Source organism: Danio rerio, chromosome 12 (assembly GCF_052040795.2).
Source record: "Danio rerio strain M-AB ecotype USA chromosome 12, GRCz13ab, whole genome shotgun sequence".
Lineage (NCBI taxonomy): Eukaryota > Metazoa > Chordata > Actinopteri > Cypriniformes > Danionidae > Danio > Danio rerio.
In genome coordinates, this window is record NC_141032.1 from 10,957,726 (window position 1) to 11,029,814 (window position 72,089).

Sequence of the window (72,089 nt, forward strand, 5' to 3'; positions counted from 1 at the left end):
TGCTTTAGGGGAAACTTTCTTAAAGACAATATTTTTCCTGCTTCTTGATTTAAAAAATCTTTAGATATTTGGAGTAAAAACAAGACAAAAACTCTAAGAAAATCTTTTTTTTTTCTCTGTGTATTAATCTGCTTAATTTATATGGCTTAGTTTTGGGCTTATTATTGAATGTTTTGACGATTTAAAGCAGGGGTGTCCAAATTCAGTCCTGGAGGGCCAGTGTCCTACAGATTTTAGCTCCAACTTGCCTCAACACACCTGCAAGGATGTTTCTAGAAAGCCTAGTAAAAGCTTGATTAGCTAGCCCAGGTGTGTCTGATTGGGGTTGGAACTAAACTTTGCAGGACACTGGCCCTCCAGGACCAAGTTTGGACATGCCTGATATAAAGTAAACTGACTTTCAATCGAGAAATAGAAATCTGTATTTCTACATATCTGTATTTTCATTATTGCTCACGAAGAGGAACGAATACTGTATTAAATGCATTGTTCATCGCTTGTTTGTGTAAAACACATTAACATTATCTAAAGGTGCTGTATTGTCAAGTGTTACAGATTAACTCACAAACTAACCTCTGAACTACAATTTTTTTTTTTGATATTTTATGTATATACATTTTCAGAAGAAAATGTGACCAATTTTATAAAGAAAGCCAAAGCCCAGGTCTCAATCATTCAAACCGTCAGTTTTAATGTGAGTGTTCACATTAATTATATACACATTATAGAGGCAATCATGCCAAAATCATCAGGAATAAAACAAAAGTCAACTAATTCAAACAGGAAACAAATCTGAAGTCAAAACATGCAAAAACAAAAGCATGTATGTTCTCATATTCTCAGAACAGAAATCTTTTTTAGAAGGTTTACAAAGTCAACCTTTAAGCTTTACATAAAAATCACAAGTTTATAAAGATTTTAATCAAATTAAGTTTTGAACAAACAAAAAACTAAATTACGACATATCTGTAATGTCCTCTGCCCTGCCCATGATCGTTTCTGCCATCTTAGGCAGGAAGGACTCCAGAAAATGGAAGAAATCTTGAAAGACGCCTGCAGTATCATTGCTCGGGTGGAAACGGAGGACAACCTTAGTGCTTTCATTCCCTCCAACAACCTCAGCGTCCACTTTGAACTCCAACGCATCGTGAAGTTTCTCCTCTTTCTCCACAATGCTCTGCGTCACCCTGCTCTCCATATCCACACAGCCTCCTTCAGGTTTGGATGCCTCATCGCTGGTCTTCAAGAGATCTCTCCGCACTTTCCGCCGGCCTGCCCAAACACGGCTCCTCTGAGTCCAAGTCCAGTGGAGTGGCTCTGGGTGCTCCAGGTCAACATCTAGCCTTTGTCTTTTCGCTTGTGTAATGGTGGAGGTTGATGGACCCTCCTCTACTGAAAGAGGCCTCTTTTTACCAGCCTCACCTTTCACTTGAATGCTAGCATCTTCTAGACTCCGGTTATTATTTACCTCTGTTTCACTTCCACTTTTGTCGGTTTTGTCCAAACTTTGAGTCTCCTCTGTGGGTGAACACTGTAAGATTTCATTAAACACCTTCTGCACAGCAGAGCAGACCTCGGCAAACCAGAGCCCCCGAAAATCCTTCCCAGCCGAAGCCAGCTGGGCACGCAAGGATTCTGGGAGACTGGCTGGCTTGAAAGGGACGCTGACCTCCAAAACCTTCTCAGCTCTGGGCTGTGAAGAGGCTGCAGCTTCACTCTGCGGTGCAAAGAGTCGCACGAGGCCCCAGGATTTGCCCTTGGCCGATTTGCGCTGGTACTGCAGACTGCGACAGTACTTCTCAGCCTCGCAGCACTCCCTCTTGAAGTTCTTCTGCGTTCGCTCATTAAGGTTTCCTGCCACATTGTGGTTCAGCTCAAACGGATCAAGGACATTCATAGGGCCCAGTCTTGGAGCTGAAGAACGCTTTGGTTTGGGACTAGAGGCATCTGCAGTTTTTAACGCTTCCATGTCACTTTTGAGGAAGTCTGTGATAGGCAGCACATGGCCATCTCTCAGAGACACCACTGACGCAGGGAAATCAAACTTGGAGTAAAAGGTGAAGAATCCAAAAAGCAAAGTGCCTGAGGGAGAGGAGATGGGGAGAGTTATAAAAGAGAGAAGCACATCATTTGCTTGTCCCTGTTCCACTTTGCCTCACCAATGGATGGTGTATTAAACATCATAAGGCCAGCGTAATGACGTCTGTGCAAGTAAAACTTCTGGGGCCTCATGTATCAACGCTGCTTACGCACAAAAACGTTGCGTACGCCAGGTTTCACGCTCAGAATCGCTCACGTTTGGATGTACTAACGATGAACTGAACGTGGGAATGTGCGCAGGTTCACGGCAGCTTTATGGCTGGCGTACGCACATTTTTTGTGCGTGTCTGTTTTATTTCCATTGGCGACTCCTAGAGGCAGTTGTGTTAAATTCCTCTCTACAAAGTGTCTGAGCCTTGTAATGGCAGTTGTATGAGACAGGTTCATCTAGCAGGTTTATAAGGTTTCCATACCATACAGTTGACCAGCTAAACTTTAAAGCACAATTTGCAGCGGTCGCCTGTTTTCCCAATGTAATCTGAGCTATCTACTGCACGCACATTGCTATAAAGACACTATCTGAAGATGAATTTGCATGCGTGAATCAAAAACATTTCCATTCAATAAATGCGCAAATAAATTATGATGCACAAACTTATTAATGATTCCTACTTGTCTTTCTCGTGATAAATAGTTGGCAAAATCTGATATGTAGCGGGGAAAAAAAGAAGAAAGAGTTCATCAGACGCTGGATTAAAACCGAGTTCATGCTCGAAAGTGTCAAAACATGTTGATATGCGTCTTACGAGCTGCGTCACTGAGACTGTTAAGGGTAATACAACATTTTACACCTATAAATCACACTATTTCTTTTTTAATTCACTCAGTGCGATGTTCAGACCCAACTGTGTTAACCGCATCAGCTAAACTTTCCCCACTCTATTTTTTTCTTTTGTTGTTAATTCCGGAGAACAAACTTGCAAATAACACCGCTTTTCTCCGGTCTACCTCTGAAAGCAGCACCTTTAATTCACATTCGGTTCAAAGTTTCTCTTTTGGCTTGCTTTTGTCATTGCTTTTTCGTTGGGTTTTCCCAAAGTAGAGTCATTAGCATATTCATACGGGGGAGGAGGCAGGGAGGGGTTGTGTGCTCGTGCATGTTGCGCTCAGTTTCACGTTCATTCGGATGTACAAAAGAATACGCGTGAGATTTGGCGTACGCAGAGTTTCATACATCTGAATTTTTTTCTGCGTATGCACAAAGCTGTAAATGTTTTAGTATGATTTCCACGCAAGTCTTCGTACATGAGGCCCCTGGACTTTACATTGAATTGTTATAGAATTTCACAATTTTAATTTTAAGAGTTCACACTTAGCTGATGATTGATTATAAAGCTTGTTTGGAATGTTGTCCCAAGAGAGATCCCTGAGTTTGCAAAGTGTGAGGGGAGTTTGAGCTCAGGTAGATCGAGAACTCCCATGCTGTAGTAGCTAATGAAAAAATAGTGATTGCTATTAAGAGATAACTACTTACTAGGAGCACGCCTATGGTGCCGATTTGGATTAAGTCAATTAACTTAAGTTGCATCTTTTTGTACAATGGGTGAGAAACCAGGAAATCCGGTGGAAACCCATGTGAGCATGGGAAAAATGCGTAAACTCCACAAAGAAACGTCGGCTGGCTTGGTAAGAACTAAAACCAGTGACGTTCTTGCAGTGAAGCAACAGTTCTAACTACTGGGACACTGTGCCACCTATCTAAGGAAGAAGGAGGAGTAGGGATGGAAGGGGGGATTCTTCAAAATGTAGATGGCTTTTATATGAAACTTAGGGTATTTATAGTGGCTTAGGAATTGTCTGATTGGTGAATCATGAATTGGATAATGTGGGACCAGCCACAAGCAATCATAAACACATGATCCTCTCAAAATTAGTTTATAAATACACTTAAATACACAAAATGAAGCCTGTATTATTTTGGAAGAACCTGTTTAAAGTCATACATGCCTTTTTCTTTTTTAGACTTGATTATAGTCTAGATTTGGCTATCAAACTGCAAATGGTGCAGAATGCAGCAGCAAAACTTTTGACAGGCACTGAAATGGGATCACATTTAAGATTTTTCTAGCTTTAAATGGTTACAGTCCCCTCATTTATAATGGATCTGATCTAGACGAAGAACTCAGAGATTGTCAAGCTCTGAATTTACATCAGTAGTTCTGTGGACAAAATGAAAAAAAGAGAGGAGATCACTGCTGCCGCTCTACAACCTGCCTCTTAAAATCAGGCAATGCTTCACTTTTAATGACATTTTAAACAACAGTTTAAACATGTACAATTTACAGAAGCATTTGACCTTAAGCCAGGCAAACAGCAGATTTTGAGGCGAATACTGACTTGTGCGACTTTTTTGTGAATCTAGCTGAATTTCAGCTGTCATGCATTGTTTTTCTTGCTGTGCAGTGTACAGGGGGTGCAGAGAGGCGATTAACCTCCCCAGATCTTTAATCGGATGCTTTTCTGACATGTCCTCGATTTTACTCAGCCCTCATGAGGGAATTGCACAGTTGAGTTGAGCATTTGCGCCCTCACTGGATCTGCTCAAAAGATAAATCCAGCATCTACCGGTTTACCAATAACAAACAAAGAAAGAAGCAGGAGCATGTTACATGTTGTTTTCATACACACAGTTTGAGCAGTCAAGATGCTGCTGAGCAATCGGACAGTATAGTGTATATGGCAAGAATCATGAGCTTTGCCTTCAGATTGTTATTAATTGCCTTGCTGAGGTTCCATCTCTGGTCTGAGTGCTGTTAAGTGTATTGAGTGGAAATGCGATTTTATTTTTATACAGGAGATTTTTTGTTGTTGTTGTAGAAAAAAGAAAGTAGACAGTGTGGTCACCCCTTTTGTCGTATTAACATGTTTTATAAATAAAGGTTAGGCTAGCTTTATTTATAATTTGTTTTGTGAACTTGAAGTATTTGAAAGAATGTGTACATTAGTATGGTGACTGTGAAAATGATAACTTGAATCCACATTCAATTCAATTCAATTCAGCTTTATTTGTATAGCGCTTTTACAATGTAGATTGTGACAAAGCAGCTTCACATAAATGGTCACAGTAACTGGAACAGTGTGGTTCAGTTTTTAGTGTTTAAGTTCAGTTCAGTTCAGTTTAGCTCAGTTCAGTGTGCTTTAATCATGGCAAAATGTCTTGATTAAAATATGTTCCTGAGGTAGACTTCCTTAAAGACATTATCATCCAAGTTGTACGTTAATAAGTTTCTTTAGAAAGCTTCACTCTATCAGGTTAGAGCCATATATAATTTTTTGGCATAAATGCAAATGAGACAATGAGAACAGAAGTGCGAACAATCTTCTAGCTAATTGGAAAGCCGAAAAAATTAAAGTAAAATAAAGCCTCTTTCCCAATTTTTTTAAATAAAATATCATATTACTTTTACATGACCAAGAGTTTTGTCATCTTAGTAATTATAAAATGGATGCAACTATAAGATCATATCTGGTACTTACAGAGATCTTCAGTGTTTTTGCTGGGCGGTACACTAAAGGGCTGGCTAGGAAATGTGCAATCCCATTCCTCAATAGCACACTCCTCTTCCTCACCTACACAAACAAAACAACGTTATTACATTTACTACTCATCTCATCCTCAATAGATACTACTTTCCCCGAACTTAATCCTACTTCTGCATTTTATGTTTCTTGCAATACAAAATACATTAGAAATCCAAAATAAATAGCAGTCTTGGTCAACGCACAGGCCATGTTCTTGAGCTGATTGACAGAAGGAAGCACAGGAGGCTCTCGATTCTGAAGGAAGAAGATCACCAGCAGCGTGAGAGCGTAATTGTTCAACAATGGACCCGGGCCAGACAGGTTTCCTATGAAAATAAACAGACACAAAGTTTTATGGTACATATAAATTACACAAAAACTGCCAAGAAAATTCCAGCCATAAATAATCTAAAAATAATGTAAAACTAGTTGTGTTCTTAACAAATAAAAACATTTTAGGTCCATAATTGCTTATGTAAATATTATTGTCAACTAAGAACATTTTAAATGATTGCCTCATTTCATTAGTATTATTAAAAAATATAAAGAACGTTCAAGAATTGAGTTGTACGTTTGTTTTACAGTAGTAAACATTTTAAGTGGACCTTTTATCAAAGCTGTCCTGAAACTACTGAACAACACACATTGATCCAATTCAAATGTTGACTACTGTATGTGTAGATTATTAATTACTGTGCTGCAATGATGTACCTTACAGTACTGAGAGTTATGATTTGTGCATTATTACAAATATTATATCAATGAAAACAAACTTTGCTGTAAAATATGTGTTCATGTATGGCAAAATCATAGACTGTAAAATATATGGACGTAGTATCCATGACGTCACCCATAGGTTTCTGAAGAGAGCAAAAGAAGCCACAAGTAGGCATGGCCAACAGTCGCCATTTTGTTCGAGCGTCATCGCACTCATGGCGGGATACCAAACAAGGGCAAAGAGGTGGAGAGTGAGCGGAGCTACAGACACCTGCTGGCATTTTGCTTGGACCTGGTTCAGACACACTTTGGGAAAACGCCTAATACTTTATCACCTCCGACTGGTTTGTGTTCTGACCACATGTGCTTAGCTGTACACTATATCAATAAAGTGTTTAGTCTTTTAAAAACACTGCTGTAATAAATTGAGCCACTAAGTATTGTTCTTATGATGTTTTCCTACAGGAGGAAAACGCAAATTACTTCCAAACACTTCAGATATAGTCTGTGTTATTAAATTTAGGACTATTAATGAAATGTAGCATAACACTGTATGATAACACTTTAGATGACTGTTCTACAGTCCACATCTAATCAATCTGTCAGATTCTGCAGTGCATTACAGCTCTAAAGAACATTATAAATGATAAATGATCTTAAATAAAACAAATACATTTATAGAGATAGTATATAAGTCTATAACATTACTCACATGGGAAACGTGAATGGTTCGTGAGCACAATCAAGTGCACACAGCATCCCATATCATTTGATAATTGTAGAAAATAATCCCAAAAGGCAACTGACTGTGTAAAGCCACATAAAACTAAACAAAAATTAGTAGCTAATTTGCCGGAGTCAGCTGAGGTGACGTGACGGCGACCAGCAAGACCTAGCTGTCAATCAAGTGGCCACACCCTTAATTATGCAAACTTAATGCATAACCTAATATAACCTAATATAAAGGAAACTGAAAAAATTCACCCCCCTCACAGTTGTCACAAAGGGTAATATTAGCTTTATGAACCAAAATCAATCTTTGTACCTGGCTGTAAACACCTTTTTTCTGCTGTAAAGTTGGCCATTCTAACAGTGGGCTCAATTGAAATTTATGGAGCCAGGACTAGTGGATTTTCGATGAATTGCAGTTTCAGTTACTTCCGTATTGCCCTCAAGAGGGAGAGCGGGAGGTTGCCGCTTTGGCAAAATGTTTAAATATTGCAAAATGTTTAAGACACTTAATAGACATATACTTAATTGTCATTTTCAATTATATTACCTGCTAGTTGTTTCTGCTTAGCCCATAAACGGATGGTGTAGACTAAGGGTCGGAGTCTGGAGTCGATACCTGAACACAACTGCAGAAATTTTGTGTTCCTTACTGCCAATCTGGTGCAGAAAGAGGAAGACATTAGAGACACGGACGTCTACTCGCATGTCACTAATGCAAAGTCTACTACAATCTAGTGGAGTTTTTCACTTCACAGTCAGAAATCACCTGTTGTTGATAGTGATGTCTCCTTGGAGGTTGAGCTCCTTGTGACTGAACTTGACCACAGGAAGTCGAGCAGTGCTGAGCGCCTGTACTTTGTGAACACCAGGAACGCACTTCCTCAAAATAACAGCAACCAGCTCCAAAATTTCAGCAGGAGAGGCAGTGGACAGGTCAATGTCAGACAAAATGGAGTCTTCAGAATGGCAATCCTCAGACTGGTTCTCTCCTGTCTGGTGAATATTGGACATTTTATAGACTGGAAAAAGATTTGATGATTTGATGTTTGAGTTTACATGTCAAGTGTTAAATGGTTAGTTCACCCAATAACAAAACACCTTTTATTAATTACTTGCTCCTATGTCATTCCAATGCTTGGAGATCTTTATTCATCCTCAGAACACAAATAAAGGTATTTTAGATGAAATCCAGGAGCTCAAGCATCCTTGAGATATTCAAAGGAACCAAAAACATTGTTAAAACATTCTGTGTGGCTCAACTATAATCATACAAAGTTCAGAAAACACTTTTGTGTACCAAAAAAAAAAAAACTTTATTATAAAACTATCCTGTTCACTTTTGTCCTCCTCATCATCAGGGTGTGTGTTAACTAAGGGCACACTGATCTGATGTGGAAAACACAGACAAAACAAAGGAGTAAACAACAGTATTTTGGCACAAAAAGTGCTCTTGGAGCTTCATTTGATCACAATTGAACCACTGAAACTACATTGTTTTGGGTTGGAGCAAAATGGTGTTAAAATATCTTTATTTGTGTTCCAAAATTAATAAAGGTTAAAAATGTTCATTTTTGGGTGAAATAACCCTTTAATGTAGTCAACATACCTGTTCTGAAGACTTTGCACGAGCTTGAAATACTTTGGTGTTCTCAAGGTCAAGGAACAGATCAAGATCACAGGAGTGAAGCCCAAAGGTGTTCACAGACGAGCCAAAGGGCACAATCTGGCAATCTGTATAGCAAGACGCAAAATAACATTCAGAGGAATCATTTTTACATCACTAGAAAACAAAAGGGGAAAACATTTAGAGAACAAATGCTGCTAATTAAATAATTAACTAATTAATTCTGCACTGATTAAAGTCGCAGTTAATCAGAAGCAAACGCAGATTTTTTCTTCTGTACTGTTATGTACATGTAAGTAAAGAAATCATGGAGTATTGGTTGATTCAGTGCATCAGCTGTTGATTGGATTTTAAGAAGTGTTGCACATACTTTAATATGCATTATTAGCCCCCCTGTTTTTTCCCCCCCAGTTTCTGTTTAATAAAAGAGAAGATTTTTTCAACACATTTCTAAACATAATAGTTTTAATAACTAAGTTCTCATGTCTGATTTATTTTATCTTTGCCAATGATGACAGTAAATAATATTTTATAAGACCCTTCTATACAGCTTAAAGTGACATTTAAAGGCTTAACTAGGTTAATTAGGTTAACTAGGCAGGTTAGGGTAATTAGGCAAGTTATTGTATAACGATTGTTTGTTCTGTAGACAGTCGAAAAAAAAATTAGCTTAAAGGGGCTAATAATTTTGTCCTTAAAATGGTGTTTAAAAATTAAAAAACTGCTTTTATTCTAGCTGAAATAAAACAAATAAGACTTTCTCCGGAAGAAAAAATATTATCAGACATACTGTAAAAAATTCCTTGCTCTGTTAAACATCATTTGGGAAATATCAAAGAAGAAGAAGAAAAAAAATCAAAAGGGGGCTAATAATTCTGACTTTAACTATACAACACCAAGAGGAACATACATTTTTAGTGGCAAAACCCCTTAGGTTTAAAAATAAATGTTTATTCCTGAGATTAAGATAACATTTAAATGATTTACATATTAGTCAATTGTAATTTTGTAATCAATGTCTGAATAGCAACTTAATTACTCAATAAGAAATTATTACTTTACTCAATACTACCTAATATTAATAAAACTCTAGATGCATAGACGATAGAAATTAATATATATATATATATATATATATATATATATATATATATATATATATATATATATATATATATATATATATATATATATATATATCTCAAAAAATGTTTAAAATTAATGACACCATATTTTTTATACACACCACATATTGACATAAATTTCTTAATTATTTACAATTTTCTTAAACAGTATTGTGGATCTTATATTTAAACACAATGTCGGAGCTGTATTTTCTTTCATTTCGTTGTATTTGATAGGTACATTTATACCTAGCAATATTATTTATATATATTATTTATAAATAATATAACAATTTTTTTACAAATTTTTTATCTAAATTAAATTATACAGAACGGTTGAATTTATTTACAGTATATTTACAGTAAAGTAATCCCATTTGTTACTTTTTTAGCAGAAAAATAATTTAATTACAGTAACTACTTACACACAGAGTGTACCAACTCAATTTAATTTTAATTAATTATTAGCTTTGTCATAAAGAAACCCTATCTAAGGATAAGAATGCAGTTTCAGTCAAGAGCAGACCTGGAAAGAACTCTGTGAAGACTTCCTGCAGCAGCTGAACTAGAAGATCTCTCACTTTCTTCTCGTTGTCTTTCAGCTCCAAACTCTCGACTACTTTCTGTATCTGCTCATTTACCTTTAAAACACACATACACACACAAACATTGTTTTAGGAAGATGTAGAAAATGCTTTTGTTTATGCCGGTGAATGTGAAGAGCTCTTACAGACATAGCCTTGCAGAGCTCAAAGTTAAGTTTGTCCAGGCTGATCAGGGTGTTTTTGCAGTCTTGTTTCCCTCTGCTGGCCAGCTTGAACTCTTTCTTCTCTCTGGGTTTGACACGGAGCTTGAGTCCATTTAGCTGATGCTGTGGTTGTGCCAGAGCTGCCTGAACATCCTGAGACTCCGAAAACTCAACTATGGCATACACACCCTACACAGAACAATAACACTGCAATTACAATCTATAATAAACGTATATGCAGCATCTAATTTGACAGGCAAACTTCTAAGGCATCCAATGTATTGAAAACATCAAATCTTTTTTTAAAAACCTATTGTATAAATTTTGAATGCATGCATTTTTAATCAAGCAAAATGCCTTTTATTATGATATGTATTATAATTAGGTTTATGCACAAATTCTTTGTTGTAAAACTTATTATAATAAAGTAAAATTATGAATAACTTTTATATTTTAATATTTCAAAATGGACAACGATTTAAAGAGGCATTTTTATTGAATCAATGTAGTATATATATTTTCAAAAATGAAATATTATACTTTTGAGGAATGTTTATTTGTACAATTCTAATTCGTTATTGTATTGCAGTGTATTACACTGTGTTTTGGTCAAACGATAAACAATACCTTTGATAATAAAACTAAGCACTAACATATTATCTTAATACTAAAAGTAATATTAAAGTATTGCTATGGTGTTAAAGACCTCACTGCCTCACAATAGATATAAATTTCCGCAACTTTTAGGCCTCCATATAAAACTGAGGTGTTTTGCTTCCTTGAGAATGAGGTCCATACTATAAGACATGTTGGTAATGTTCAATTACAATTTTTTTCACAGTACAATTTTACACACCCGCCTATACAAGATTAAAACATACATCTGCACATTTGATTGGTTTTCCAAATTAGTTTTTGCAACTGTTTACATGGCAATTTTTACAAATACTATCCTGCATTTGTACTATAAAATTGGCATGTAGGGAATCTGCCATTTTTGACCAAAATGATATTACAGTGACCAAAGATTCAAACAATTTTAATCCTAAATCAATTTTACCTAAACTACTATCAACAAAACACAGCCGTTTTGTTTATGGAAGGCTACTTTGCAGAGGACACTCAAAGTATTTCAAAGTATTTTTATTAATCCATCAAACAGAGTTAATATGGAAGGCAGGAGTTGGCCATAGTATTTTGGGATCATTTGTTTAAAATGAAGTGATTTAAAGTATTTAAATTTACTAGTTATAGCAAAATCTAGCAACACGAATGAGTCAAGATGTACCTCATTTTCTTTATTTCTTGTGCTATGCACTAGGCATGGGCTGGTATGAGTTTCTGACGGTATGATAACGTTGGACAAAAATATTAAGGTTTCAGTGTTTTACAGTATTGTGATTACAGCTCTATAATAAGTTCTTTATAAATGTCTGGGTAAAAAACAAAACACTTTTTTCCCTTTTGCACACAATATATTTTATTTTGAGAAATGTTATAAATATTTTGGAGCTGTAAACATGTCAGGATAAAAAATTCCAATAAATCATAGACTTCTGCTGGCTTCATTTATTTAAAAAGCAGATTTTTTTTTTACAATTTAAAACGGCACCTTTGGATATCTCTTCTGCTGGAGATACTGTTGTACTAAAAAACAAAACAAAAAAATAAATAAAAAATCTTTTACATACCTTTTTGACGGTTTGAAAATTTTGACGGTTTTAAAACCTTGACTTTTCCAAACCGCAGTATACCTTGAAAGTGGTTATCATCCCATGTCTAGTATGCACATGTATAATTTTTTTAAAAAGCCGACATGTTATAACTTATATGTATCTTTTTTTTTTTAAATCAGCAAGAAGTTTTGTAAATGTGGTATTTTTCAGGACTTATTTTGGCTGGAGAATGCTGTGATGACTTCTGTAGATTACTAAACTATGCATATACAGAACTGACAAAATAAATAAATAAATAAAACTAACTGTCCATATGCAGGCTGTGATGATCGATATCTCTCTCTCTCTATATATATATATATATATATATATATATATATATATATATATATATATATATATATATATATATATATATATATATATATATATATATATATATCCTTTTTTCATGTCAGGTCGGAATTAATATAGTGCTTGTTTGCAGAAGCAAACAAGCACTGGGGCCACTTTCTACGCCTCGTCATGGCCACGGAGGAGCACAACCGAGCAGGGAGTCTGCATGTGTTTATGTGCGTGCTCAATAACTTTGAGTGCACACTCTAATAATAAAATGATGAAAGTTTTAATGAGCAGGTTTTACAGTTGAAACGATCGCTTCAGAAAACATGGATGAATAAATTGTGAGTTGTTGATTCATTATTAGCTTAGGTCAGAATAATCATACTTTTCTGTCAGACAGAGTTTTGCTACATCTGTTGATGTTAGTGTAATGTTTAGAAATTTGTGCCATATAGAAAATCAGCACCAGGATTTTTTTTTCATTAACTTTTTTTTTTTTCACTAACTAAAGGTGCATGGTTGTTTATACATGAAAGACATTTAATAATATAATGATCAACATTTTCATATAATTTGGCTGCTGTCTAACTGCAATTGATATTACAAAATGCAAGTGATGACAAAGGTTTAACCCTTTCAGGTTGGTTTCAATCTAAATTTACCCAGCCTATTATTTTTCCTGGATTTTTTCATCACATGGTTCCTAAATACATGTAAATGCAGGCAATGTAATAACAAAAAGCCCCATTTGGTGTCCCTACACTATTTAGAGTTACAGTCTTGCTTATTTGAATCACTAACCAAAATTAACAAAAACAGATGGTAAAGGCAGTGTGTGTATTAACCTTCTGTTTGTCCATGATCACATCCGTCACCAGTCCAAACTGTTGGAAATACTCCTTCAGCTCAGTCTGAGACGTGTCTGCTTTAAAGCCGCTCACAAACACACTGTTTTCTTCCTGAGTTTTCCGCTGAGCTCTGAGGCGCAGGAGATGCAGGTGTTTCTTTCCTTTAACATGATCTTCCAAACTGGGCCCTGAACAAAAACACAACAGTGAAGTGTGGAAATAAACAGTTGGGGTAAAGTTGGTTTTATAGCAGCACATTCAGTCTTTCTCTTTAATAATATAATTTCAGAAAAGCATTATTCTAGTCCAATTCTGAATAGGAAAATCATATTAGCAGCCAATGACTATCAAAGTAAAACATTGTTCATGGTCAATTAAATAGTGCTAATATTGCTATGAAGACATACTTGCAATTTCAGACCCAATATTCAAAGTAGCGTGGTAAACTTTATAGGGGCTCTGTCAAAATGTTAAATATGAACTAATGTGCGAATATAAACCAACGTTTTCTTAAAAAAACAAACATCTGCTGAATAGTAGACATGGGACGATAACTGTTTTTCAGGTATACCGCGGTTTGGAGAAGTCAAGGTTTTAAAACGGCAAAAACTTTCGTTATATTGTTCCTACGGTATATTTAAGATTTTTTTTGTATTGTTTTTTTTTTTTTTTTTTTTTAGGAAAACAGTATCTCCAGAAAAGATATCCAAAAATTTTGTTTTAAATTGCAAATAATCAGTGCTTTTCAAACTAATGAAGACAGCTAAAGTTACTGTTCCAACATAAACATAAACACATCTTAGTTTTTAATTTTAAAGCTTTAGTTTGTTAGTTTGGTAATTACAACAGTGCATATCTAGTTTGTTGGAGTACTGTTCAAAAACTTGTAACACTAGATCAGCAGATATACTCTTACTTAAGATGCTATTTTTTCCACAGAGTTAGGTCGACCTGCATTCTCCAAGTATGCTCCATATGTATGGAATGAGCTTCAAGATATACTACTTATGAAATCCGTACAATCTATTGCTATATTTTAAAATATTTTAAAGATTGTCAGTGCACACGTTTTAATAAGTAATTATATGGTTTATACTAGTTTTGTGTCTATATGCTGTGACATGTATTTCTGTCTTGACCAGAACTCCCTAGTAGAAGAGATATTGCATCTTAATGGAACATTCCTTGTTAAATAATAATTTATTTATATATATATATATATATATATATATATATATATATATATATATATATATATATATATATATATATATTGTGTGTGTTCAAATGGGAGAAATGTTTTACCCAAGTTTTTTTACACAGACAATTAAAAATAAATATGAAGAACCTATTTTAGAGCAGTAACCACAACACGTGAAACAGTGATATTTTTATCCAAGGTTATCATACCATCAGAATCCTATACCTATGCCCGTGCCTACTGAGTAACTTAGTACATTGAAAAATACATAACAGGGAAAATGACGACTTGAAAGGATTGTATTATCTTGATTACCATGTAAAGTTAAACACAGTAATGTTATGCACGAGTGAAATTAACATGGAATGAGTACAACAATCAAGCAAGAAACGTAAACGTTTGGTTTAATCTAAACGTCAATATACATTCCCGCAACTGCATGACTTTGAGTTGAAGTATTGTATTATAACAGGTCTTTCTGCTTTATAAACGTGTTTCACTTGTGTTGCGCTGATGTTAGTTTGTAGATTATTGCTACTTACTGTTAGGTATGTTAACATGGCAGAGGTTGCAATGAAATCCCTTTTGAGTTGTCTGGATGTCTTTGTCGAGCTCCATTGAGAGACTGTGCTGCTACTTTGAAGGAAAGAGTCCGAGCTACAAAACACAAGTCAAATCTCCCTCCATGATGTTCCGTTGCGTCCGTCGCCTCAATTCGTCCAGCGGAAAAGCAGAGCGGGCAATTGAGTTCCGCTCTGTAAAAGGTTCTCAGAAAATATGATTAAGTGACAAAATTTGATTTCTACAAAAGTATGTAGATTTATCGTCTCAAAAACTTAAAATAAATGTTAAATCATCAAGACAGTGAGAATATAATACTTTTTATGCATGGCTTTTTTTTAACACGGTTTGCAGAAAGCATTCAGTGCAAATTTCATATCAAAAGAATCTTATCAGCCATATTTGGAATAAAAATCTTTTGATGATACATAAAAACACTATATTTAAAAAGTGCATCCACAAAATACTGTCATTTAAACTTTTTCTTTCTTGCTTATTCTTCAAACCACTCATTTATCAGCAGGTTTAAATATTTTAAAATATTCTAAATTTCAGCATAATTCATTATTTATATACTTTAGCAAGTGTTTTTACTTGAATTTGATATGCAGTGAAGTAAAGAAACATTCTTTCACATATATTGAGGTTTTATGTTAAAAAGTTATCTGAAACATCAACAGACACCTTACTTAAATTTAATATACTCTGTAAGTTTATAAACAAATATTGAAAACGTGTTTTTTTAAATTTGTAGTTGACCTCAATCTGCAATCCACACGCACATTTTATACCTGTCAAACATGAGATTTATAGAAGATATGCACCAACAAAAATGCAATGTTTTATATTAGTTAGTAGGACCTGGTGTAGCTATATTAGAAAATAAAGAGCTGTCCGACATATGAAATTCAAATAAATAAAAAATAAAATATCAGAAATGTGCTTCTTGAGTACTCACTTCATTATTTAGAAGATAGGATACATATTTTTATATTTACAGGACAAAATCTAACATTTTATATTACACTTGCAGTCTTTAGATAGTGTAAAGATGCTCAGCATGTGGACAGTTAAAGGTTGTGTATGTGTCTTCAGCTGTTTATTGTGCCCAACATGCTTTACACATGTAGATTTTCACCATTGATTTTCGTATTTTTCCCAGAAAAAAGGCATGTCATGAGAAAAACGCTACTTAGATCTAACTAAAACATAATTACTCCAGATATCTTTAAAAAGCAGCCGTTTATTTGCATTTTTTATTAAACCTTGTTATTCTTTCTAGTCAATAGGTTAAATTATCAAAGAATGTAGTGCTAACACCAGGTCTAAATTTCACAAATAATATTGAAACAGGCAAATTTACAAGTCAAAAGAAGGTTTTATTTACAGACTAATTAAATCAAACAAAACCAATATACTGCATGTGAAAATAATATACCTTAAGAATCTGTAAACAATGAAATCAAACATGAACAATAGACATCACATTTAGAAATGAAAACACATTTATTAAAATGATGTAAATACAGGATAAATACAAAACATTTGATTCTGTATTTAAAGACAACGTTTCTGTGGTGCTAGAATCAGCAAATTAGTCTAATAGTAAAAGTATTTACAAAACAGGAAAGTCAAGCATTACAAGCTGTTGGCTTTCTTAATGAAGTTTTCCACCAGATCTGTGAGCTGGTTAATGTCAGCCTCATCCTCACGGACGATATCCTTCAGCTTGTCAAACCTTTTCAACTGCTCATCGCAGTGTTTCTAGAAGACAAACAAAACATTTTGGTTAAAAGGATGATAATTGACTTTAAGTAGACAAGTAAAATACTTGGTAATGGGAAAGAATAGGGTCATGTGTAATGGATGGAGTGTAATTTAAAGACATATTTATTCAAATTTTACTCATTTCAAAACTGTTTGAGTTTATGTTGAACACAAAAGAAGACTGAATGAAAAATGTTGGGGAAAAAAAACAGCTACCATAGACGTCAATGACTGCTTTTTCCCCAACATTCTTTAAATTATCTTGTTTTGTAATCTTTGTTGTCAATGCACTCTATGGTACCTTTAAGACTAAGGCCTTAAATGGTTTTGAAATCTTACACTTTTTAAAAGACTTTTCGCAAACTCTGTAGCACATGTCAAGTCAAGGTAAGGGAATATCATCACATACCTCAACAGCAAACAGGTGGTTTACTGTGGAACTGAAGAGATCAGTCATATTCTTGACCACCATGCGATTCTTCTCATTAGTTTCCTGCACGACGACGTGATACCTGATGAAGATCATTGAAATAAATGTGAATAAATAATGAACAAGAAACAGAATTTAAAAAAAAAACAGTGGAAAAGAGATTCTCACTGTTGTTGGGCAGCTTTGACTTCCTCTTCAGCTTCCTCAATCCCCTGCATTACATTCTTTTCAAAAAGCTTCTTATGAGTTTCGGCAGAGTCCAATTCAGCTGCCCACTTGTCATCCTCCAGCGCCATTTCCTACAAACAGCAGAATAAGATCAATCGCATGCACAAAACAACTATTTAATATGTATCGTTTCTGAAAATGAAGGATGGTCACACTTTATTTTAATGGTCCATTTGTTGAATTTAAGTTACATTGCAGCTAATTCTCACTAAATTATAAGTAGACAGTTGGGTTGGGTTTTGGGTTAGTGTAAGTTGATATGTACAAGCAAAGTTTCTTATAGTCAGTTAAATGTCTGTTGAAGGAGCAGTATTAACAGATATTAAGCAGACAGTCTACTAATACTCAAATGGACCATCAAAATAAAGTGTTACCTGAATGACTTCAATTTCCATGCACTATTTATTATCCAAGCATATTTTTTTAATATTACATTTAAAACCCAAACGCCCCGTGGAGGTGTATTTTACCTGCATGGCATTCTCCAGCTGCTGGTCGACTTTGCGAATCTGTTCCTTAAGCTGCTTAATGTCGTTCTCCTTATCAAAGATGTTGGACTTCACCTAATAGACAGATGCAGTTGTACATAGATGAGCTCACCTTTATAGGTACATGCAAAATCTAGTGCACAGCCTATCTGAATCTTAAATTAACTTAATTAAACAGGCTGGGACTAACTGCAAAAGCGGTAAATAAAACAATTGTATGATCAAGACGCCTTTTATTAAGTGATTCACAACATAGCGCCAAAGCTTTTGTTATCGGCTCAATATAAAACATTAAATTATAAATCGACTTCTATTTATCTGCTTATATTTTGGTTATAAGTGTGCTAATATAAAACCCACACAGAAAGTAAAAATGTTATATAAATGGCAATAAAAATGTTTAATGAATAAACTGTCAGATAAAGTTCACGGTGTAAATAAAATAATTTCCAGAATAATATTATTTACTACATCTACCTATTCAAAAAGATAAAAAACACACGCTTACAACCAGAGAACTAAGCCCACTCTAAGCCAAATGTTACTTTTAATTTATATATTTTTAAATCTTAAAGAAATGTTAACTTTCCTGATTAAATTTTTTAAAAATAAATAAATAAAATGCAATTGCTAAATTTCCATAATTACCTTATTTTGCAACGACAATACATTACAATAAAAAAGAAGAAAATACCAGTTTGCAACCTCAATCAGAAAAACAAGCTGTTTTACATGGTTAAAAATTAATGGATTACAATGCCTGCACCCTTTCTTATGTGAAAAATAAGTTCAATGATGAACAGAGAAACATGCAGCTGATGTGTTGAGCACTCATCAGACAAAAAGTGTGTACAGTATAAAATGACCCTAAACCCTAATAGGTGAAACAACATGGGAAAAATGGTATAGAAAGATCACATTATCCCGGACATGCCAAGACTTGGACAAAAAAAAAAAACAAACAAACAAAAAACATAACTGCACTTCAGGCAGACTACTTCTCTTGGTGATTTTCTGCGAGAGTCGCTTTGATAAAAGGATCTGCTGTATGCTAAAATCTTAATCAAATCAATAAAATCAAAAGCAAAGCAAATAAATGTTTCGTAAAAATAATACATGTTACAATGCAAATATTTGGAAATAATAAATAAATAATGTATTCTTTGTACAAACTAATAAAAAATATCTGAACTAGCATATCTTCGCAGATTCTGAGAAAATAATCAGACCAGGATAATTAGTCACCTCAGTGATGCATTATACTAAACAGGATTGAATGATGTTCTTCAAACTACGAAAGTCTCACCTGTTCAACAGTCTCTTCCAAACTCAGATTTACATTAGAGAGTCTGCTGAATTCTTCCTCCACCTCAACCATCATGTTCTTCAGAGGATTCTGCAGAGTTAAGAGTCAGATAAAATCCTTAATCATTTCAAAAACAGAGTCTCTTTGATAGATGGCTGTATTGACTCTTACCTGTATCTGTGTCTTGTATTGTGTAATGGTAGTGGCACTGTAATCAGCTCTGATCTCAAAGTCATGACCACAGGCATTCTCTGCTGATAGCGGGATGAGCTTTAGCTTACGACCCAGTTTATTATACTCAGCAACTTTCAACTCCGCCTGCAACAAAACATCAATTAATAAAGAGATACATTCTAGTCTAGTCTTTATGTCAATATCATTAATCAAACTGACCAAATTTCTAACCTTTGATATCCATATGATTTCATAAGCTAAAACACTCGCATACATTTGTTTTATATAATAGCATCATCATCGGCCTCACAGCATGTTCATATATTTAAGTGGGTAGTAGTTCGTTAAGTTATAAGTAGATGCGGGTATTGCATTTGCATTGACTTTTTAGACATTAAAGCTTATAATGCCCCATTTTACAATACATAAAATAAGTCTCTGATGTCCCTAGAGTGTGTATGTGATGTTTAAGCACAAAATACCCCACAAATAATGCTATATTACTTATAAAATGGCCACTTTTAGTCTTTGATCCTAATTGTGTTATTTTAGTCTCTTTAAATTCAAATGAGATTGTGTTTCCAGCCCCCTTTTAAAAAGAGGGCGGAGCTACGAATGCCTGTGTCAGCATAGTGACATGTTCAAAAACAAGATTAATGTCTTATGCTACTGAGTGAGACAAAGTCACTAATGGGCAGGGCTAACCCCCTCTGATGGCACATACAAAGGTAGAATGTCAATCATTGTGTTTCTGAAGACTGTTTTTATAAAGTGTGATTTTAACAAAAAAATGATACATCTTTCTAATTAAAAGCTGGTTATAATCTCACTGTTGCCACAACTGAACTGTGTTTAAACCCCTTATAAAAGTGACTGTTATTAGGTCTCAATTAAACTTTCTGTAGACTGATTAAAGCCTGTGTTTCATAATAAGAGCTATAATGTTGCGTTCACACTAGACAAGAAAGAAGCATCAATCGCGAGTAATTTACATGTTAAGTCAATTCAAAGACGTGAATAGACATCGTGTGACGCGATACATGCGAAAATCTTAACTTCAGTGGAAATTTGCGACCCCTTAACCAATCAGGAGCTTTCTCTTGTAGGGGCGGGATTATGATGTAGCGCCTGTTGTTGGTGTCCAGGGGGAAAAATCCTCCTGCCGACACCGGACTACAGTTCATCAAGCTGGGCTTGGCTAGGTCTAAGCACTGCTGAAAGCTTCCATCATACAGGTAAAGTTTCTGGAGGAGTTTGAGCTCACAGAGCTGGGTGCACCTCAAAATGGATCTAGTGGACTCAGACACAGCTCTAAATGAATCGATGCTGTTTATCAGCCTTCCTAAAGCACAAAACACAGCTATTCTCTCAATAAAATCCATAAAAGGCATTTAGCAATGAAGCCACAGTCACCGGACAGACAGAAGCCCTGCCAATGACACGAATCTGCTTCTATTGTTCAGTGAATTTGACGCACAAATGAAGCAGGTAAACTAAAAATATTCACGCGTCTATTTACGCACGACTAGAGCGATTTATCTGCACATACCGTGTTTGGTGTAAACACAGCATAAAAACACAGATGACGTTTTTTCTCTTTTCTGGCACAGGTCGTACCAAACTTCAAAAGTCATTCATGCTAATTAGTTCATTTATGAATTAGACCAGGGGTTTTCAAACATTTTTCATCAAGCACCACCTCAGAAAAAGATTGTCTCTCCAAGTACCACCAAAATGAGCAGTATTGAAATACAGTAGCGTAGTAGGCCTAGTAAAGCAGCTACAACTCTCCACAGTTAAAAAACGTGGCAGATTACCTCAGAAATATAGGCTATATGTCATATATGCCATATTATATACATCATTTTTGATAAATTTTGAAATGTGTGTAGCATGTACATTACATATTTTATTCCTCTGCGTACCACTAGAAGGAAGCCTGCGTACCACTAGTGGTACACGTACCACAGTTTGAGAACCACTGAATTAGACTGCTGTGTTTCACTGAACATGACGCATTCAATGTGAAACACCTGTGTGTTGAGAGTGCATCTGTCAAACTTGACTGTAGACCATCAGACTAGTTAAAAATCCTGACCTTCTCTTTGGTTTTAGACAGGTTGACCTCCTCGTTCCAAACCAGCTGCTCCCCCTCCTCTAGACTCTGGCTTAAGCCGTGAATGGTTTGCTGTAGTTCATTCCTCTCTCGATTAATGCGTTCAATATCAGCTGGAGTAAACTTCTGATTCTCCAGGATGTGCTGCAGCCTCGTCCTCTCCTGCTTCAGACCCTCCAGCTGCATCTCTGCACAATGAATGTAGAGGAAGTCACAAGTTTGTCATATGTACAGGGTACAACGACCTTAGCATAAGTACATAATACTTGTCATTGTACTTCTGAACTGCTGTGACAACATACAACATGCAAAAATCAGATGTATTTTATATTCTCTCACCAACAGCCTCAAGCTCCTCGGTCAGTCCAGCAGATTTATTCTCCAGTCCAGTTTTATGAGCCTCTAGAGTACAACGATAGTTCTGCAGCTTTTGTAGATCCGTCTGTAATCTGAGCTTCTCCGTCCTCTTGCCTACTAAACGATCCTGTCAACACAAGCATTCCGGTTTGGACTGGCTCTGTCATTCTATATCATTGTTCTTGTATAATTACAGTTAATGTAAATAGGAGAGGTGTAATGATACATGTACAGACATCACGGTTCAACAATAAATAGGGTTTTTAAAAATCGCTCCATGTTGCCGTCAAATAAAGTTGTCATTATAATACCCTACTACAAACAGAAGCTTGCAATGCTTGTCCGGTCCCCTGCTTTGAAACTGACATTGATAAACACTGCATGTAAAACATGGCACTCATGTGTGAGGCACAGCACAAGAGTGTATAACAGTCACACATACCCATCAAGCACATCTACACAGAAAAACAATTGAAATGTAAGACACACAAGCCAGTGTGTGGTTTCTTTGCTATAGGAGCAGTGATTGAACACAAGTTGACCACTGCACGCACTGTTACATCAACAACAGATGAATAGACATCCAGCTCTGACATTTCATAAAGAGATTTCTGTTTAAAGCTTCTTAAATCTTTCATTTTTTAATGTGCAAATTATTATTTTTCTGTAGTTTTAATTTAATACAGTCTCTAGGGATGTAACGATTCACCCGACTCACGATTCGATACGATTCATGATATTATTCTCACGATTTAGTCACGGTTTTTAAACAAAATTATTTAAAACCAATTTTGACGTGAAGAGTCCTTTCATTTTTTTCTTAAATGCTGCACATTTTTTGCAGAAATATTATATTTTTTGCCATAACTAAATTGCTATTTTAAAAAACTAATAATGAAAAAAAACTACAGAAGACAAACTAAAACTGTGCTGGGATATTTTTAAAAAGAAATATCCGCATACCTATGTTTTCTGGCATAAGCTGAGGTTTTTCACATTTACAATGTCCCCTGCTGATAAAAATAAAAACTTTTTTGCAGGAGTTGGAGAAGGCTGATGTGGAAAGGAAAGCCTGATGCATCGTGTGATCTCTGTAGCACTTGTCAGAGCAAGTGGAGCCGCAAATCATCTGGTCCACGTGGTTTGGCTGTGCATCACATTCGTTGTTCTGTTAGTGTGCATTTTTGCAGTATTTGCACAGTTTGTGTTTTGTCTGGCACACTTCACTGCTGTCATTTTACTCTGCCTCCCTACCTCTTGCTCGCCGCTGATGTGCAGGTAAAGAAAGCTTCGACCTGTAAACCCAGCGCCATCTCTGTTCAAAACATGTATCGTGATTCTTTCAACGTTTGTATCGATTTTATTCGTCACAAATTTTAATTGATTTTCAAATGACTCACGGTGAATCGTTACATCCCTAACGCCCCTTTCACATAGGGCATCAGCATCAACGCTTTCCATTCACTTTGAATGGACGTTGTCCGGCGTTGCCGAACTGCATTGTGGATCTGTCTGCGCCGCTTCAGAGGCGTTGCAGAAGTTGGGACTAGCTCAACTTTAAGCACCGACAGAAGCGTCAGCCAATTAGATAGCTGTATGCAAATACACCAGCTAGACAGTGGCCTATTGCTGACTGAATTTCATTGGCTGACGCTGCAATGACGATGGCGTTAACCCCAACTTTAGACACGCCTTTAGTCAAGCGTTGACGCTGAAGCCCCGTGTGAAAGGGGCCTAAAGCAGGTCGCACACCAGAAGCGCCGCGCCGAGCCACGCATTTTAGAATTCTAAACATAGGTTTCTATCAGGGTACACACACCGGCGCCGCAAGTCGGCGGCGCCCGGCGACGGCTCAGGACGCAGTTCATTTTTCAGCCGCGCCACAGAGCGCCAACTGATTAGTTTCATGTTAAATATCATTCGAATGTGCGCGTCTGGTGTGTGATACTTTAAACTGTCATGTACGCGCCGTGTTGCGGCGCCGAGCGGCGCTTCTGGTGTGCGACCTGCTTAACAGTCTTCAATTAACAAAGTTTTTGTGTCATTGTTTTTCATTTTCATATCACAAGAAGCATTTCAGTTCTTTAACTGATTATGGCAAAACAAATAATGTAAACTCAAAATAAACAGAAAAAAGGCAAGCGATTTGTTGCTTATTCCCGTATAGAACAGTGACCACAAAACCATACAAGGCCTGGCTTATGTGTACCGTTACACAATTAATAATTAGAACTCTTGAAACCTTTGGTTGATTGAACCTTGAAAAAACAAGAAGAAACACTTATTAAACAGACTCACAGTTTGGCTCTCCCTTTCAAGTCTCTCCACATGTTCCATCAGCATACTATGCTTCTCCTGTTGGGAATGTAACAGCGCCTCATCCACATTATACAGCTTCTCTGAAAGAGTTAAGAAAATGTACTGATCATAATTATTTTTTTCTGCATATTCTGATGCTACAAAGAGAATAATATCCATCCACTTACACCACTTGTTCCAAGTAAGCATAAAAAAAAAAAAAATCACTCTGCGCCACTACTTACTTAGTTTATAAAGAAAGTCGTCATCCTCATCATCAAACGTATCTGCTCCCTGCATGAACTTGTTGTAGGTATCAGAGCAGTATTCCATAATGAGCTGCAGATGCAACACCGTGCACACATATAAATTAGGAAAACGTGTGATGTGTAAAATAAGAAAATAAGTGCTGCACAAGATGAGGTGTTGTTTGATAGAATACCTTGTTGTACTCTGTTCGGTCCTCTAAATCACACAGCTCATCTGAGAAGTCAGAGAACAGCAGGTCCTGCTCTCTTTGACCACCAAAGAGCTAAGAAAACAAAATCTGCAAGTCAGTCAAAGAAACAGCATCGGGCTTCACGTTCACATACAAATGTTTGAGGTCAATATCTAACTGATGAAATGTTCTAGTTATAAATATCCACCGATGAACCCCCATAAACATACTATAGATAGAAGAGCTAAGAAAACAAAATTGGGCTTCATGTTCTTATACAAATGTTTGATGGCAATAAAAGCTATTTATTAAAAGAAACTGAAAATATTTAAGAGGAGAAAACCAAGTCAAATTTAAAAACTAATTTACAAAAGTAAAATACCATGTTAATACATTTTATCATTGCTAATTAAACTAATAGTAAAAAAAAAAATAATAATAATATCTCTCAGTTATATTTTCTTCAGATTAGTTTAAACTTTTATTTTGTGTTTATTTCTGTAGCGAAGTATTTTTTTAAATAATACCACAACTGTTAGTATGGGTACTGGTAGAGGTATGTTCTGCTGTGCAGTCCAGTACTCATGTCTGCATACAGTAAAACAATACAAACTGAAAACAGCAGCATTACACTACATATTTTCAGTCTGTATAGTCCAACATTTAAATTATTGATCAAACTATTTTCAAACCCTGTGACATAAAAAATGAATTAGACTTTAGAAGCATTTGCTTGAAAAATCATGTACGCACCAATCGATATTATGAGCTATAGCAGGGGTCCTTGTTTATAGCAAAGAGCCATTTCTGATTATTTTGACAAAGGCATTTTTAATGAGCCACTGGGTTTAACCACAGCGCTTCACATGCGCATTGATCAAAACAACCTTTTATTTTAAACTAGATTCCAATTAATTTTGCTGTAAAAAATGACAATGAAAAGGCTATTGTAATTGTGTTTCCAACAGAAAACTTATTTCTAGTAAACTGTAAAATATTATTGAAAGGAGACAGCTGGAGAGCCACATATTTTTGACCAAACAGCCAAATGTGGCACACGAGCCATAGGTTCCCTACCACTGAGCTATAGGTAAAGTGACAATGCCCATTTCTGGTTAAAATAAGAGGTCTTCTTTATGCTACAACATGATGTGGAAACCAGCAATAGTTCAGTTAGTACAGTTTATAAATGTTTGAAGAAGAGTTACCTTGACAGCATCCATGAGCCAGATGAGAGCTCCAAGAGCCAGAGGCCATGTGTGAGGAGCACCAATGGAGTACATAGAGCTTTTTGAGAGTGCAAACGGGTATCTATGAAAAAATATTTACAAAGTGGTTAACTCTGGCCAATGTGTGCATTAGATCAGTTTTATTTGAACTACTGTAAATTGTACAGGGTGTAGTGATGAAATAATATTGATTACCCCAAATCTTTGAGCATTCTTGGGATCTCTTCCTCCACTTTGGCAGTAGGCATCTGAAAGGATGGTTCCAAAAAATTGTAGATAAATTCGTAAATCTTTAAAAACTCTTTTGTGGATGGAGACTGGAGAGCCTTTACTGTGATGCTGCCTGGAAAGCCTCTGTCCACTAGGAACTAGAAACAATAGGAAAATAAATTCACTGTAATTATTTTGGGCAATTCAATTTCTGACTTTTAATTATAGCTTAACGTTTCTTAAAAATCATGAGCTAAACTATTTTTTTCTTTGAAAATAGAGCAATATCTAACTGTTCTGGTAATAAATATTCACCAATGAACCCCCATAAACCTCCTATAGATATAAATTATTGCGTTATTTACAAGAAATCTGACCCATACAGGTTTGTGCAAATATGTATGTTATGGTTAGAAGAAAAATGTTGGTTCCCCTTATTAACAGCACAAAAAAAAAATATTTTACATATGTAATTTCAGCAATTTTTAATAGCATGAGCACATCATAATAGTAGTTAAAAAACGTGTAAATATATATATACATATATACACATATACAGTTGAAGTCAGAATTAATAGCCCCCCTAAATTATTAGACCCTCTGTTTATTTTTTCCCCCAATTTCTGTTTAACAGAAAGAAGATTTTTTTTCAACAAATTTCTAAACATAATAGTTTTAATAACTCATTTCTAATAATGGATTTATTTTATCTTTGCCATGATGAGAGTAAACAATATTTGACTAGATATTTTTCAGACACTTCTATACAGCTTAAAGTGACATTTAAAGGTTAACCTAGGTTAGCTTTAAAGGTTAACCCTAGTTAACCTAGGTTAAGTAGGTTAACTAGGCAGGTTAGGGTAATTAGGCAAGTTATTGTATAACAATGGTTTGTTCTGTAGACTATCAAAAAAAAATGTAGCTTAAAGGGGCTAATAATTTTGTCCTTAAAATGGAGTTTAAAAATTAAAAACTGCTTTTACTCTAGCTGAAATAAAACGAATAAGACTTTTTCGAGAAGAAAAAATATTATCAGATATACTGTGAAAATTTCCTTGCTCTGTTAAACATCATTTGGAAAATATTTAAAAAAGAAGAAAAGAAATTAAGGGGGCTAATAAATCTAACTTCAACTGTATGTATATGTATATGTAGAGAAATACAGATGCTATAATAGTAAAATTAACATACAATACTGAAATAATTGACTTTCACATACGTTAAGTTACAAACTGTACATGCTTTAAAACAAAAATCTTTAAAAACATTTCAATCTTTGTTAATTGCAAGTGCCTCAGTTTAAGGCCCCTTTAAAAAAAAAGAAAAAAAGGATGACTGATCACAAACTGACCCTATAATCTTTTAATATACAAAAGATATCAAACCAAACATACTTCATAAAGCTGCTTGATGCACTGCTGAACAAAAGCTTTGTCATGTAGGGCTCTGGGATCCTTCATTTTCTCCGAGCCCCCATAACTACCAAACATGCTGTTCCTCTGGCCACCTGCCCCGATGCCTCTGTGCAGAAGTAAAGAGAGAAAAGCATTAGGTTTAATAAAATACAATACAGGAATACAATGCACTAAATGCTTCAAATCATGATCATGCAACATCTGCTCTTATCTGATGTTTCATGTTTAGACTCACTTTCCAAAAAAGCTGGTTCGCCTCTCAGATGTGGTGGACTGAGGTTTAGGTATGTTAAGCTTCCCAAATGCATTGTCCTTACTGAAATTGAATGATTGTTAGCATTTTACATTTATCGCAACAGAAACATTATGCAACCAGTTTAGACCAATAATGTACTATGAAAAGAAAAGACTGGGGTTGTACTTTTGAGGGGTGGCATTGATCAGGCTCATCCTACTGTCTGTCACACGCATGGGCATCTCCGAATACCTGCTGCTGGGACGCCGACTCATCTTGACCTTTAAAAACACACTTTTCACAGGCAAGACAGACAATTCCCCATTATCATCTCAAGGATCAAAACAATAAGCGTAATATTGCTTAAAGATAGCTTTTGTTTGTTGTAGTTTTTGCATTTAATGCATCTCCTGTCTATTACAATGTCTGTAAAATCTTGTCAGTAACTTTTCAGCTAAGAAACATGTAATAACACATTTAAAAAAAAAAATGATATAGGGATCTTGGTGTAGCCGCTAAATACTGATTATAAATCATTATACTATACCACTATTATTCAAACAACTACATTTTACCCATCTGCCGAGTTTTTTTTATTTAAAATATAATAACATAAGTAGGATCTGATTATGATTTGTTTTATAATCTGATGAACACACATCAGAACAAGTGTGCTATCAAAACATGTTATCAAAATAAATCTGAAGGACAATGGAGTATCACTTTATCTTAATTTTGATATTTAAAGGTATCTGAAACAGTAAAGCAGACACCTGTGGTAATGTTGGTTTTATATTCACATATTCGTTCAGTGACAATTTGTGACACACTCCTTATATTGTTTACCACGGTACTTTGTACATTCTGTCTGAAATAACCTGCAAGTATGACTTGAAAACAACATTAACACTGTTTATTTGACTGTAAACAAAGTTGTAAGTTACTTTGATAGTCCCTGGCTGCTAATATGATTTCGCTATTTAGAGTTTGCAACTAACACTTTTATGAAATTATATTATTAAGGGAAAGTCTGAATGTGCGAATATTAAACTAACTTCAGTTACCTCTAAGTTATAGCAGACAGTTGCATTGCACATCTATATAACGTTACGCGTTTAACGTTTGTTTTTACGTTAGACACGCAGGCTTAAATGACAATAAAAAACACGGAAACGTATTATTCATACATATTATTGAAAAAACTATTTGTCTGCAAAAAGCATTAAACATTTATCAACGTTACTTCTTTACAACCAAACAATCCTTTAACTAGTAAATAAATAATTTGGAAACAAAAACAGTAACGTTACCTCCTTTATTATCTTCAGTTGGAGGACGCTTCTCGGTTGGGTTTATAGCACTGCACTGCAGAAATCAGCATATCAGATGTAACTTATCCGTATATTAAACACCAGCGACATCAGAATCAGAAATACGGCGGGTTTGGTATTTTACACCAGTATTTTCCTCCGTCGATCCTTCGGTTAAATTTCAAAAATTTCCGCGAGCGGAGCTCAACGGATCACTCGTATGACGTCACTGCCTGTTTGAGCTGCTGAAGCCAGTGCTGCCATCTGCTGGTGAGGCGGAGTGCGCTGGCGAAATCTACTTATGGTTTGCATGACTTTGTATATAGTTTTACACAACAATTCGTGATTAAGGAAATATTGAACGATTTGGGACAGTACAGACAACTTTTTTCCATGTACCTATCAGAGTTATTTACATATATGTGTTGTGAGTGATTTGTTCATACGTTCATATTAAACTTGTATAAGAAAAAATAAAAAATTGCCAACTGTTAATGTAATCCATTTTCGGGAGAAGTATGTAGTATCTTTTTAAGAGCTTAATTAAGCAGACTTGATCCAATACTCCACTGGGGACTCTCATAATATCTTTACTATAAACCACATATTCTATCCCCTACACCAGCCCTCACAGAAAGCTGCATTTCATCATTTTCAAGATACTTCATTGTATGATTTAGAAGCACCTTTCCTCAGGGGAGCCTCAATTTTTGTCCCTACAGTGACAAGACCCCATGAGTCTGTGTGCATTCAGATTTACGTCCCCATTGGGCCTTTTCTGTATTGGATAGGCTTGTATTCGTTTGGTTTTAAAATATTAAAAAAAAAATTTTTTTAAATAAAACAAAAATTATTTGAACACTAAATAAAATATATATGCACATATCCTCTAAAATTCAATAAAGGCAAGCCTAAAATTGACTACAAAAACTCAAAATACAGAAAATTAATTTTATATACAGAAAATGCCGTGAATCAATCAGAGTGAATATACAGATTAAAAGCTGAATCTTACAGGAACAATCCATTCCAGTTTGTGTAGCACTTTACGATGTAAATAATATTGTACTTTCACAAAATTTATAAACAATTGTTTTAAATACGACAGAAGCAACTCTATTTATTTGAAAGTACCTCCAAATATTTTCTTAAATGTGTCTATTTCTGTCACTCGTTTTTAGAAAACACTTACCTTTGCGGTTTTCATATTTGGACAGGTGTGTGGGCACGCAGTGTTGCCAACTTAGCAATTTTGTTGCTAGATTTAGCAACTTTTCATATTACTTTGTTTTTCATATTTTTTTCAAAACAAATTGAGCAATTTTAAACATTCATTTGGCTACTTTTAGCAACTTTTAAAAAGCGACTCAAAAATTTAATTGCTAAATCAAATTTAGTAAATTGCTAGCTCAGATTGTTTTTCAACTGTTAATTTACTGATATTTGTTAACATGCATAATTGTTGGTAATTTAGGTAGCAATAAATTTCAATAGTGCTATAATCGTTGTCACTTTCACAAACATGTTAATTTCACAGGTTAAAAAAGCAGGCAAGCTTTGATTGTTTAAAAGAATGTAACTGTTCGTTATCAGTGCTATATTTAAAAATCAAAATTATATGTTAACAAGAACCTATTTATTGTGCATCTAGAGACATGACAGGCTTACGCTTGTCAAATACCACATGATGACATCACTGATATGCAAATCAGTGTGTGATCTGGCAACATTTAGCTACTTTCATTGTAAATAGTTGGCAACACTGTGCACGTGTATGAATGTATAGATGTTCTATTGCAGATATCTCCCCCACAACATACTTTTGACATGTTTGCTGATACCTTGCAACTGGCACATTTTCTAAATGTATCTGTAGTGAAACTGAACCTTTAATATCCTTACATCAATGAATCAAACATGACAAGATGAATAGAAAATGAGGTGACGGATATTTTTAATGAAAACTTAAGCATGTCACATACACATTCACCAGAAAGCCACATTACATACTCTTAGGCTCAACAACTGTAAAAGCCTGATTTTGCACCCCTCAATTATTTTATTTTTAATACAGTACAAAAAGAAAAGAACATGAAGGGAATATAGATGATAAAATGTGTCTGTGAAAGGTTAACAGTTCAAGAGTTGAAACAGTTGTAAAATATTTTCTTAAAAGTAAAACCATGTTCGCCTGTCATTTTAATGCCCCTTTCAGGAGTTTAAGAGAACATGAAAAACATTTTAGTTTACACAGTCTTCTCTAAAAAAAGCAGCTAAAATTATTCAGAAAAATTAATAGAAAAAAGCCATAAAGAAATGGTACAAACACAAACTAAAACTAGAGATCACAGAGAAAAGATTAAGACCACTCTGTAAGATCAGTGCTTTACTTCCTCCTGGTGCGCCTGACGGGAGCTGCCACTGTAGAGACGTCCACTTCCTCTACTTTTTTCACACCTCTTCCTCTTCGAGTGCTAATTCCTATGAATACATAAAAGTACAATAAATATGTGAGGGGTGTACTCGTTTTTTGTTGAACAGTGTAAATAACCAGACACGTTAAATTCTTTACCTTTTACTTTGCAGCCCTACAACCTACTCTATAAATTGATGCTGTTTTTAACATCCTCAAAACAACACTATGCATGAAATATTTGTGAGCTCAAAACATGTACTTTTAGTATTAAAAAAATGTTCTTTTGTGTTTTTGAAAAGCTTTACACAATGACAACTGTTTAAATGATCCTCACACATCATGAAAAATGTCACATGCGACCAGAGTTTTACACTGGGGTTGAGTGGAAAGTGTCAATTCATTAGCAGCAAAATTATTTTACAAGCATCAATTCTTTATTTTTATTTTTAATGATCAATGAGTCAAGATTCATTAAGTTCTACTATTAAACTTCAATCAGTATGTCATTTTCTATTCTGTTGTTGATAAAAGTTTAGTTATGATTTCAGATTTTTACCCATTAAAATGGATGATTATGAAAACAAAAAACATTTCTAGTTTTCTTACCAGAAACAGGCTCTTGAGTCTGAGCAGGTGCTGGATCTGTTTGTTGGGCTGTCTTTTTCTGTCCTCTTGCACTTCTATTAGCAGTCTTGGAACTGGCCTCTGTCTTTTCTTGTTCGGCTTCAGGTATTTTTTCTTTGCTTAAGACCTCTTCAGCAACATCAGCGTTGTTGGCTACTCTGCCTCTTCTCTTTGGCAAAGGTTCCTTAATTACAGACTCCTCAGTTATGTCCAAGACCTCATTCCTTTTCCTTTTGAGGGGAGTTGATGCCTTACCTTCACTGGGCTCTGATTTGGTTGCTGTGGAAGCCACTGCCTTTCCTCTCCTCGTTGTCTTGACATTCAGAGATTCTTCTTGAGAGTCTTCAACAGGAAGGTCTTCTTTTTTTGCTGCTGCTCTCCCTCTACGGCCTCTGAGTGGCAAGTCAGTTGACTGGTCTGATTCAGTGGGGGATGCCTTGGATGGTGATTTGCCTAATCTTCTGGATTTCTTCAGTTGTGGTTCTATTACATCTGCTGTAGGTTCAAACGCTTCAATGTCTTTAGCAGCAACCAAATCTGGGTTCCAGTTGACAGCTTTTGAGGGTTTAGTTTCATTAGCTTCCTCAGTTAAGGAAGATGTATTGATTGTAGAGTCCTTAGCCGAATCCTTTGTTTTTCTTCCCCTGCTTACTCTTTCCACCTTATCAAGTGGCAAAACTGCTGCATTAATTTCAGAACTAGTCTGTATTAAGGGACTTTCTTCTTTCTTTGTTTCAGGTTCTTTTGCTCTTCGTCTGGTGCTTTTAACAGTCTTAATGGTCTCTTCAGGTGAAGCTACATCCTCTGTAATCTCTGGCTGGGACTTGACAACTGCTTTACGTCCACGGCTGGGCACAACAGCAACTGGTGGTACAGGGTCTGCAACTGCACGACGACCTCTTTTGACAGGAACTTCTGCATCAATTTCAGTTTCCTTTGCAATAACGTTCCTTTTTCTGACAGACTTCAGAATAGGGGCCTCTGCTTGTTCAGGCAGACTGACATCCTTCTCTTCAGCTTCAACAGAAACAGCCACCTTTGACTGCGTTGTCTTTCTACCTCCCCTTACAGATTTCACCACAGTTTCGGTTTGCTCTTCTGTCACAGGTAAATCTATGCTAGCATCTACAGTAGGTTGGTCAACCTCCTCAACCAAGATAGCCTTCTGCTGTTTGGCCTTTCGTCCTCTGCCAGATTTGACTGCAGGGGCTTCAGGTTCTTTAATATCATTTGCCACTGCCACAGTTTGTCCATCAACCATTTCATCATCCAAAGTTTGGTCCTTGACAGATTCTTGTTTAGCCTTCCTACCTCGTCCTGATTTTGCTGCAGATGTCAGTGGCTTCTCATCCACTGCAACAGTAGGAGTGCTTAAAACTTCATCTAATATCTGAGCTGGCTCAGTTTTTAGGTTTTCCTTTCTGGATGGCTTTCCCCTTCTAGCTCTAGTAGCAGGGATAGTCTCAGTAACTTCTGGTGCAACATCATTACTCTCACAAACAATTTCGAGTGTTTTCTCTATAAGTTCTTCTGAAGGTTGTCTATCTGATTTATCCATTTTCTTTCTCCTTCCAGTTTTCACAACAGGAGCTTGGACCACCTCTTCAGCTGTAGATCCATTAGGACCTTGTGGGACATCAGCACTGACATCATGAATAAGTTCAATTGCAGCATCATCTGATGAAGGTTTGCTTTCGGTCTTTTCCATCTTCCTTCTCCTTCCAGGTTTCACAACTGGTGTTTGCACTACCTCTTCAGTTGCAGATCCATCAGGAGCCTGTGGTACACTAGCATTTATCTCATAAACTGGTTCAATTGCAGCATCAACATCTGATGAAGGTTTGATTTCAGTTTTAGCTATCTTTCTTCTTCCAGGTTTCACCACGGGGACTTGAATTGGCACTTCAGTTTCAGGTACATCAGAGCAGTGTTGGTCACCAGTACTGACATCAACATCATCTTGTTTAGCTTTTCTTCCCTTCCTGGTTTTGGGAACTACAGGCAAGCATTCTGAGATCTCAATTTTCATGGAATCTGCTGGCACTTGGCTAGCCTCAATGTTCTTTTCTTGTTGGTCTTCATCATTTTGCTTAGTAATTCTACCACGAGCTGATTTTCTGACTGGGCTAGCAGTGATTTCAGGAACTTCAAGAACTCTCCTTCCTCTCCTTCCCTTGGCAGGGCTTAAAGGCTGTTGATCAGTCATTTTATACTCTTCAATTAATGACGATACAACTGGTGCTTTGGCCACTTCATTTTTATTTTTTTGTGCCACTCTTCCTCGACGGCCTTGCTGAACTTTGTTGGAAATTGAAGACTTCATTGGTTCTTCATTCTCTTGCACAGCAGTAGAAATGGTTGAGTTAGCTTCAACTGTTGCACTGGTATTAGCAGAGGTGCACACTTCTTCAGACTGCTCAATGTTTTTCTCATCTTTCAAAGAAAAACGGTCTTCAATGACTTCAACCGATGCAGATTCCTCATTAACCTGAGCTAGGAGTTTTTCTTTGGGAATGTTGGCCTCAATCTCTGTATCAGTGACAGATTCTACTGCTTTAGTTGTAAACATATGATCCACAGATTTTACAACTTCAATCTCCATGATTTCAACTGGACAGACATTTTCTTTGTCACTTTCCTTAATAAAATCTGCAGAATAAAACAGTGGTTTAGTTGAATTTAAGCATTCACTCGTGTTTCTTTTGAACAATGGAACAAAATGTACATAATTTCTAAAACTTTAGGGAATGAGAAAAAACAAAATAAAACAAATGTGCAATGAAACATCTGAACTTGCCTTCAGCTGGAATGACTGCAGAGTCACCGTCCATCACTGCAACAGTCTCTTTTACCTAAATATTAAATACATGATAATGGGTTAATTAAAAAAATACACTAGAGCAGAGGTGTCAAACTCAGTTCCTGAAGGGCCGTAGCTCTGCAGTTTTGTTCCAACACTAATTAAACACACTATCAAACTAATTGAGTCGTTTAGGCATCTTTGAAATCTTGAGGAAGTGTTAAAGCAGGGTTAAAAGTAAACTGTGCAAGTCTGTGGCCCTCCACAAACTGAGTTTGATACCCCTGCTCTAGACCATGTTTAGAACAATCAATTAATGTCCTGCACCACTATAAAACATTTAGTTTAAATGAGGGGACAAATACATCATGACAATAAACTATTATCTACAAATTAGATTGTTTAATAAGTGACCTTGAGATTTACCTCATTGGGAAGAGTCACAATTTCTTCTGTGCAGGTAGAGTTACTCTCTGGTGTTTCAATAAGCTCTTTAAGATCAGTAAAATCTTCTTCTGCCAGTGCTTCTTTAACTTTAGGTGTCTTCATTCTTCTGATTTCAGACTGACTGCTGACAGGTTCTCCTTTTTGCTTGGGGGACTTCTTTATAGGAGTCTGCATGAGCTCTTTTATACCCATTTGATCTTCAACTAGCTCTCCTTTGTGCTTGGGTGTTTTCATTAGTTGTTGAACACCAGTAAGATCCTCTTCAACTGGATTTCTCTTTTCTCTAGGAGTCTTCACCAATCTTTTCAGTCCAAACAGCTTCTCCACAGGTTTTCCCTTCACTTTCGGTGTTTTCATCAGTTCTTTCACACCAGTGAGGTCTTCCTGCTGCTCAGACTTTTCTTTAGGTGTTTGGGGTGTTTTCAGAAGCCTCTGAAGACCAGTTGCACATAAAACAGGGTGGCTTTTCTGTTTCGGAGTCTGCATCACTCTTTTCACTCCAACCATGTCTTCTACTGGAGCTCCTCTATATTTCGGGGTCTTTAGGAGTTCCTTAATACCTTCTAGACTTTCTTCCTGAGAAGGTTTACGGTCCTTGGGTGTCTTGAGAAGTTTTCCTCTCAAGTCCTCAATTGGTTCAGCTCTCTGTTTGGGTGTCTTCATCAGTCGCTTGACTCCAGTTAGGCACAAGGATTGAGCTGCTTTCTGTTTTGGGGTTTTAACTACCATTTCACAGGTAGCCTCCTCTTTCTCTGTTTGGTCATGAGATGGGATTTCTAGATCTGAAATGTTGTCTTTGCCACTTGTCTGACTTTCATCTTCCATTAAACTATCATCCTGGTTGTCCAGAAGAAGTCTCGTTACTGCCTCACTGTTGTATCTCCCACATTTGGCAGTGGAGGCAACACTTAAGGGAGATACAATCATTTCACCTGTGTGGGAAGTAAAAAAACAAAACAAATCAGTGACATCTAAACTCTGTACAATAGGTTACAAATAGCCAGAGCCGGACAGAATCTGCAGACATTTTTGCTCTTGCTGAACAGAATTTTGTAAAGTAAAAAAATAAAATGTATATTATTTAAAATGGGCAGATTTGTGTTGAATAATTTTAATTAAACCATACACATTTACATATAAGATAAAATTACAGAAATTAATATAAAAAATATATAAATTGAATGAATATATAAATCATGCCCAATGACAGAAATAAAACAGTTGCAATAATGAGTGAAAAAAAAAAACCTGCACGTTTCTCTGTGCAGATTCCATGTGGGCCTACTGATAACACAAGAATAAAATAATTACCCAATTCGTCTGGTGTTTTCATCACTGAACTCTCATCTGGAAGGACCTCTGGACCTTCATCATTGTTCTGGACAAGAAGTTTCTTAGACTTGCTGTTGGCTGGTGTCTTAAAAATGTCTGCAACACCTAAGACATATACAGCATTTAAAGTCTGAACTAATTCCTTACATAAACTGCTATATTCAACACTAAACAAACCTGTAAAATCCTCATCCATTTTCATGTCTTTCTTGGATAGTGCCACGTTGGGGACTATTTTAGGTGCAGCACCAACAAACTGGTTCGTTCTCATGTGGGCTTTGCCAACGACAATGGTTGCAGGAGATGCTGCATGGCCAGTGCTGACATCATTCTTAAGCCTCCGCAAAGGTGTCTGCATGGTTAATTAAATGCAGTTTGTAAGTTACAAGCTTTTCAGTAATTCGTTGAACAAATTATTAACCCAAACCAATAAAATCCACTTTATTTTACCTTTGGTTTTGGAGCAACAGTTCTCCTGACCACGTTGTTCTTTGTAGGTTTTTTGTTAGTTGCAACTTTTATTTGAGGTTTGGTCTGACCAAACTTCACAATATCAGCCCAAGAGGTCAACACTTAAAAAAAATATAAAAACAGACATTTATAATGAATAAATATACATAAATTTAGTCTTTAAAATAATAAAATATAAAAATAAAGTATCCATCCTTACCTTTAAGATTAGCCCGCGATGCTCCGCTGCGCCTTGAACGCATCACATTAAGCGCACTTTTAAGTGCACTCTTGGGAGTTTTTCTGCCAGGAGATTTCATGCTCTGCCTCTTTAACGGTATCTCTGGTGTTGCATATTTCTGAGGCACATCTAAAAACGCTTCAGCCTTCTCCTCCTGGTCCTGGACAGGTGATGGGGTACTGATGCGAGAGATTGAAAACCGCCCCTGCACTCTCGGTGTGCCAGTTAAAGATATGTCACCTGCAGCTTCAACTGCTGAAGTTGATGCTCTTCTAGCAGATGCAGGTGTCTTGGGCGTAGCAGGAGTTGGTGTAGATACCTTGGCTACAGTAGATGGTGATTTTTGCTTTGGTGATGGAGTTTTAGCCTTGGTAATAGGCGTTTTTTTGGCAGGTGATGGAGTCTTCACTGACCGTTTGGGTGAAGCTTTTTGGGCCCCTGTGGTGATTTCATCAAGTCGAACAGCCTAAAATAGACAAAATAAGCAAGTTAAAAAGGTTTGTAAGCAGGTTAGAAACATCAATGGTAACAAATATTAAACATTGGTAAACTAAACTTAAACGTTTTAAACATTACCAAAAGACCAATTGTGGATGCTCTTCGTAAAAGAGACTGGGATTTCTGGGAAGGTCCCAAACTGCGTCTTGGAGTTGCTCCACGGCGAAGGGGGGAATCGGGAGGCAGGCGTTTGTCAAAAAGCTCTGGGCTCAACTGACCACCAAAAGACACTCGCTTCCTCTTTGGTTGAGGGACAACCACTTTTGTGTGGGATTTAATACCATGAAGCTGCCCATTAATTGAAGTGTCAGCTTTAGGACAAAACAAATGAACTAATTATGATTGACAGCAGCAAACATTTTCTATATATCCCAAAATAGTTAACATCACAAAATGACAAATCCATAAAAGAGAAGAAATAATAATAAATAAAAAAACAGTGTCACCTTTGTTTTTGGAAGCTGATGTTGCAGCCTTATTCTCCTGCGGAACATCTTGGCCCTGAAACCTTTTGCCAGCATTTGACCTTGGAGATGTTCTGGGTGACATTTTCACTTCACTGTTTTTACCATTTGTGCCTGGAGTCTGAGGCTGGTTCTGATCCTGTGACCCACCACTTCGCCTTCCTTTAGGGGACTTGGGAGTATTCTCAGCTTGTGGCTCCAAGAGAATTTGCTTGACTACCTCACCAGCACTAAACTTATGTGGCGTTGTAGAGGGTGTTCTCTTATGGGAGACAGGAGTTGTACTTTTCTCTGTCATTGACGGGGTGTTACACCCTACAGACTGCACATCATCAGAAGATTTCTCTTCCAGATTTGCATTAGCTGAGCTCTGAGGAGTAGCTAGTACAGTAGCTTCTTCAAAATTGGATTTTGAGGACCTTCGCTTCTTGGCAGATGGCGTTGTTATCTGTTTAGGCGTACTTTTGACACCTGCAGAGGTAACATCTTCCAGATTTGTATTAAATGAGCTCTGAGGGGTTGTTGATTTAGTAGCATCATCAGAACTGGATTTTGAGGATCTTCGCTTCATGGTAGAAGGGGTTGTGAGCTGTTTAGGAGTACTCTTTGCATCTGCAGTGAGACTTTCCTCATAACGCTGAGACCTTGCAAGAGGTGTTTTGGGTTGCTCTGACCTCCATGGTGATTTAGCAACAAGGTCTTGTTTGACCATTTGGTAGAGCTCACAAAAAGGGGACATACTTTCCTTTTTAAGTTTGGCATCTTCTGGCTCTGCCTCGGCAGTTTGTTCCACAGTAGGTGGCAAGTTTGAACCATCTTTTAAACAAGTGTCTGCAAGCACATCATGACAGATGATGAGATTAAAGTGTAGCAAAAAGTAAAAAAAAAAAAAAATAATAATAATACATTACGAGGTGTGCTAACTCGTCAGGCGTGAAAATATATGCAACATTAATGCTAATGATTACTCGATGATCGATTAACTGTTGGGCCACATGGGGATAAGAATAATTATTAATTATGCACTAATTATTAATATGAACAAATTAATATGAATTTTAACATTAATCTAAAATAAGAATGTTAAGGATTGTTTATACAGAGCAGAAGCAGTGAACATGAGCAAGAAAAACTGCAATTTGGACATTTAAGACTTTAGCCATTTAAAAAAAAAAACAGATTTTACTACAGACATATTCATTAAAATTAATAACTTAACATTAAGGAACAGTAAGATACACAACCATTTTTTTAACAGGTCAATTTTAGGTTTTCTATGGCTTTATTCACTTTTCCTCTAATTTTATTTATTATTTTTCCCTAATATATTCACTGGAGTGTATTCATTTTTGCACTGTGATCTTAAATTACTTTGATAAATACTGCTACTACTGACAACCTGTCGGTCTTCTGAATGATCATGCTGTCTGTGTTTAGTTAAAATGCAGATGTTAATATGCAAGTATTAGACTTTGAATTACTGCTCATGCCCAAGGCCAGACGGAATCTGCAGACGTTTTTTGCTATTTCTGCGAAGAATTTTGGTAAAAATCTGCAGATTTCTGCAGAATTATTTTGGTAGTATCCAGCGGAGTATCATAACTAAAACCTTAATATATATAATAAAAAGTAATACATTAGTGAATAAAAACTGAATAAATTCAGATTTACATATTTACTCAAGTAAATAAACAGAATTAATGATAGGCTAAAAATCTGCAGAAATCTGCGGAATTCTGCGCGCAGATTCCGTGTGGGCCTACTCATGCCCAATAAAAAAATCATCTTATTTACATGTGTCAATTCTCTGTGTAAGTGAGACCCTCTTGTGTTCTCTGTTTGCAAATAGTAAAACATGAAGTTCTAGTTCAATCAGTGTTCAACCGGGTCCTTTTATGCTTAGTTTATAGTCTGATAAGAGTTTACGAAGTCTCAGATGTGCTGAGATTCTGATAAAGACTGTTCTATCAAGACAGAGCGAAACCTGTGTGCTTATTCTGTTTAAGTTTTAAATGTAGCATGTACCAAATTTATTCGAAACCAAAGTCCCTACAGTCTTTGTCTAAACTCAGTCAACAGGGAATGAATGAATTTAGGCAAATCGAAATTATTTATGAGCCTTCTGACTGATATGTTGATATTTATATCACTGCAATTACAATTAGACCCCCGCTCCTCCACTCCATTTTTCTTAATTTAGTTCAGGACGAGTCACGCGAATGACCTATTTCAAGGTGAAATTGACAAATTATGCCAAAAAGTGACAAGTTTACACCCCTGCATTACAGACAATAAAATTACATAAATGACCAACCAAAGGAATGCTCTGACTTCCTCTTCTCCACAGGCACAGGTGTGCCTTTTTCCTGCTGCTCTTGCAAAGCCTACAATAAAGAACCAAAATGTAACAACATAGTAACAAACTAGAAATTAAAAATACCCATCATCTGCTTGCAAGACTCGCATTAAGTACTCACCTGAACAGTTTTGTCTTTTCCAGACAGCCTCTTCTTCGGTGTCTTAGGAGGTGGGTACTCAAACCTGACATTGACAGGTTTGTAACATTAGATTATACTGACAGGGAATTTTTTATTATTACAAACATGAATGCATTATAAAAATGTACAAAATTAAAAAAAAAATAATAATAATCAAAAAATAAACTAACCTGAAAGAACGATCAATGATTGTTATTAAATCACCATGCTTTAAACGTTCTGACTGATTAAAGACTTGTCCATTTATACGTGTTGGGTTCACAGAGCTCAAATTGGTCAAAATGAGCTTGACAAAAGAGAGGAAACATTAAATTAATGACTGCTGTGGAAAATAGTTCTTTCATAATAAGGAAACTTACAATGTAACAACATTATTACCTCTTTGTTCTCATTCAGCTCAATTTTACAATGCTCTTTCGATACCTGCGGCAGCTGAATCCGAATATCACAGTCCATCTTCCTAAAAAGGAAAGGAGGTAAAAGAAGGTAAAAACCTTATACAAATTTAACGATTTTTAGTTTAACCATACAATAATTCAAATGTTTAAATAGGCTATTCTTTCAAAGCACGTTGCAATAATTGTGTTTTTGTAGACACCCTATTTCCTAGTCTTTGATTGCTAGAATAATTCAAAATCCTTTATTCCAGCATGATACAATTATGATCATGCATTACTATTACACCAGGCACATTTAAACCCTTCTTTGACATCGTTATCTTATTTGTACACACATTAAGACAAAACTAAATATTTAGCAAGAACACTGTAGCATAATTACATGAAAATTGAGGTAAATTGTTTTTGTAAAAAGTTAAATAAGTGTTATATTTGCACATTTGGACTTTCAGCTTCCAAGTATAATTTCGGAACAGTATTCTTTGGAAATACTATTAGTCAATAACTACTAAAGTTCAACATTGCTCACAGTCAATTAAATAGTGCTAATGTTGTTTTAAGTCATACTTGCATGCGGTTTCAGACTCAATATTCAATACTTAAGTGGCATGTCACAAACTGTCACTGGTCAAAAATGAACGAATGTAAAACAAACTTTACCCAAATTACATGAAGTGCATATGGTTTATGTAAATTCGCAATAGCGCATTCTGATTGGCTCAAGGGATTGACTACGTCAAATGACATCAACGAAAGACCGCCTGGCAAAGGAGTAAAGTTAGCGCACATGTACCAAAAAAGTTCTTTGTGTCACTTACCATTTAAACAAACGTTTACGTTTTAAATATTATACACTCTTACACACTTCATTTACAAATAGAGTAACATATTGGTAGCCTATTCTGATTGGCTCAAGGGATTGACTACGTCAAATGACATCAACGAAAGACCGCCTGGCAAAGGAGTAAAGTTAGCGCACATGTACCAAAAAAGTTCTTTGTGTCACTTACCATTTAAACAAACGTTTACGTTTTAAATATTATACACCCTCACACTCTTTATTTGCAAATAGTGTAACATATTAGTAGCCTTATTTAGTTACTTTCAAAGGTACCTCAATGTATATGACGTTAACATTACACGAATGTTGACATTTTTAGCAGTAATACAGCGAAGTAAACGTTAATGCAAGCCATGATGACTATAAAACGTGTTACTGACCTTCCGAAAAGACAGGACGCAGTGAGGGGGAATTCTGTGCCATCTCCTCCATTTCTCTTGATCACCACAATCTTTCCCAGCAAAGGCATATTAAAACTTACCTTGATTACCAAACAAAAGACAAGAGAAATAATACATAAGTTAACTGTTTGAGTTTTCATAGACATGACGTTAAATGGAGCATTTCTTGAACTTCCAGCACGCCGATCATAAATAACGTTACTAACAAAGAGCTTTAAATAAGCTTAGTTAATGCAGTTTCTATATAACGTTAATTATTATTGCATTAACCCGTGCATTTAAATACATAATGATCATAAAACATTTAAAAATATACATAATGTTCACAGGCAATTTACAACTTAAATGTCTATAGTCATGTTACGTTATTGATAGTTTCATTATTTATTTGGTTGTTTGGTAGCATTGCGTGTTACCTATTTACTACTTCTGTGAACTTAATTAAACATTTGCCAAAATATCCGTGGCCACACTGAATGAAAAATAAAGCTACCAGTTGCCGATCACGTTTAATTTGCTAAACAACTCGTCTCCCGGCAGCGCATTAACGTTTTGTGAAATAGAATTAGGAAGTAGCTAAATAGTAACGTTATCCGATGATTAAGCATGATTTTACCTGAGGTTCCGTAGATCAAAACAATAAAATATATTCCATCAATATCTCACTGATCGCTCCAGCCGTTACTAGCTGCTATTACTAGCACTAACATTAACAACACTGTCCACAGACACAAGAAGCAGCGCGTGTTGCCATCTCGTCTGACCATATAATATCCCTCCGCAAAAACAATAAAAACAACTTACAGTTATTTACTTAGATTAAAAAAAAATCTTATAAAGCATATAAAAATGCAATAGTATATACGATGTTCGAAAACAAAATTTAGCGTATACTACTTCAAAAAATTGAGGGACTACCTTCCTTGTCAAACTGCGGACGGATATGAGGCGGAGAACAGCTAATGTTTGAACACTATTCAAAATTCCGCGCGTAGGCTTCTAGTTGGTCAGAATCAACCATTGACATTTGTTGTAGCCAATAGAAGTTGGCGATGACGCAGAATGACGGTAAATGTGGCCAATGAAATCATGTTAAATGTGCAACCGCTCATTTAAACTACACATGACCCGCCCCAGATTGTTGGAGAAGACGGAATAAAGTAAAAGCTGAAACATACATAAAATAAAGTCAAATTTACTGGTTATTACAAAAGCCTACGTAAAATAATGATAGTTATTAATATGATGTAACTCATTAAATATAATACTTAATACTACTTAAATACTTATTTAAATATAATACTTGAGTATTCGTCAAACAAAATGACCTGCACGTTTTAACTGCATATATAATATTCATAATCAAAAGTGCAGTCCCTAAGATTTTTTTGACAAAGATCAACTGGCTCTATGCTGCTATCATAATTGTTTATGCATTCAAAATTATTGTAATCATTTTGGTTTTTATGTTTGTGCTGAGACATGAAACGTTAAGCTTGCTGTCAATGCCTGAAACTTTATCAATCAGTTTATTGGTTTGTGTAGTTAATGTATGTGAAATTATATCTTTGTCCATAGAGATAATTCATGTTTTTGAATAAACAGACACATTGAGACATTATTTTTCAAAATTTTAAATAATTTATTTTTTCGGATTAAAAAATTACCAGCAAAAGTGATCACACACTTTGAAAATAATGAATTATGATTATAATAATTATTTTTAGATGCCATCCACGCAAAACAGGCTAAAAATCACAACTCGTAAAACCCTTATAAAGCACATTTTTATCTAGCAGATACATTTACACAAGTATGCTAAATCATAAGTGATGTCCTTTTTTAACAGTCAATATTAAGGGAACATCCAGTTGTCCTTTTAGAAACAAGAAACTGAAATTAATGACAGATAATGCATATATCCCAAATCCCCACAAAACAATCTAAACATGCAGCAGACGCTGAGCAACTATTCTTTGTGGGAAAAAAAATGAATATGCAGGTTTAGCACCTTAGTATAGCACTTATCTTGAATCAGCATATGCCCTTGTCACATTCATTAAAAGACTGATCCAGATTCAGCATTATTTCTCTTAAGTCAGATGAACCCAAGGCATTGAAAACAGCATGTAAACAGTCTGAGTGTAAAATATAAACCATTTTGATCAATCTGTAAATAATTTTGATTTATTCTTCCATCATAGCCCATGCTTCTTCTGCTTTCATGTAGTATTGATTGGCCAGCCTGCCCTTCATGGCCTCCATTGCTGCGTCAGCTGCCTCAGTGAAAAGATCTCCTATAAAAGGTAAAGACATTATTACTCACACACACACGCATTCAATGCATTCAAAGAGTACACTTACTTTTGTGCATAATTACTGAAATTGGGATTCTGGTCCCCAATACACAAGGCACAGACATATTCTCACAGATAAATTCAGAGTTCTGTTTGCAGAAAATACAAAATTGTATAAAAACGATTTGAGTTTGTCACTTTTCGGGCCCTATCATACACCTGGCGCAATAAGGTGCAAGACATGTTTGGCGCGATGTGTTGCTATTTTCAGACGAGTGCAACCTTAATTTTCCCATTTTGCACGACATTTTTTAAATAGCAAATCCATTTTGCCACTTTGTGGACTCATGGGTGTTCCGGTCTATAAAGGAGGTGTGTTTTGGCGCATCGTTGGCACGTTGCTATTTTGAGGAACTGAAATAGACGGCAAAATAGACCAGCTGAAAGTTCAGCACAGAGGGTGTTATTTGTGCGCTTTAAATGCTTACACATTGCTTCATACACACAGGATGTAAAGCAATACGCAAATATCTTTATAAATGCAAAAGAATTAAATGATTAAAATACTACAAAAAATATTATTTTCTACATAAATATAAAAATCACTGCCTCCATGCTTTTTTCATCTCGGGGGGGCTTTTTCAGTTTATTCATGGCAACTTGCATTTGTATATTATTATTATTAGCAGTATTAGTTATTATATGTATATTTATATTTGTTTTATTAAAAACAAGTTTAGATTTGTCCAGCTGTTGGGTTTTGAAGATGTACGTATCACTATATGGGGCATAAGAATAGGTTTTTGACCTCACTTTGTTATTATTGTTCATTTATTCGTTTGCTGGTAAATTCAAACTGAATTTAGAAAAAGTTTTAAAACAAATCTTTGCGCTTTACAAACAAAATTAAATATGTAGGCTAATAAATGTCTTCAGTGGAGTGCATACAACACCGTTTCCTCATTCTATGAAAGTAAGGAAGTAAAGGGTAAAAGTAAAGAGAAAGTAAAGAGGCTTAGTGAGGAGACTCATTCTTATGCTGCAGATGGTCTGTTTTCTCGCTAGTGGAGCATTCTGTTTTTCCACTAAAGTGGCCATGTAAATAGCAAATGCGCAATGGCGATACGCAAATTTCTCTTAAAAAGAATGGGAGATGAGACTTAAATTGGTTTAATGCCCAATATGCTCAAAACACACCCATAACTTAATAAGATAATGAGCACAACACTGTTAGACCATGTGTCGGGGCGCAAACTATATTTTTCCGGTCTTAAAATACTAATGTGGATTCAGACACGCCCTTAATGCTTTTGCACCATGTGCTTTAGACTCTGCGCCTAGATAGTTAAAATAGAGCCCCTTATCTGCACTTTTTAAGATTATTTCACATTTTTACAATTTGAAAAAATATTGTTCACTGTTGTCATATATTTGTTGTTTTCCCACAACTTTATTAGTGATGGCGTGTACAAGAAATGTTGTATCCACAATACAAATTGTGTGCTTGTTTAAATCAAACCTAGCATACTGATGGAATCTGGTATTATGGGGCAGACAAATATTTGGCTCAACAGTTTATTAGCATCAACATACCATCAGAACTGAATGTTTCAATCCTAAATACAAAAAACACAATAAATATCACCCAGTCTATCATTCAAGACAAAGCCTTTTGGTGGAAACTTTTTTTATTAAAGCCCATGTACAAAATCTGATTTCCTATGTGTTCTGTTCCCTATATACTGGATTAATTTGACTTGTCTGAATTATAAATTTTATTAAGAAATATATCATTTAGATTTGTCACTAAAAAAGAGTTCGATTAGTTTATATTCCATTCTTTAATTGCAGATTCAAAAATCTGGTGGGACAGTTATTATACTTTCCAGTATTAAATCTTCAGTATAATGCTGCACATTTTTATTGTACATAATGTATATTAAAGGCAGCAAGGTGGCTCAGTGGTTAGCACTGTTGCCTCACAACAAGAAGGTCACTGGTCGAGTCCCAGCTGGGCCAGCTGTCACTTCTGTGTGGAGGTTGCATGTTCTTCCCGTGTTCGCGAGGGTTTCCTGTGAATGAGTGTGTATGGGCGTTTCCCAATACTGGGTTGTGGCTGGAAGGGCATTCGCTGCGTGATACATATGATGGAATAGTTGGCGGTTCATTCCGCTGTGGCGACCCGTGATAAATAAATGACTAAGCTGAAGAAGAAAAAAATTAATGATAATGTCTATTTAAAAAATAAATAAATATAAAATTCAAAATTTACATTGTTTTTTGGTTTCTTTGATTATTTGTTTTATCATCATTTGGAAGACGAGCTGGGTAACATCATCTGTCGAATGATTATATGGAATTGTACCTCTGATTTTCTGCAGCAGAACCACTGTCACTGTGTTCATGACTGCAGCCTGAGATTCGCTCACCTGCTCTTTGAGGGTCTGCATCCAGGTTGTTTCCACCCTCCTGGTACATCTCAGCCAGACGTGCCAGCAGAAGGTATCGTGGCTCATCCTGCATCCCGTCAAACTCTCCACCCTCGTCATAGTCTGTCATCTTTAGGGCGGAGTCATACCAGTGCACAGCTTCTGTCCAGTCCATAGCCCTGTGATTCAAATTCAGGTTTGAGGGGTCTCATATGAAAGATATTTTTGGAATAATGTTATGATATACTATATGACAAAATACTTGTTATTATATAAATTTACCAATGAAATGATTTGTTAGCAGGGCCACATTACTTACACTATCTATATTAAATCACATTTCTATATTAAATTTCACAAAACCAAAACCATACAAAGACATTTTTGCTTTCATAACAGCCTTTTATGCTTATTAAGATCTGCAAATTCAAATAAAAAATTACATCTTGCATAAAATCCTTGTTATCGATGCACACCAAAATCAGAAACTTCTTTCTTTATTTAATTTTCTTCCATTTTAGTTCTGGAATGACATGAAACTACACTAAACTACACTACAATCATCTTAAAGTACAATGTGTGTAAACAGAGCAATAACAGAGGCCAGATACACTAGAGACAGAGCACTGGGCTGGCAGCTCAGTACACATGTTCAGTGGCGTAGAGGGCGGGCCCGCAGGGCACGTACCGCGGGGGGGCCCCGCGTAATTAGGGGGCCCCGCGTCGTTCCGATTATCAATAATTCAAAATCCGGCAACCACCTTAATTAAACCCCTGGGAACAACTGTGGTCGGAACCAAAGTTCACAGGTCTGTGTTCTCTGAACTCCTCTCAAGCGATGGACTACTTCATTCTGATTGCTGCCGAACCGTATCATAGCTCATTACCATAAAGTTGACTTGATTTCAAGTCCTCCTCGACGCCCACACAGGAGAAGACGCGCCGCGCTGCTCCTCGCTATCGGTTCTCATTGAAAATGAATGACTTCCGGCTACTTTGATGCTCTCGCCGCTTGTTTGTGAACGCTAGCCCACGTCGTTGCTCCACCCCACCCCCCATTCCCGCTCCTTAGTTTGTCATCGCTCCTCAGTTTGTGAAGGCTTCCCCGCGTTGTCACTCTACCCTGGCCCCTTTCCCGCTCCTCAATTTATGATCGCTTGATCTTGCGTTGTTGCTCCACCGACTCTCACCGTCCCCTCAGTTTGTGATCTTCCTTCTGATATTTTCTTTAGCTACGCCTGTGCTTTGTTTCAAATAGAGGAAGTTGGATGCGGTCATACCAAGGTATCAGTGCACAGTTCTCACAAAGAAGCAACTTATATTAGCACTGAAAAAAGATTACAAAAGTATTCTCACAGTTTGACTAACTCACTTTGCTTTGGCTTAGTTCCTGATTTATTCAACCCAGGCTCATTCTGAAAACATAGTCCCGTGGACGTTTTTGGAGACTGTGAAATACGTCCCAGGAGGTATATATTTTTGCTGTTTTTGTTTTCACGAATCCGCGAGAGGCCGATGTGTGTGCTTTTTCGTATCTCGAATGTCTCTCGCGAGTGCCGTTTGCGCCCGCGCTGTTCTCGGGTCAAACAACCAGAGGCCGCTGTCTGACTGACTGAATGATTGACTGTGCGACCAGTGCGGGACTACGTTTTCAGAATGAGCTTGGGTTGGATTTATCAAACTTGACCACAGCTGAATGAACCTCCAATTACTCTGGTGTATTTGTTATGCAGCGGAAACTAACTCATGCACCACCAGTGTTGGGAAAACTCTTGTAGCTTTGACTGAAGCACTGAAGACAGTGGAACCTTTTAACAATGTTTTCCTTTCTGGACTTTGAACATCTCGTTGCTGCCTATGAAGGATGAGGGAGCTCTCATATTTCATCCAAATTATCTTAATTTCTGTTCCAAGAATATTGTAAGAAAGATAATTAAACCGTATTGGTAAATAGAGTCATAAGTAGAGTTTTGTTAAAAGTTTAAATGAGATTGATTGCCGGTGATTCGATGAGTGTTGGCCCGATTGGGTAGCTTTACATTGACATAGGAAATTAAGACCCATTTAAAATGATTTAAGTAAATATTTCAGTAAATTAAGACGTTTTAAGACCCTTCGGAGATACTGCACACATATAAACAATTGATCATTGTGTTTCTGACCTATCAGAAGGGAGCTTCAGACCAGTGTCGAATGCTCGTGCCACCAGAATCATGCTCGGCCGATCTCCTGCCTCGGCAGCCTGCAGCAGGAAGCGAAAACCTTTCTGGCTGTTTTCCTCAGACGGCTGAGATGAAACAAACACAGGCATGGCAGAAGAAGTATAAGTAGGGCAGAGACATAAAACAAAGTGTCAACAAACATTAGTCAATTAGCAACACAAATCACCTCTAATTCAATCTCTGGTAGAATGTGATGTGGCAGCTGAAGGTAACACTGGCCAAGAGCAACGATAGCCTCCAGTTCTCCACACATGGCTGCTGTTTCCAGATGATACATTGCAGAAATCTGGTCCCATGGTTCATCCTTCTCACAGAAGCGTCCGGCCTCGTGGTAGCGGACCATAGCTAGATGAACCTGAAACACAAAAATAAGAAAAAGAAACTTTCATGTATTCCTTCCAAACTTAAAAGATTTTCGAACATTTCACCTGTGTATCCTTCTATTGTAATCTCATTGTATACTAGGGCGGTCGTATCGAAATTGGGATTTGGACATGTGCGATTTCTAAATCGCCTTACAGTACAATTTTTCCGCAGTATGGTTTTTGAAACAATTATGACGCAGTGCACCTGAACAGATCGCGAGGAGACTGTATAGCCTGCGAATACAGGGATGAATTCAGCACAGGAAGACTTGGTGCCAAAAAAGTCAACATCTGTAGTGTGGGATTGAGTTACTTTGGATAAAGGAAGGCTGAAGTATTGCAGAACCAGGTCATTTGTTTGTCAGCCACTGCGTCTAACTACATGTGAAAATCGTGACCGCGTCGCTGCCTTCAGCATTTTAAAAATGCTTTGTAGTTACTCCTTTGTCATTGTTTGGTGACCATCAACTGTTTTCTCAGAGGATGACAAACAAACAAAAAAATAGCTGCAGCTCCAATACAAGTTTTATATATAGAGAGAATTAAAAAGCACTCGGTGTTCGGGTGTTCTGTGTTTGTCTGAAGTAACCAAAATGTTTATATTCCATACAAAGTATGAAGATGATCGGTCAGCTCTTGTTACGGGACTTGCTGTGCAGCTTTCTGAAAAGTTCAAATTACAATTGTCAGAAAAGAGATGTTTTTTAGCTAGGTGCACCTGGCATACACGCGCTCTCACACACACACATTTGTTTTGCTATAGGTCTGTTCTAGAGGCAATTTGTCACAGCTTCACTAGGTGATTTTTATTTTATTTTCTGTCTGTTTTAGAGACATGTTACAGGCCTTTGATACAGATCTAATTGCTTGTCTTTCGAAATATGTTTCAGATTCACACAACACAGATTCAGTCTGTCTGTGACAAAATTGTGATTGAAATCGAAATCACAATAGTGTTCAAGAAAATCATGATAGGTTTCATTTGCCCATATCCCACAGCCCTACTGTACACTACAAAAGTACAAGTAATAGTTACACTTACAATAAAGACAAAAAATCCCCATTGGGAATAATTTTTTTTCTTTAAATGTTTGCCACCAAGTTTGACTTATGAGGTAAATGTATGCTTTTCCTGCTTTTTAGCACTCAAGACTCAAGTCCAATATATATATATATATGTGTGTGTGTGTACAGGAAAGGATTTCATATACATATATGGTTCATATACATGTTTTTTTCATACATTTATATTTAAATGAACATATAAATACGTGCTGCATGTTTTTCCCTAAATATAAAATTTGCAAATCAGCACTCCAGTCAGGTAAAGTCATGTCACACTTATTTATACAGCCTTTTAATACAGTCTGCTTTGACATGTTACTGTATTAAAAATAATAATAAAAAAACAGTTTCAGTTTTGCTTTTAATTATAATTTCATTTTAAACAACTTCATTCTTACAAGTTCTGTTTGTGTTTTGATGTGCCTGTCTGTCCTCAATTCACCAAACACGGACGATTTCCACCTTTCTAATTTTCGTTTAAATATCACCACAGAACAAAGGTAGCTGAAGGTGTTTTCCTGCCAAATAAACTTTTAGGGGAAAATTTCTTTGCCAGGCTATTTATACTCCTCACTAACTTCATTGTCTCCTGATTATGTTTGATATGATGTGATGTCACACCAGTTCAATCTTCGAATTGGATATAAGTACATTAGAACCATAAAATGTTCAAGTATTTGTTTTGTGGAAACAGAGGGAATGAAGGAACATAAATATTGAGATGCAAATTACATGATGGATGCAAAATGTCAGTGAAAACAGTTGTATTGTGTCGTAGGTTTCATTAACATATGATAAGCAATAAACAAAAGCCTTACAGGTTTGAAATGTCATTAGCTTAAGTAAATGATGACATGGGTGAACAAGTTAAGTTTGCATCAAAAGTCAAGTATAAAAATGTTGTTACTTGTCAGTAACAGTAACAGGTTCTTAAATTCATTCATTTTCTTTTTGGCTTAGTCCCTTTATTAATCTGGGGTCGCCACAGCAGAATGAACCGCCAACTTATCCAGTTTTACGCAGCGGATGCTCTTTCAGCGGCAACCCGTAACTGGGAAAAGGATCTTAAATATGTGACGTAATATATTACCTTTCCTAGGATGGATTTTCCAATTTTCTTTTCGAGAAGCAGAGCGTTAAGTCTCTCCACCTCCACTGCCACACAGGAGGGTCTGTGTATGTGAGAGCGAGATGAATGGTAGAAACACCACTTCTCTTCTGTCAGCTGAGAGATAGAACAAAAACGGCATGTTATAAAGTTATAAAGATAATACACCACTGACTCTTTGAACTGCTCCTATGTCCATGCTTTTTATCCACTACTGGCAAAACCAGGTTAAAAAAAAATAGATAATTTTTTGATTGGCTTAAAAGTGCAGTATGTAATTTTGTAATTATGTAATTTTGCAGTATGTAACATATTCAAAACAAACAAGGGTGTAGTTGTATGATACAGTGACTCAGTTTGTAATCATGGGACTTGTCATTTTCATTACATTCAATCATTAAGTATGAACAAAGCCATAAAAAACAAGAGCAATTGATAATGAGAGAAGACAAATTTCACAACATATCTAATAAAATGCACAATATATTTAAGCATCTTTGATGTTTTCCTATTTTCTATCAAACCAAATCAGAAATCAAGGTTGTGTGACATCATTTAAATTTCCTATTCCTCTGGATTTGAACATTCTTTGAAACATTTGTAAAAATATAAGTCCATAAATCAGCAAAATACATACTGATATATGAATATGTAACACTGCTCTTGTGGTTTTTGAACAATTTTATGAAAAAATCTCAAGCTGCCTTTCCACTGCACACGACATTCAGACCTGCCCTCAGAATACGCCCCCTTGTGGCAGTTGTACATAATATTCGGTTTTGTCGTGCACCATGGGAAGCTGATTCTCGTGGTGGTGTACGAAATAAAGGAGTGCGAAAGCAAGAGGCTTTATTCTCTGTATGTTCACAATGATTGAATAAATGAATACTAGAAACTCATCATAGACTGCTAAAAATTTTGGAGGGAATGTGAAGACAAGATTAAAAATATTAGTATTTTTTATTACTCATTAATGAATAGAATAAAAAAAATGTAATTAAATTTAGACTTCTTTCTGATTCGAAAAACTACTATTTCTCATTTCACGAGCACGGACCTGCTTGGACCACACTGGAATACATCACATCCGGTCGGCCTGTTGCATACTGTCTAGTCGCAGGAGTTCAAATATTTTAATGGATCCGCAGCTCAAATCAGATCGGAATTTTCCGCATACGGAGATGATCGGAGCGTCACGCAGCTCCCGGATTACTCTCTGTTTGAAATCAATGGCTTCCAGTCTTTGTCGTGTGAAGTTGAAAGGCGGCTTTAAGCCTTTAAAACGTTCCCCAAAATCCTAACATACAGAGACCTCAATAACATCTTTAAAAAACAATTTAAAGAGAAAACTATAGCAACATTTTAAATCTTCAAATATTAATGGTTAAAAAACATGCATGCAAGAAATCACAAGCAGGGTTCCAACATAAATATTGACTAAAATCAACTTATTAGTTATTACTCGGGTTTACTATATCTAATACTTTAGAAAAATCACTCACAAGCAACAAATGCAAGTCAATGAAATGTTCGTGCCATTAAGAATCTCAGCTTTAAAATTCCCTGACATTGAAAGGTTTACCATGAGCAAGGGAACCCTGCATATGGGATTAAAGTATAAGAAAGGAAAGCTAGCCACTGATGATCGGATAAAAGTGACATGAGGTAAATAGGGGAGAGTTTGGATGAAAGAAGATGAAAGCTGAGAAGGTTTAGAGGTTTAGATAAAAGGTGGATCACAAGAAGACACCACTCTACATCTATGTTCTATGAGAGGGATTAGGAATCAATGGGTGATTCTATGATGATTAGATGAAGTGAGTTTATCAATGGTATTGTAGTTACCCGCCGGACACTGTCCTCATCCGATTCTGAGTAATGTCTGTTGTAGATGGGACGCCCCTAAATAATGATGTAAAAACCTACCATCACATATCTCAGGAGCCAACAAGGATTTACTGCGTCATTTCACGTTATATTTAGGCAAAGCACACAACAAGAGGACATTTATAATGCAATCGAAGGGAAACTTTGTTGCAGAGTAACAACCAAAACAAGCAAGCATTACTGCATTTTTTCCATAGCATATTTCAGAAATGACAAAACAATAGTTACTCAATTCAGTAATTGAATGAATTTTGTTGTACCTGACCATGATGTTCGACTGGGTCTCCTTCACTGCGTTTCTCACTTGGGTAACCACTGTCTCCTCCATTTTCAGAGTCCTGTGAGGTACATTTGAGTGTCCAAATCAGCTAAAATCAACCTTTTAATCAATTAGCTTTGTAAACAGTAGATCTAGGATGAAAATAATAATAATTTTGTGGCAAAAATACCAACAAAAATGCAAGATAGGCTAAACTATCTTGGCTTTTAATTCAAGAGTTGCTAGATGCTAATAGCAGGTTTGGCATGCTGTCCTGGGAGAGAACCCTGAACTGAGATAATTCAGCTCAGGGCTCCCACCTGGTCAATAAGCATATGAGGGGGTCCGAGATCAGGTAGGTCTAGAGAGCTCCCCCTAGTAAAGGAAGGAAAAGGAGGAGGGGTGGAAGGGGGGTGTAGTGGCACACCTTTCGTGCACATTCTTATGTATCACCTTTTGCAGTTTCTATTCCAACAACCAGTATTTGAAAAAACGCGAATAAGACCGAATCTTCTTTAAAAAAGGTTTACTAAAGAAATGCAAACAAAAAGTTACAATAGACTCGATCAGGCTCGGTCAAAAATTTGTGTTGCTTCCAACACCCATAACTGCAATCTGCCTTAAACGTATGAACTAATGACCTTATAACGTATTACTGTCAGAAGCCAAAATACCAAAGTAAAGGTTTTTAAATTGTATCAATTACTAAATTATGCATTTTAGAGTTTACAATTACAATTAATTCTAATTATATGTAAATATCAATTTTCATCATGTTTTAACTTTTTTAACTAAATTATTATCACAAAAGAATTATGCATTAATGGCTCTTAAAGGGGGATTCTTCCAAAATGAAGATAGGGTAGTAGGGCGAATTCAGTGTATTTATCGTACGCTTGAATCAATCTGATTGGATTATTACTGATTACGAATGAGAGGCCATCTGCGATCAATCATATTATGTGATCTTCTTGAAATTAGTTTGTAAAACTTCACTTTAAATGAAAATTAAAAGTAATTTATGAGTATTAATTAAATATAATTCATTTAGATCTGTGAATCTGATTATAGGTTTCTCTTAGAACCAGAACCAAATAATCAGAGGTGTTTAGAATAGTCATTTAGTGCAATGGCGTATATGCACACGAACTTTTAATTTCAGCCAGCCAGCTCCAGGGCTTTCGGTGAATTGTCATCCCATACAAAATAGCCGCATTTAAGATCTTATTTCTTTAAAAATCAGCAATATTCACTGCCTGGTTGAGATAACGTGGGTATCAGACCAAACAAGAAGCTCTGCATTAAATTATATTTTCACAAGCCATATCTTTAAAATATGGAAATTAATTTTACCTCAGTATTTTCGATGGAATTTCTGCACTAGCATGCAGCTAATGAAGGTGCCAGCGTTTACCCGGTCTTACGTCTTTTTTTACACTTTAACAGTCAAATGGATGTGTAAGTCTATTTAACTGATTATATTTGAATTACATTACAACATCGAGGCTGTAAAAGGAACCGTATGAACTTGAAATTAGTCACATAAAGCTCTTACCGGAAGTTCAGTATTGGCAGACAAACACTAGCTTTGCATATAGCCCATGTAATGCAAAACTGATTAAGTGCAATAAAATATACTGACCCTAATATTTTCTGTACATAAATATTCTTCTTCAGAGACTGACCTGTTGTTCTGTGTTCTGTGATCGGTGTGTTTCATTCATTTCATTCATAAATGACCAGCCTGTAAAGAAGCATAAATCGAGAGACATAAGCAGGAGAAAAGAATATGAATAAAAGCAGAATTGTACCAAAATAAAACAGTACTAAAACTGTACAGTATCAAAGAGAAAACTCTATATTTGAGCTAGAATGCACTTACAGGTAATCAGATAAAATCACAAACTGTGTTACAGTTTCATTTGTCCACATGAACTGATGTATTCATTTACAGAACATGTAGTACGACCAATCAGGGTGATTTTAATACCTTTAACACTTTTGTTGACATAGTTTCCAGTCAAAATGTTATTTTATGAAAATGACAGTTTATAATTTGTATTTAATTATAATTTAAGTGCTTGTAATAATTATCAAAGCAATGTCAGTGCCGTCTAACTAATACTCATGTGCTAAGCCATATAGTCAGCAGTGTGTCACACTCTGGGGGAACAGATTTCAGCATTAGCCTCCATAGTTACCCTTTAATTGTCATTTCTGTGGGGACGTTTGAGACAAACGAAGCTATATTTAAATGTCACGCAGCTGCTGACGTACAAAAATAAAAGAGCATCCCTTATAATTTTTACTACTTCTTTATCGATATTTGTGTCAAATTAAGATGTCTTTTTGTTTTACCCCTTTAATAAATTTGTAATTATATTACCATCATAAAAAGCCAGCCTGACACCTATCTCAGACAGCTGACAACAAGTGGAGGTACTTCCAGTACTTCTAATAAATTTAGTTGAAGTGTTTCCATTTGGTTGCGACATATAGCACAAGTAAACAGTAAATGCATGACGTCAAAAAATATGTATACATTTAAAATTATAATAAATGAAAAATATATTATGTATAGTTGTAAGTACAGTCTATAAAGTAATTCATTTAGTTGTTTTTTTTTTCAAAGAATGTTTAAATCCAGAGAAATAAGCCATTTCAACTAGTAACACAGACACGTGTCCTGTGTGGCCATGCTATAGACATCACACACGCTGGATTTGGTTTTATGGAAAACAGGGAAACACCAGAGATGCTTTATATTCTCTGAATTTTAAAAGACTGCACAGAGCAGCTTATAACAGAAAATTAATGTGTCTCTTATGAAAAAACAGCACTGATTTTTCTCCACATGATCATAAACTGCTATATGTGTGTGCTAGCGCGAGCCTCCGCTAAATACGCCCTTACAACCAAAAACTGTAAAGGCTTTTATATTTGATGAGCTCACCGGAAATATGAGCATTTCTTATGTGAGATTGTCAATGGTGCAGACGAATATCTAATATCAGTACTGATAGCAGAAACGTTTATGTCAGAGATTATAGATACTTTGATTTTTGATTTTTAGATACTTTGACTTTTACAATGTAGCACCGATACCGATAAAGTACCGATTTCGGTACCCATCCCTAGTTATATTTTGTTGTGCACTTTAAGCAGTGACACAGTCAAAATCTGTTATTAGAGAAATGCTAACAGCAATGTTTTGGTCAGTGATTTCAGTACTTCAGAATTAATTTGGCAGGCGACATTTTGGTGTACTTCTATTGATCTTTTTATGGATTAAGAAATTTTTATTAGCTTTTTTATAACTCATCCCACAATGTGACGCCTGTCATCACATTGTCTTTCTTACTTTAGAAAACATATGTTCAAACATTTCAGTCCTATTCAAGTAGGCTACAGCTGTTTTCTTGTGATTTACATCTGAGTGACCTGACTTGCTCTTATGGGAATAAGGTATCTCTGAGTGCATACACACATATAACTGCACTAGTGTAGTATTACCCATGGGTGAGCGGCCTACAGAGACTCCCATGCTAAGTGGTGAACAGGGAATCGAGTCCGTGTCACTGCTTTCATCCACTGAGGAAGTCTCAGAGAGCCGGGACAGGAGAACAGGCATGTGTCCGAGAGAGGTGGTCCTCACCCTGGGCGAACCGCACTGCTCTTCAAACCCCCGCAGAACAGTCTTGGCTGACTGCTATTTACAAACAAGAATTAATTGACAAACCTACAGAAATGTGTGTTTCAATTATTCAACTGTAACACAATTGCAAGGATTTTATTGAGGTGATCTGGGGTGCGTTTCCCAAAACCACTGTTAGTCGACTAAGATTAGTTTTAAGTTATTACAAACATAGTTCAGGAATTCTGTGTTTGCTGAATTCTAATGAACATCAGCAAACGTCACAGTTCTGTGTGGGTAAAATTGCACCTCTAGAGCTATAGTTAGAAAGGTTTCTGGATGTAGATATATCTATTCAACATTATCCCCCCTTTTCCTACTCTATTCCAACACGTCACCATTCATTCTGAGTGATTCTGAAAGCTTAAAGTTGTCTTGTTTACATTTTACATAATTTGCTCCCAAAGTCGTTTTAGCACACTTGAGTTTTACTGATCTTCAGACTGACAGGACAGCTGTTCTCCCTTCTAAGTGCACTCCAAAAATATTTGTGCTATTTTGAACACAGCCTGAAGAAAGGTGACTTGTATGATGTGCAGGCAAAAATCTGTTACGTTTACAAAGTTTGGAAAAACAAAACATTTGTATCTGTACTGTACAAAGATGTAACATTTCTGCAGTATTTGACTATGATGTCAAACAAATAAGCAATAATAACACATAACTTGATTTATTACAGTTGGATTTATTTATTACTGCTTTTACACATAACTGGATTTGTAATAATAAGTAAATAATGTGGCGGTTCATTCCGCTGTGGCGACCCCTGGATTAATAAAGAGACTAAGCCGACAAGAAAATTAATGAATGAGTAAATAATCTAATTATTAAATAAAATCCTTTTTAATATTTTTAATCCAATTATAAGTTATAGTGAGACATATGGATTGTACAGAAGTTTTACATTTCAACTACTGTGGTTCAAACAATGAATGCTGCTTCATTCTTTGGTAGTTCAGCCATGAATTTTTTGGTTATATGGGAAACACACCCCTGATCAGGTCAGTTGTTCTTGTGATATAAAAAAATGAATAATTATTTGTTACAAGATAAATTATTGTAGTTTAATATTTAATATGATCTATTAAATTCACCAAAACATGAACAGTCAGTGATTAATTACTTACCCTTGTGTTGTTCTAAATACAAATTTAGATATTTTGCAGATTTACTATGGGCCATTTGATGTGTTTCTAAAAACAAGCAAAATAATCTGCCAATGGGGTAAACAAATTAATGTTGTTTTTACTTTTGACGTAAAATTATTTTGCCCACCCCATTGGCAGATTATTTTGCTTGTTTTAAGGAAAAACTCACTTATTATTGGCATATTGTTTTTCAAAACAAGACAATATGTTTTGCTTGTCTAGTAAATTCTTCTTGATTTAGGAATTTTCAGATATTTGTAAGTAAGAAAAGCATTTTTTGCAGTATAAGTGGTTCCAAACTTTTTCGAGTTTCTTCATTCTCTGGAACAATACAGAAAATATTTTGAAGAAAGCTGAAAACCTGTAATCTTTGACATCTTTGCATAGTAGGACAAACAAAAACTATGAAAGTCAAAGGTTACACGTTTGCAGCTTTCTTTAAAATAGCTTATTTTGTGTTCACCAAAAGAAAGAAACTCAAACCAGTTTGTGACAAGTGAAGGGAGAGTAAATGATGACAGGATTTTTGTTTTGGGTCAATTATCCTTTTAATTTGTTTTCCAAAGATGAACGAAGGTCTCCGGGGTTTGGAACAATGAGGGTGAGTAATTGATAACTGAATTTTCATTGTTTGGGATGGATATTATTTTTATTAAAATATATTTTTTAGATTGTCTATTAAGTGCTGCACGGATATGTAGTTTTGCAGGCCAAAACCTGAAAACAAATTAGCATTTCAGCATTTACTATAATAAAGTCAATTTGAAGAAATGCCTTAAATTAAATTTAAAATTTCTCCAAAAAAAGTGACTACAGTGACAAGTAAACTTATCTACTTGCTAGTCTTCTTTACACAGTTTCATAACATTTGAAAACTAAAAACTATTTTAGCTCGAGCTTTCACAAACCTGTTTTAAATGAAGAACAAAAAAGTTGAATTTGCTAAATTAACGTCACGCAGGGGAGATTCTAGGGTTTTAATTTACTACTTTTAGTCCCCTAAAATCAGCCTAGCGACGCTCATTATGTATAAGAATCATACAAGATTATTCTAAACATTTATTGGGCACAGAGTTTATGTGCAATTCAAGTGACAGTAAAACACTGATAAGAGCTGGGGTCATTTCAGCACTACAAGTGACCTACAAAAATACACAATCACTACAGCACTGTATAAATATAGCACAGTCTGTCCCTATTGTTTGGTTTCATGAAATGCTCCAGATTTCTTACTCTACCCCTAAGTCATGCTACCATCAAGCAAGTACAAACCAGCAGTTTGTTGGTGCAGTCCAGTTGTGCAATTTCAGCAGGGGACAAGTCAAAGCGAGTCAGGCCCATGCTTCTACAGATCTTATTACACAGGTGAGAGTGGAAGAAAAGAGCCATGCCACGGACACCTGTAGAAACACACAGGAGAAAATTCTTCATTCATAATTACGTTTTTTTTTTTTCCTTCAGCCACAAAATAAAACTGTATTTGTAATCTATTAATGTATCAAATGTACATAATAACCAACACTCAAAAAGACATTTAGATATAATACAGTTTATATATTAATAGATGCAATTATGAAGTGATAATAATGTCTCTATTCATATTCTTTGTTGAAAACGAATCATCTAAATTATAGCTATAATTATATCTTGAACACCCTCAAGTAGTTCAATGCCTTTATGAGGTTCCATTTCTGTTAAACACAAAAGAAGATATTTTGAAAAATGTTAGAAACCTGTAACCATTAACTTCCATAGGAGGAACAACAAATACAATGAAAGTCAATGGTTACAGGTTTCCAACATTTTTCAAAACATCTTTTTTTTGTGTTCAACAGAAAAACAAACACATTTGTAAAGATTTGAAACCACTTGAGGGTGAGTAAATAATGAGTACATTTTCATTTTGGGATGAAATATTCCTTTAAAACAATGCTTGGAGCTAGAGAAAAAATCTGGATGTTGATAAATACCAAGGTTGCCATCTCCAAAGTCAGTCCCTTTCGAAGTGTGGATTTGAGGGTCCGTGTAAAGATCACCAACACCCTGAATGTCCACCACTATCAGCTGGTGTCCAGAGCGCTCAAATGTGAAATGGCTAAATGCCTAAAAAAACAACAACACTGGCATTAAATAATCTTACGCCATCATTTCATTGGTGTGATTTTTAAAGCAACACTCCTTTAATCTTTACTTTTTAACATTTTTAATCTAGGTCAGCTTAGCATAAAGACTTTGATCATTTTCCTATTTAACGCTTGACTCTTCTGTAGTTACATCATGTATTAAGACTGAAAATTAAAGTTGCCATTTTCTAGGCAGATGCAGCTAGGAACTATACTATCATTTCAGCGTATTAATCAAAGAATTTGCTGTTGTTTGATGGCTATACAGCAGGCTCAAAGATATTAGGAAGTGCTCATGTTTTAAATAGGAAAATGATCAAAATCTTTTTTGATTTTTTGGGAGAGATGCTAACGCACTACTCCGTTTCAATGATTTATGCTAAGCTAAGCTAATATTGCTTCTCTCAGACCTGGAAATGGGATGAATAATATTGCTCAACAATCTCAAAATTAGCCTATTTACAAAATACCAGTGGAGTGTTCCTTTAATATATCCCTGTCAATGTACCTGTGGAGTGAGCCGTATGTTATCGTCCCTCACAAAACCAGAGTTGGAGTTGTACTTTGTGTATTTCCCCTCAATGTAGTGCTCCAAGTGAAACAAAGGGCTGCCTGGTCGCGTGGTCATTTCCACGACACACATCTGCATGATGTCCACCTAAGAATGACATGATACATTTTTGTGCAGAATTCACATGTGGTATGACTGTTTAAATCATCTGTGAGTGGTTAAACTTGGTTTAAGTTTACTTGTCTGATAAACAGAAAGTACACCCCACCTGTTTGGGAGGCCTGTGGCGATTGAACTCCTCGCCCCACAATTTAGCCTCCATCTGTAACCTCACATCCTCAAAGTAAACACTTCTATCCACCGTCTCCATGTATCTCTTAGCCACATAGTTTGAGGCTGATTTCCAGTTGTGGCTGTGGGAAAAGTTTGATAACTTCTTCCTGTTAAAAAAAGCGAGAAGAAAGCTCTTAAAACCAACACAGGCTTATTCTGAAAACGTACAGCTATTTACATTTCTGGAGACCACCAAAATACATCCCATGAGGTGTTTTTTTGCACCTTTTTTTTTTTTTGGTTTTGGAGTTTTCATAAATGCACCAGAGGACATTGTGTACGCTTTTCGAAATCACTAATTTCTCTTTGGAGTATCATTTGCACCTGTTGATCTCACGAAAATCCACCAGAGGCCGCTGTTGACTGACTGTTTGATTGACTGACAGATTGACTGACCCACCCTCCTACTTCCCTAAACCCAACCTATAGTGTTTTCAAAAGCACCGATTGACCAGCGTCCACCCACTTCTCTAAACCCAACCAACAGTTTCAAAAAGCAATCCAGAAAAAGGAGAGCCCTCGCATGATTTTTACCAATTATTCAGATTTTACCACATTCTCACTCTGTTATTTACTTGTTTATTTTATTTTTTGACTTCTGTTTTTGTCCTACCCGCTTTCTGGAACTGTCTAAGCCAGACTCAAACCCCATTATTGTGGTCAACTTCTCTCTGAGCTAACAGGACAAACTGGTAACCGCGGTAGAGCCGTCCATAGGGAGGTAAGCGGTCAGCTAGTAAGTGCAAAAGGGGACGGTGTTATACCATAGCGTTCATTTTAAAGACCAAAAGCAACCAAACGTACTTCTGGCTACATATTTCGCGATCTCCAGAAACATATATAGGGCTACATTTTCAAAATTAGCCTATGTTGCTTAAAATACAAGAGATGAGTAAGAAAAAGAAGATTCGCCATTAAAAAGAGGAACATGCTAACTACTTTTCGGTACAGGATGGTATTTAATAATGAAAAAAATTTATGCACTGTTCAAAGGCAGATTAACTAGGAGTTTTAAAACACAAAGGTGTGTGATGAGTAAAACTATTCTACACAATATGGTCTTATTCCTTTTCATTTTCTAATCAAAACTATAAAGCAAAATATTGAGTTGAAATTACGAGAGTTTTCCTGAATAAATAACAAAACGGGAGGGTGGCGAGAGATGGGTCTGAAATACGGGAGACTCCCGGGAAAAACAGGAGTGTTGGCAGGTATGCTCACACATACACTCTGCACTCTGACTACTTCAATATTGTTGATAAGCCGTGGTAAACCATTGATGAACCAATTGCAACAGGCTGTCATCACTCCAATCGGCGCAGGTTTGAGAACAAATGAATCACTGAATGAATCATATGAGAGTCGCTGGGATAATTAGGTAAAAATAAATGCACATTATAAGACAATAAAAGTGTTTTTTGACCTTTCATGCATATCAGCATGTTGTTGGAGACCTTTAAAACCAAAATATGACCTTTTTAATGTATAATAGGGACTCTAACAAAAACATTTACCAAGTCAAATTTGTTACTTTACTTACGCTCTGAAGCATTCCCTCATGGCTCCCTTTCCAAATGTCTGTAAAAACAATAATAATTTTTTCAAACATAATCTGCTGTTGCTTTCAAATAGAAACGCAGCTCACACTTTTCTAGACCATAACACAAGCAAGTATATAAACCAAATACCTGAGAGGAAACCTTGATAAATATTTCATCCTTTGCCCATTCTCCAGTAATTGCACTGTATCTAGAAAAGCAGAAACACATTTACGGATAAATCACTTTTAATGTAGTTTTCTATATCCATTCTTTCACATAATGAAAGACAAAAAACTTGTCCCACATCAGCAGAAACTGGAAACTGACCTCACAGTATGTGGCTAAGAGATTTAGAGGAGTGGATAAATAATAATAAATGCATTTAAAAATGCATTTCTATATTATAAAGGCAATAATACAAAACACACACACGCACACACTTTGTATTTGGGATAGTTTGTGAAAGAGTTAACAGAACAAATCCTGCATGAAGAGATAAGTGCTAAAGGCATACACCCAATATTTACACAAGTAAGTGTGTGCTGATTTTTTCCTTTCGTGGCCCAGAACACTGTGTACTCATCTCAACCCATCAGACACAGCTATATAATGGCACATACAGACACTGGCTGGAACTCAAGGAATATTTTAGAGGTGTGAAGTTACATCTGTTTAAAATTAGAGTCTGAAACTGGGACCTCTTGTGATTGTACCTATCTGACATTTTACAGTAGAGTCTCTTAAGTAACGTGATGATAGGTGAGATCATCTGAGGTTGATTTACACACAGGTCTCTCCGTAGTGTGTGGCATGGGGTACAAAATCAAGAATGGTAATACTAAAAAACTACATTCAAGGATAAAGGGGCGCAATGGTTAAGTGCAGTGCTGGATAGAGGCTAACTAAGTGTAGCATTCACATTTTGCATTTAGCAGACACTTTTCCCACAAATGAAAGCACTTCAAATTCAATTGTAAGTTGCCTTGGACAAGAGCATCTGCTAAATGACTAAGTGTAAATTACCAGAGAGCGACAATATATAGATGACATGTCAAGTATAATAAGTTAGTTTAGCAAGGTATTTTTTATTGATTGAGTTCTTGTAACAGTGTGTTTGTAGGGAAGTGTCAGGTGCATATGGAGAGGAAGAAAAACAAAAAAGAGTGTTTTCATTGGGTGTTTTTCTGCCTGTGTAAAGCACACTCAGGATTGCATACTGCTATCCCAGGAACATGTAGTGTTTATAAGAAAGTATCTAGTGCATATGGAGAGGAAAGCGATTTACTGAGACATGGGCTGCGTCTGAAACTGCATACTTCCATACAATACAGTGCGCTAAAATCAGCAAGCCGAGTAGTATGTCCGAATTCATAGAATTCGAAAATCAGAATTCGAGAAGTACCCGGATCATACCTGCCAACATTTGTCTCTAAAAATCCTGGAGACCGGCAGGAAGGCGGTTGGCGAGATTTAGAGACAAACAAAACGGGAGATGGATCTGAAATACGGGAGACTCCTGGGAAAAACGGCAGTGTTGGCAGGTATGATCCGGATGACCTACTACTTCCGGCGAGATTCTGAAATGCGCATTCCATGTATGCTGAGCTATCCTATGATGCCCCGCGAGACAACTCATGAATGGGAGTGAAGCAACGCAACAGACGCAGGTAGGTCACGTGATAATGACAAAATGGGGGATGTAGTACGTCCAAATTTCATTCATACTTTTCACATTCATACTGTATAGATCTGACTTTTCTAACAACCTAGTAGTACGTTTAAATTCAAATTTACTTACTGAGTAGTAGGCAGTTACGGACGCAGCCATACTTTAAAAATAGTGAAGTATCGCTATAGTTGCTGTATCTTATATCGTTTCAATCACCCTAATTTAATTCTTTTTATATTCATTCATTCATTCATGTTCCTTCGGCTTTGTCTCTATGTCAGAGGTCGCCACAACGGAATGAACTGCCAACTAATCTAGCAAATGTTTTACACAGCTGATGCCCTTCCAGCCGCAACCCGGTATTGGGAAATACCCATACACTCTCACATCCATACACACTACGGCTAATTAAGTTTATTCAATTCACCTAAAGCTCATGTGTTTGGACTGTGGGGGAAACTGGAGCACTCAGAGGAAACCCACGCCAACACGGGGAGAACATGAAAACTCCACACACAAATGCCAGCAATTGAATACACAAATCACCAATGAATAAATTGTTTCCTACACATTAGAATGTGTCTTAAATATTTGTTTTCTGAATAAAAATGACTATCGTTCTTTATTTTTTACCATAATCAAATTAGTATAACACTTGCTATTAATATATGTGAATAGACTATATGAAAAATACATAATAGAATACTAGCATAAAATTATATAGATTAACAATTAATTGGAGACATTAAAAGTCTTTATTTAATGTTGCCTGTGCAGCTGCAAAATACTAATTATTTATCATTTTAAATCTTTATACTTTGCAACTAATATTGAAACCACCACGTTTTACCCATTCGTCAACAAGACATTTACTTACAGGGTCAGAAAGTGGGTGTTGTTTAATATACATAAAGTTCTTGTTGTTTTGGCATAACATTTTTTAAATTAATTAGAATAAACTGTTCATTTTATATACAGTTGAAGTCAGAATTATTTGCCCCCCTGTTTATTTTTGTCCCTAATTTCTGTTTAACGGAGAGAAGATTTTATCAACCCATTTCTCAACATAACAGTTTTAATAACTCATCTCTAATAACTGATTTAATTTATCTTTGCCATGATGACAGTAAATAATATTTGACTAGATATTTTTCAAGACACTTCTATACAGCTTAAAGTGACATTTAAAGGATTAACTAGGCTAATTGGGTTAAGTAGACAGGTTAGGGTAATTAGCCAAGTTATTGTATAATGATGGTTTGTTTTGTAGACTATCAAAAATATATAGCTTAAAGGGGCTAAAATTTTTTACCTTAAAATGGTGTTTAAAAAATTAAAAACTGCTTTTATTCTAGCCGAAATAAAACAAATAAGACTTTCTCCAGAAGAAAAAATATTATCAGACATACTGTAAAAAATTTCCCTGCCCTATTAAACATCATTTGGGAAATATTTAAAAAGAAAAATAAACTCAAAGGGGGGCTAATAATTCTGACTTCAGCTGTGGATTATGTTTACTATGTCTTTGTTGTTATTTTTTTATTTAAGTATAAGTTATTGTCCCTCAATGTTGGGTTTGGGTTGGCCTTTTGGGTTTGGAATGAGATTAGGATGAGTAAATGGTAACATTATTTTAATTTTTGTGTAAACTAACCCTTTTAGTAACTTGGCTATAATTATTTTTTGCTGCCAGCACTGATGTAGCTTCTTACACCACAACAATAGCTTGACTGTAGCTGAAGAACAGCAGGTTTCTCCCAGCCAAACTGAGGTCTTAATGGCTCACCTGTATCGAGTGCAGCGCTCAGTCTCCATTTCCTCCAGATGAAACTCAGCCCAAGGATCTGGCATGGCTTTGGCTTTCTCAATAGCATGTTTCCAAGTTGCCTGAGCAAGAGAAATTGCGGTTTGAACAAAAATTCCACATCTGTTTGTAAGGGCTGAACAGTGAATAAAGCAGTGATCCACTCTACTGTTGTGTGCAAACAGAAAGCAGTGAAGGGGGAAAGAAGAAAGGGTTCAAAGGGAAAGATGTATGCTACAGTGAAAATCATGCAGGAAATGAAATGTATCAATAGGTGCTAAAATGATATAAAGATATCAGGATTCAGGCCCCTTTTTATTTTTATGAAATACATACATCAGCAGTTTTGGTCCTCCTGAGAAGAGGAATTAAAATAATAATTGTTGAACACAATCATATGGCAACTATTTATTTCAGTGAATAATCTGTATGAATCTGTGTGATTCTATTAATACATTTTAGTGTGATTTGCTCATCCTGCAATGAGGGTTAAGTTCAGGGGTGAGGGTCGCTGAAAAATCATGTTTAAATTTAAACAAGTTGGCCACTTTTTTGTGCCAATATGTAAAATAGTTACGTTTCCCTGTGAGATCAGGCTGGAAATGTTGCATTCCTTGACTTCTTTATCTGTTAAACAGGTATTTCAACAATAAAACTGCTGTTTCTGTGATGCCAAGCATTGTCAGTAGACACCAGGCTGGGTAAATTTCACAAATTCTTTGTTAATTCTGCAGGACCACTGAATGAGAGCTAGTACACTTTACAGTAGAGGTTTTCATCCTGATTCAAGTGTCATCTGTAAATCATTATGTGGCAGATAATTTGACACAATTTCCCAAAATAACCGGTAAACCTTAATCCAGGGGCTGAAATATTTCAACAAACTATTTATTTCCTTTTGAAAGGTCACGGCGAGACAGTGAGCCCAAACATACGTCAGACACCGGGAAAAATGTTGGCTCCAATTTACAGGGAACCCCTGATGTAAGGATACATTACCCGCATGTCACAAGACAGACATCTCCTAAAACGTCATTCACTGACACCTCTTGAATATTACATAGCAAGCTGAATACTACATATAGTGAATACTACACAGTTCAACAATAGTATCATAATTTAATTATGCATGAGCATATCTGGGCTTTAAGTTTATCAAAAATGAAAACATTTTGTCTATTTTTATAATAAATTATGTTTTAAGAATTTATATATATATATATATATATATATATATATATATATATATATATATATATATATATATATATATATATATATATATATATATGTATAATAAAATGACAAGGCCTTTTTACTTTAAAATAAAGTAAAGTGCACTGTTTATAATATAATTATAGACATGTATAAACCTTATTACACCCTGTATCTGACAAATACCCTTTGCAGCTATTGATATTGTCCTTTTTACAGAGCAAATGTGGAATGATTGAAAGGAAATATCAGATGTAAGATTTCTAAAAGGAATAGTAGAGGTGAGGGGTAGAAATTGAAATTTGCATAAAACGTACCCGGCCTTTCTCAGTTAAAGAGCCAAACCTGACGTCCTCAATGTTGTCATTTTTGTTCTGAATTGGAGGAATAAACAAACCCACTTGTTTAAACAAACAGATAATCGTATAAAAGTGCCCTGACTTCTTTACAATCATTTGTACAATATTTGAAATAAAGGAAGTGACATCGCCAGGCACTCAGCATGAGCTTGAGAACTCAATCTCCATATATGGAAGCCAAACCCACATGGAAAGAACCTATCTATATATATATATATATATATATATATATATATATATATATATATATATATATATATATATATATATATATATATATATATATATATAAAACATATATGCTTTAATATTGGTTTTGATATAGGTTTCTGATATATGTGACATATATAAAATTGCCCGTTTTCCTATAATGTATGCACATATATGGGTACATATATATTCACCTATATGTTAGTAAAACTTTTAAAATACAGCTGCTAGACAACATTATTTAAAAGAAATTTTATTCTTTTTTTACTTAATCAAATAGTACAAGAAATAAATATGGTACAAGAACAAAAATAAGAGAATAAACAACAATAAAGGAAAGAAGAAGAAAAAAAAGACTATCTTCATATAAGAAAGAATTGACCTTGCAAATGTTTCAGGAAAACGTGTAGACATCATAGCTTTCCATCTCCGCTCACTTATTTGCAATAGTTAAAATCCATAACATGCCAATTACAAGTGATACCAAATTTAAGTGGCATATACATGCGTTTTTTCCCCCACTTTTTTAATGTTAGTTCCTAGTTATTGTCTTGATAATAGAAATGATGCCTAGTCAAGGCATCATGTATGACAGTTGCCAAAGTGAGATATGAGCTATATAGGAGACATATGATGTATGAACATAAAGGGCTTATATTGAGATATGAAGACGCAATACAGGAAACCTATTTGGCCTGTATATGCACATATATGCACCTCAATATTGCATATATGTGGCATAAATACACATATATATTATCATAGATGTGCTTATATACTGCATAAAGGTTTCATATAAGCACATATTTCCTCATATAGTTTCTTTCCATGTGGCAAGGCTCAGAGAAACACCATTTTGTATAATGTACATTAGTTTACTGCTTCTTCTCATAACACTGGAAGCTTTGTGGTTAAAGAAAGACAAATTGCTTGCTAGTTCTCAGCAATCTCTTTTACAGAGTCGTCATTGTCTAAGTGCACATAAACAGGATGAGGACACTCATGGGTTACCACCAAACTACCATTATGAACGGGACATCCCAGTTCAGGATGACTGGTTAATAGAGAGTTACTTTGATGCTATGTATGCATCTATGATGTATAATATTGCTACTTTTTACACCACTGCTACATAGTTTATTAATACAATATGCTTGACAGTATTCATTATGCAATGATGAATGTTTTTGAACACATTACAATAAGAAACACATGCACAGTTACTATTGTTATTCCTATTATATGTGTTGTGAATGTGTTTGAAAATCTAACGTTAGGAGTGCTTCAATTACTTGTAGGCTACACTGATGTCACATGTAGGCATGGGCCGGTATAAGATTCTGACGGTATGATAACCTTGGATAAAAATATCATGGTATTGTGATTACTGCTCTTAACATTTTGGGAAACATTTAAAATATTTTGGAATAGTAAACATATCAGGATAAATAGATCAAATAAATTATTGACTTTTGCTGTCTTCATGTGTTTTACAAACACAGATTTATTTACCATTCAAACAGCAATTTTGGATATCTTTTCTGCTGGAGACACTGTTGTCTTAAAATAAACAAGATATTAAAGTAATATATATATATATATATATATATATATATATATATATATATATATATATATATATATATATATATATATATATATATATATATAAATAAAAAACAAACAAATAAATAAATAAATAAATCGTACACATACCTTAGGAACGGCATTACCGAAAATGTTGGCAGTTTAAAACCTTGACTTATCCGCGGTATACCTTAAAAACGGTTATGGTCCCATGCCTTGTCACATGACAGTAAGACTCATTTATATGTGTAATTTTGATCAAATCAAGTGTATAAAGTAGTTGCTTTTTTCAAAAAGGTCATGCATGTTTCATGTTCACAAAAATGTTATACACTTGACAACAACCCTAAACAAAAAAAAATAGCATTGGTGGTGTGCTGGTCCAAAAATAGCCTTTGTTTACATGCCTGAGACAATGTTTTTTTCAAGCAAAGACACTACTGCAATTGCTTAATAACATTGTAATGGAAGAGTGTGCACTTAAAGGGATAGTTCACACAAAAATGAACATTTCTCAATGTTTTCTCACCCTCAGGTGGTTCCAATCCTTTATGCATTTGTAAACAAGAAAGCTAGAAACCTGCAAACGTTGACACCCAGAGCATTTGTTTACCTACTGTGGCTGTCAATGGCTACAGGTTTGCAGGTTGTTGTTTTGTTTTTTTTTTTCAAAATATGTCTTTTAGTTTTAATAAAAATAATTCAACAAAGTTTGGATTCACCTGAGGGTGAGTAAAATGTGAGTACATTTTCATTTTTGGGTGAACTATTCCCTTATTTGTTGTTATTATAATGTAGTAACAGTTTAATAAGCAATAGGGCAATGGAACGTAAATTATAAGACGTATTTAAACTGTAGGACAACTATTCTCCTTTACAGCTTACAAATAAAGTGTTATGTAACGGTAGATTAAGCAGGAAAGACCCACCTTGTACGTGAATGAGTTTTTGGGGAGTGAATTGGAAAGCTGCTGGTTATGAGCGAGGTTCTTTGGGAATTCACAAAAGCCTTTGGTTGGGCTTATGATGTCGTCGGTGATGGGACAGATACGGAGGTCATCTTCATCTTCTTCGTCATCATCATCACTCGCATTAGAGTTTTGAAAACAGACTCTGTTCTTAACACATCTATTCCTCGAGCCATCGCGAGCACTGCCCACCTCCTCCATGCTAAACATGAGCTCCTCTTCAGCCATGATGCCCCGCTGTGTTGTCACCAAAACTACAAACAAGCAGAAGTGTCAAAATCTGTACGAGCATGAATGAGTTGAGCTCATTTCGGATGAGACGAGAAACGATGGATCAAACACAGGTTGATAAGAAGTGTTTACAAATACTAGCCTATTATTAGTCTGTTCCTGCTCGTGCATTTAATTAAATCGTAAACTATTCGTTAATACGTCAGTTTGCTATGACTAAAACATTGTATTATCTTAAAATCACGATTATTAAACTTTGATTTATTTTGTTGCACAATAACGAAAAGCAATTAACATAGCATAAACCAATACATATACAAAAAAGTATAAACAAGAGCACAATAATAAGCAAAGGAGCATGTCACATACCTCAACGTCAGAATGAAAACATGTGCTAGATTGAAGGCATAACGACAGCAGACGACGGCTGTTTTCGCTTATCTCGAATCTTCCTCAC

At 35.8% G+C, this 72,089-nt stretch overlaps 4 protein-coding genes across 17 annotated transcripts in view; all 4 read right to left on the bottom strand.

Annotated features, from left to right (window-relative positions):
• Nucleotides 1–667: 667 nt before the first annotated feature.
• tut1 (terminal uridylyl transferase 1, U6 snRNA-specific) lies at nucleotides 668–15,295 on the bottom strand. Its single transcript, NM_001030188.1, is given in 10 exon segments — nucleotides 668–2,082; nucleotides 5,578–5,670; nucleotides 5,826–5,948; nucleotides 7,619–7,728; nucleotides 7,838–8,064; nucleotides 8,678–8,802; nucleotides 10,346–10,460; nucleotides 10,550–10,756; nucleotides 13,431–13,621; nucleotides 15,177–15,295. Coding segments are annotated over 10 exon segments (2,394 nt in total). The 5' UTR covers nucleotides 15,253–15,295; the 3' UTR covers nucleotides 668–955.
• A 1,387-nt stretch (nucleotides 15,296–16,682) lies between these two features.
• Nucleotides 16,683–29,436, bottom strand: ndc80 (NDC80 kinetochore complex component). Of its 2 annotated transcripts, none has more exons than XM_087274930.1 (17): nucleotides 29,198–29,406; nucleotides 28,074–28,168; nucleotides 27,888–27,968; nucleotides 27,632–27,758; nucleotides 26,223–26,395; nucleotides 26,007–26,109; nucleotides 24,802–24,891; nucleotides 24,605–24,698; nucleotides 24,360–24,460; nucleotides 22,044–22,188; nucleotides 21,687–21,892; nucleotides 19,586–19,732; nucleotides 19,415–19,504; nucleotides 18,091–18,183; nucleotides 17,561–17,691; nucleotides 17,372–17,474; nucleotides 16,683–16,959 (listed from the first exon to the last, which is right to left on the bottom strand). In XM_087274930.1, exons 2-17 carry the CDS (start codon nucleotides 28,160–28,162, stop codon nucleotides 16,834–16,836), a joined length of 1,899 nt encoding a protein of 632 aa, XP_087131056.1. In that variant the 5' UTR covers nucleotides 28,163–28,168; nucleotides 29,198–29,406; the 3' UTR covers nucleotides 16,683–16,833.
• Nucleotides 29,437–31,134: 1,698 nt separating this feature from the next.
• On the bottom strand, nucleotides 31,135–43,342 carry mki67 (marker of proliferation Ki-67). Of its 3 annotated transcripts, none has more exon segments than NM_001277446.2 (16): nucleotides 31,135–31,678; nucleotides 32,220–34,886; nucleotides 35,035–35,089; nucleotides 35,464–36,416; nucleotides 36,796–36,921; nucleotides 36,994–37,168; nucleotides 37,267–37,388; nucleotides 37,487–37,973; nucleotides 38,084–38,316; nucleotides 38,452–39,300; nucleotides 40,784–40,853; nucleotides 40,947–41,010; nucleotides 41,138–41,253; nucleotides 41,346–41,427; nucleotides 42,587–42,687; nucleotides 43,224–43,342. In NM_001277446.2, coding segments are annotated over 15 exon segments (6,183 nt in total). In that variant the 5' UTR covers nucleotides 42,676–42,687; nucleotides 43,224–43,342; the 3' UTR covers nucleotides 31,135–31,583.
• Nucleotides 43,343–44,225: 883 nt separating this feature from the next.
• The window catches only part of eef2k (eukaryotic elongation factor 2 kinase), a 28,025-nt gene continuing 161 nt past the window's right edge, over nucleotides 44,226–72,089 (bottom strand). Inside the window, exons 1-19 of one of the 11 annotated variants that reach the window (XR_015503380.1) lie at nucleotides 72,002–72,089; nucleotides 71,363–71,655; nucleotides 68,595–68,651; nucleotides 67,045–67,145; nucleotides 63,737–63,797; nucleotides 63,589–63,626; nucleotides 61,984–62,155; nucleotides 61,713–61,862; nucleotides 61,052–61,184; nucleotides 60,354–60,481; nucleotides 57,753–57,945; nucleotides 55,925–55,983; nucleotides 54,241–54,318; nucleotides 53,378–53,995; nucleotides 52,076–52,797; nucleotides 49,722–49,910; nucleotides 49,496–49,620; nucleotides 47,334–47,512; nucleotides 44,226–44,904 (exon numbers count right to left, since the gene is read on the bottom strand). The exon at nucleotides 72,002–72,089 is cut by the window's right edge and continues 139 nt beyond it. Coding sequence is in view for 8 of the 11 variants with exons in the window: in XM_087274910.1 (XP_087131036.1) it covers nucleotides 44,795–44,904; nucleotides 47,334–47,512; nucleotides 49,496–49,620; nucleotides 49,722–49,910; nucleotides 52,076–52,210; nucleotides 53,939–53,995; nucleotides 54,241–54,318; nucleotides 55,925–55,983; nucleotides 57,753–57,948; nucleotides 60,354–60,481; nucleotides 61,052–61,184; nucleotides 61,713–61,862; nucleotides 61,984–62,155; nucleotides 63,589–63,626; nucleotides 63,737–63,797; nucleotides 67,045–67,145; nucleotides 68,595–68,651; nucleotides 71,363–71,629 (2,235 nt within the window). In the remaining 3 variants the exon portion in view is untranslated. 11 annotated transcript variants of the gene reach the window in all.

Excerpts from the sequence above, each read along its gene's own strand:
- ndc80 (XM_087274930.1), bottom strand. The coding sequence starts at position 28,162 with ATGAGTCGGCGTCCCAGCAGCAGGTATTCGGAGATGCCCATGCGTGTG. Across the intron at positions 27,759-27,887 it reads CGAACCAGCTTTTTTGGAAA|AGGCATCGGGGCAGGTGGCC; the intron begins GTGAGTCTAAAC and ends ACTTCTGCACAG. Across the intron at positions 24,699-24,801 it reads ACCGAACAGAGTACAACAAG|CTCATTATGGAATACTGCTC; the intron begins GTATTCTATCAA and ends TTGCATCTGCAG.
- mki67 (XM_087275216.1), bottom strand. The coding sequence starts at position 41,423 with ATGGACTGTGATATTCGGATTCAGCTGCCGCAGGTATCGAAAGAGCAT. Across the intron at positions 37,974-38,083 it reads CATCCACAATTGGTCTTTTG|GCTGTTCGACTTGATGAAAT; the intron begins GTAATGTTTAAA and ends TGTCTATTTTAG. Across the intron at positions 36,417-36,795 it reads GAAAACACCAGACGAATTGG|GTGAAATGATTGTATCTCCC; the intron begins GTAATTATTTTA and ends CTTCCCACACAG.